This window comes from Anomaloglossus baeobatrachus, chromosome 2 (assembly GCF_048569485.1).
Source record: "Anomaloglossus baeobatrachus isolate aAnoBae1 chromosome 2, aAnoBae1.hap1, whole genome shotgun sequence".
Lineage (NCBI taxonomy): Eukaryota > Metazoa > Chordata > Amphibia > Anura > Aromobatidae > Anomaloglossus > Anomaloglossus baeobatrachus.
In genome coordinates this window covers 704244107-704301702 of record NC_134354.1, presented here as the reverse complement: position 1 = coordinate 704301702, position 57596 = coordinate 704244107, and the positions used below count along the sequence as shown (strand labels likewise).

The window sequence follows — 57596 nt, the reverse complement described above, 5'->3', positions numbered from 1 at the left end:
GGCTCTAAGGCTAGGGCCCCACGTTGCTTTTTACCTCCTTTTTTGCTGCTTTTTCAACTGCAGCATTTAATGCCAAAATGGATGTGTTCTGCTTTTCAAGCAAAGTCTATGGGAATTTGGGTTTCTTGAACCCACTATGCAGTTCAAAAATGCGCCTTTTTGTGGCAGAAATTTGGGCAAAAAGTTATCTTTGCAGTTCAAAACTCAATTGGCAAAAACAACTGACATGTCAGTTGTTTCTGCCATTTGAGTTTTGAACTTTTGAACATGAACTTACAGAAGAAGTACGCGCGGCCTGGAAACAGGAGTATCAAAGTAGGCTGTGGAACTGCTGGGCAGGTGAGAGGGAGGACGTCGGAGACTGGGAGCGGGGGCATGCGTGGATGCCTCTCTGGGACTGGGGCCAGGCGCTACAGTAACTATTTTGTGTGCCATAACTCTCTAGATTAAGGCCATAAAAATTCAAAGTTTGAAAATTGCTAAATTTTTGTCAAATTTATGATTTTGTTTCACAAATAAACTCAAAATATATTGTCCTAAATTAACCGCAAACATGAAGTACAATATGTCAGGAAGAAACAGTCCTGAGAATCCCTGAGATCCGTTGAAGCGTTAGAGAGTTATAACCTCATAAAGTGACAGTGGTCAGATTTCTAAAATGTGTCCTGATCGTTAAGGTCAAAATTGGCTCTGTCACTAAGGAGTAAAACACAACAAATGCAATAAAATAATAATAATAATAGTAATAATAATAATCACATGTAAATAAAAATGCTAACACTTTAAGACATGCTATCATAGAAAATGGAAAAATTATATTCTCATAAATTATGGAAAGTTCTAGCAGTTCTGACTCCAATAAGCTATGATTTTAACTAGAGCATAGCTTTCACTTATTGTCATGTATACATTCTCCCTCCTACAAGCAGGTGTGTTCACACTCCAGGTGTCTGCATATAATCATTTTCCTTGGCATCAATTAAATTATACCACTGGTGACAGAGAGAAGATTTCATGAACTCACTAACAAGCTGTCTACATACAGTGGCGACATAATCACCATATTAAGAACTATGGTAGGTTTTGAAATGATCTAATGCAGAATTATCTATCTACTATCTATCTATCTATCTATCTATTTATCCATCCATCTATCCATCTATCTATCTATATGCTAAAATGCAAAATGCTATGTTTGGCAGGAAACTAGCATTAGACATCACTCTGAAAACACCATCCCCACTGTCAAACATGTTGGTAGCAGCATAATGTTGAGGGGAGACTTTTCTTCAGGGGCACCGAAGCTATTCAGAGTTGATGGGAAGATGGATGGAGTTAAATTCATGTCAATTTATATATCGATCACTCACTTTTTATCTACACCTTTCTAGTTATCTATCCATCTGATATGAAATTTGCATATAAAGTAATTTGACTTTATTATATTCTGAATTTTACAACTTAAGTTACCATTTATTATGAGTAAATAATTCTATTTTTCTTATAGTATGGATTCATTAATACCTGTTTAAAATCACTTGTGATAGAAAAATTTGGAGATGATACTTGGCAAAAATTAAAGTAAGTGCAAAATATTTCTAGGTATTCTTCATGCACATTATTTGTTCCACTTTGGAGTGATTTTTTTTTGGGTGGTAAGAGAATATAATTTTTACATACAGTGATTTATTGTCTATTTATCACATTATCAAAAGAGAATAAGTTGTCGAAAGTTGCAGAAGCAATTGAAGGTATTCTATTTACTTTGCAGAAGTCTTGCTGAGGTCCAGGATACATTTATGACTCATGAAGTTTATGATGATGGTATTACAATGAGAATGGTGAAAGAAGCGTGCAGAATGCTTAGTAAGTGCCGATTATTGGAATCTTAATCCTTCATGAAAGTTTAAGTCAATCTTTGCCCACCTTGCCTGACAGCTCCAAAGTGACCCTCCTCCCCGCTGAGATCTCCCGCTGCTCAGTACAAGCTGCAGCTATCGGTCATGGTGGGTGAGAGGAGATTGAATACACTTTTAACTCATGAATTATTTCATTCCACAGTTATACTTTTGCACAAGATAGACACTGAAATTATTTTAGTGGTGTGTGGCCATATTTTGAGACCGATAAATTTTACAATTTTTGCCCATAGACTGGTCCATTCAAACTCATGAATATGCTTCCATGTAAACCAAGCCATTCATCCTTCTATCAACTGTGTCCAGCTCATCTGTCCTTGCTGAACAAAAAGCCTCCTCATAATGCTGACACCATCATGTGTGACAGTGGGGATGGTGTTTTCAAAGTGATGTGTAAGTTTTCCACTACACATCGCATTTTGCATTTAGCCCGAAAAGTTGTACATTGGTCTCATCTGGCCAGAGCACTTTCTTCCAAATGCTAGCTGTGTCCCTTACATGGCCTGTGGAAGAAGGTTCACTGATCAGATGAGACCAAAGTAGAACTTTTGGGACTAAATGCAAAATGCTATGTTTGGTGGGAAACTAACATTAGACATCACCCTGAAAACACCATCCCTACCGTCAAACATGGAGGTAGTAGTATCACTTACTGGGCTGTTGGCTGTAGTTTTGATATAATCCTTGTTTTATCTGCTGCAGATCCAGCAGGTTTCTGAATGCTGTGCTTTGTATAACTCCTCTGACACCACTAATTGACAGCTTTCTGTGTACACTGTGCATAGGCAGAACTGGCAATCAGTAGTGGTGGCTAGGTTAATGAATATGGATGACTATTTGGCAGCAGGATTACTAGTCCTAAATTGATAATCTGCTGCCTGATGTCATCAAAACTACAGCAAGCAGCCCAGTAAGTGATACATCGCTGGAATCAGGATCTCTGTCTCTACATTATGCTCCTCTTAAACTGGATGGCAAAAAACTGATGATAGATTCCATTTAAGATAACTATGTTCCACTTTTACTTATGTCTCATTTTGGGTAATTATGTACAGTTAATGCTGTTATTTGGTTCACAGATGTATCTGAGGAAGAAGTTCTTAAGTTATTTGGAGTATATTTCTTCTCCTTCTGTAAGCAATCTGGATACGATCGAATGTTACGAACTTTGGGAGGGAATCTAACTGAGTTTATTGAGAATCTTGATGCTCTTCATAGCTACCTCACACTTTCTTATAAGGTAATTCCTTATATAATATTCTATCATATGAAGTGACGATGTAGTGAGGGATGAGACTTTTAAAGGGAGCCTGTCACCACTTTATTGGCCTATAAGCTGCGGCCACCACCACCGGGCTTATATACAGCATTCTAACATGCTGTATATAAGAGCCCAGGCCGCTGTGAGAACATAAAAAACACTTTATAATACTTACCTAACGGTCGTGCGGTTGGCCATATGGGCTTTTCCGTTCTCTGGTGCTGGCGCCTCCCCTTTCAGCCATCTTCATCCTCTTTCTGAAGCCTGTGTGCATGACGCGTCTACGTCATACACGCTCTCCGATCCTGCGCAGGCGCACTACAATACTTTGATCTTCCCTGCTCAGGGCAGATCAAAGTGCGCCTGCTCAGGACCTGAATGCCGGCGAGAGTGGATGACGTCGGACACGTCATGCACCGCGGCTAGAGAGGAAGGAGGACAAAGATAGCTGAAAAAGGCGGCGCCGGCACCGAAGAACAGAGACGCCCATATGGCCAACCGAGCGACCGTTAGGTAAGTATTATAAAGTGTTTTATGTCCTCCCAGCGACCTGGGCTCTTATATACGGCATGTAGGAATGCTGTATATAACAGCCCGGTGGTGGTGGCCGCAGCTTATAGACCAAAAAAGTGGTGACAGGTTCCCTTTAAGAAGGGACTGGATCCCATTTAGATTACTGGAGACAGAACTACATAAATACATTTATTAAAGAGATAATGTAAGAGTTTATAATACAGCTGGTAGCATCATCAGATCTCAAACATTTTAACACTGGATAAGTCATAAGGACCAGATCATCAAGAGTACAGAGAATTTCAGAGTAACCGGTGCCAAATTCACTAATTGTTGCACACCACTTAATAAAATTGATGCCTCTACGATAGATGGTGGTGTACTCTTGCACACGCTGCGACAGAAATACTACTCCAGTCAAAGACTAGAGTTGCATTTCTGGCCTAGAAAATGACTTGATTAATTCCACAGGAGGCATACCCATTCCCTCGCTCCTCCAAGCTCAGAGTTGACCCAAAATGGCATGAAAATACAGAAAGTCGTAACATTGTTGCACAACTCCATGTTGTGCAAACATTTTGTGACTTTTCAAAGGTTGTGTGCCACTTTTTTGGCAGAAAATTTTTGATCAATTGGCCCCATAGTTTTAATACATTTCCAGATATGTAGTGTTAATCGTATGACCCATTTCTAAACATACAAAAAGTAAGATTGGACTTGGGAAATGTTTGCTATTCCTGAATTCTACCATATTCAGTATGCCCATGCCCAGAAGGACTTCACCCCAAAAGGACCAATATTTATATTTGACATTATCCAGGACACTGTCATTTATGAATTTCAGATTATATCTATATATTGAATTGTCTACAGGAAATGAATGCTCCTTCCTTTCGAGTGGAAAAGACAAGTGATGGGACCATGCTCCTTCATTATTACTCTGACAGAAGAGGCCTATGTCACATAGTCCCAGGTAGGAGCTCATATTAGTTCTCATTTTCATAGCATTTGTTTGCACCCTTGTCGGTACAGCTACAATTTAAAGTATTTTGGTCTTGGCCTCCTCAAGGTTTCATATTGTTTTGTTAAGGAAAATGAAGATGATTAGCTAAACTTCTTATTTATGCAAATTATTTTGTTAGGAGATGGGCTTCCCACAGGGGATTTTGCTTAACATCTGGGTTCAATTTTATATTTTACAACTATAAGAATTAATTGAAGTCCCCCAGGCTAGAACAGGAACTATGGGTTTTGTTAATATTAGGGCTCCTTCATAGATAAGGGCACACCTTAGGTTCGAGTTCAATTTACGAAAAACTAAGGTTTGGGTTCGGAGTTCGAGTGAGGTATGAGTAGGAATCTCAAGCGAGCAGCGCTGTGCTTGGGTATGAGTGATGCTCAGCCCTCTGCGAGCCGCGTGCAGTGTTTGATTGGCTCCCTTTTGGGCTAAAATCAGCGTGATAAGATGTAGTGTGCACACACAAAACAAAACAAAAAAAATTGCATACCCCGCCCACTCCGCCCTACAAGTGTTTTGCTTATGGGCCATTAGCAAAACATTTCTGGGGCATGGTAGGCAGGGTTATGCAATCCGAACCCAAATCATGCTTTTTTTTATAAATCGAACTCCGAACCTCGAGCCTAAGGTTCGAACATCTCTACTTGTTCACACATCATTTTTGGGGGGACATGTACTAAACGGTAATTTTATGGATAGATCAAGCACGTATTATAATGAATGTGCCTTTTCACATGTGTTTTTTTTATTTGTCTCATGTTCTACTTGGATCTCTGTTGAGGATCAAACTCTCCAATGAAAGTGTCATGATTCATGCACGGCTCTGTCATTCCTGATTCACTGCATGTATCCAGCCTCCTGGGGTCATGTCGCTATCTCTTGGTGGTGCTGTCTCCTGGACGCCAGCAGTGATATTTCCAGCTTGGCATCTTGCTACTCCTGTGAGAAGTACTCTGCTCTGTTTTCCTACCTTTGTCCTGACCCCTTACCTGCCGAACCCCCATTTCTCCGGCCCTGCCTGACCTCCGTCCCCCCTTTCCTGCCTGTCCTCCATCCCCCCAGCCCTGCCTGACCTCCGCTGTCCCTGCTTGCTCCATCCTCTGTCTGTCCTGCCCAGATCTCTGTGTTTCCACAGTTACCCGGTCTTCTATCCTCCCCAGTGTGTCTCCTGTGTAGTTGGCTTCCTGGTATCTGACCTCGGCTCTGTTCTTGACTGTGACTAATTTTGTGCTTCCTGTTCCAAGATATGATTTCTCGGCATTGACCAATTTCTGTTTGACTTCTCTGCCTATTAGTTTGGCAACCTCTGGTAGGCTTCTGTAGTATTACACTCAGATTAGTTTTCCTGTCTGAGTGTCTGCGCCACCTACTGGTAGTCTGACAGAAAGTCAATGGCGCCATGAAAAAAAAGGAAGGCACACAGATATCATCTATGTACTGTTCATATTTTACTGTCTATAGGGTAGGAGAAGATAAAAAAAATTCTTCATGAGAAAAACAAGGATTGTAAAACTTAATACATGAACAAAAATGGGGTCAGCACACTGGAAAAATCCAGACTGTTTTCCCCATATAAACAAAATGGTGTGAAACCGGCCTGATGAGCTAAATTTGTTTAGCTGTTTTTGGTTTTTTTCCCTTCCCTCACTTTCTTCAGGGGTGAGTATGGCCAGGCTGAGTTGTTCTGTAATTGGACGTATTATTGGAATTTGTATTGCTAGTAAAGTTCAAATACAAGTGTTTTTTTTTTGTTTGTTTTTTAAAAAGAATGATGTTATACAGATTGTATAAGTTTTAATTTAAAATGTAAACTTGACTATATAATATTGAATGATAAGATAATACTTACCGTAGATCACTAAAATGAGTACACCCCTCACATTTTTATAAATATTTTATAATATTTTTTCATGGGACAGCACTAAAGATATTGAACTTTGACACAATGTAAAGTAGTCAGTGTACGGCTTGTATAACAGTATAAATTTGGTGTCCTCTAAATAACTCCACGTACAGCCATTAATGTCTAAACCGACAGCAACAAAAGTGAGTACACCCCTAAGTAAAAATAGCCAAATTGTGCCCAAAGTGTCAATATTTTGTGTAGTCACTAGTGATGAGCAAGTACTAAAATGCTGGAGTGCTCTTTAGTCGAATTGAACAGGTTGGGCACTCAGTGGTTTGCACATGTAAAGAACCCGATCTCCGAACACGAACTCTGCTTTGCTTGTAAAGTCTGTGTACCAACACCGAACCTCGGGTCCGCTCATCTCTACTTCCCAGCCATGTAACCTCTGCAGCAATGCTGGCAGCACCCATACATCTATTTTGAAAAGACATCCTATGGATATGACGCTGAGCATGTGCTCTCAACCTTTTTGGCTGACCATGGCGAGGCCTGTTCTAAGTGGAACTTGTCTTGTTAAACCACTGTATGGTCTTGGCCACTGTGGTGCAGCTCAGTTTCAGTGTTTGCAATCTTCTTATAGCCAAGACCATCTTGATGTCGAGCAATAGTTCTGCTTTTCAGATCCTCTGATAATTCTTTGCCATGAGGAGCCATGTTGAACTTCCAGTGACCCAGTATGAGAGTGTGCGTGAGCGATATCACCAAATGTAACAAACCTGCTCTCCATTCACACCTTATTTATTGTAACTCTAATGAGTCACAAGACATTGGGGAGGGAAAATGGATACTTGATCTCAATTTGGGCTTTTTCACTTAGGGGTGTACTCACTTTTGTTGCCAGCGATTTTGACATTTATGTTTGTGTATTGAGTTATTTAGAGGTCACAAGAAATTTACACTGTTATACAGTGCCTTGCAAAAGTATTCAGGCCCTTTGAATTTTCAACCTTTTCCCACATTTCAGGCTTCAAACATAAAGATAAAAAATGTAAATTTCGTTCACATTCACAATTGTGTCCCACTTGTTGTTGATTCTTCACCATAGCATTAAAATTTTTATCTTCATGTTTGAAGCCTGAAATGTGGGAAAAGGTTGAAAAATTCAAGGGGGCCGAATACTTTCGCAAGGCACTATACACGCTGCACACTGGCTACTGTACATTGTCTCACGATGTCATATCTTCAGTGTTGTCCCATGAAAAGATATAATAGAATATTTACAAAAATGTGAGGGGTGTACTCACTTTTGTGATATACTGTACATAAGTGATTCCTAAGAAAGTGATAAAAAAAAAACAACAAAAAAAAATGCTGTAGTAGTAGTTTTTAATTATAGATTAATATTCTCTTCTATTAATTGTTCTCTTGGATTTCCAGGGATTATAGAATCCGTGGCAAAAGATTTTTTTAATAGTGAAGTAACCATGAGAATAATCTACCAAACCGAGGAGAGGGAGCGCACCGGAAAGAGAGAACATGTCATATTTGAAGTTTTCCAGAAGATTGAAGGTCTTAAGAAAAGCATAAAACCAAAAGAAAATTCTGAAGACAAAGAACATCCTTACCAAGCCCAGGTAGAGCCAATTCATAGTCATACAATAATATTGTATAATTGGAATTACATTGTACTGTAGCTCCTGATTGGAGTCCGGACATTTCTTGTGGAGGGGCACGGCAGCTGGAAGATTCACCAAATTCATTATGAAGCGCACACCTTTTAATGAATGTGACATATCTTCCTCCAGCAAACTCTTCTTCAAGGCTGGCATAGAAAATGAATGAGCGCCAAACATTATGGCTATGCGCACACGCTGCAGATTTGGTGCAGAAATTTTCTGCACCAAATCTGCACATTGTGTAGGTGCGGTTTTTGATGTCATTGTAGTCAAGGGGGGAAAAACCGCTGATAACCGGACCAATAATTGACATGCTGCAGATTTTTTTCTGCATCAAAATCTGCACAGAAAAAAAACGCACCGTGTGCACAGCAAATCCAAAATCCCATAAACTTTGCTGGCTTCGAGAGAGGTATGTAGATTTTGATGCAGATTTCAAAATAACCGTGGCAAAAACTGCAAACTGTGCACAGGGCCTATAAGGCCCCAATTAATCAAGATTGGCATTTTGCCCTGTAATCTACACCACTTTTTGTGGAAATTATGATCAATGTTTTGGTCATTTTTTTAAATGCTGGCAAAGCCAGCCTGGACTGATATTAAAACACCAAAAGTTGCTATATTTTACCACGTTTTAGCACAATTTTGTACCATTTCAAGCAGTTTTATGCCAGACAACTTGCAAAAACTGCTTGATTAATCTGGGCCAACAAGCAAATCACTGTGCAAATAAAGGGCTCATATGCATAAGTATTAAAAAGTGCTCCCTGTTGTACCCTACCGTGTTGTGTCAGAGGCATAGATGCGAATTCTCTCTTGTTATACTGAGTCGGTCCTATCTTATGTAATGAAGATGATTATGCTGCCATTTAAGCTCACACTAGGGTGCACCATTCAATGCTGGAGGGGGTATAGACTTTTGCAGAGATACCGCTCACATTTCACTTTAATAATCTAAAACAAGGTCATAGGGAATTGCTTGCCATCTGTTCCCTATGCTTTCTTCCTGTTTTATAGCTCTGTGACTGATATTTCCTTGTAAGATGGCTTGGAAAACTGTTAACATTGTCCATTCCAGCTTGTAACTTTTCTTATATTGGTATTATGCATGCAATTTTGTGTAAATTTCTTTACTGTGTGCTGCTACACTCCCTGACAGAAGTTCTGTCGCTTATTCATGTTATGTAAATAAAAGTTTAGAACCTGACTTTAAATTCATCCATTGGCTTTATAAATTACTCTTTTGAAAGCTGAAACCCTCCCAAATTTGGTTTAGGTTATGAAAATAAAGTTGCTGCAAAGCTGAAATATTGATCATTTAACACTAGAAGTCCCAGAAATTTCGAGCTCCCACCTGAAGTCCCGAAAGAGGGTCAAATGGCCCTTAGGGGGTACTTCTCACATACCGAGATTGCTAGCGAGATCGCTGCTGAGTCACGTTTTTGTGACGCAGCAGTGACCTCATTAGCGATCTCGCTATGTGTGACACTGAGCAGCGATCTGGCCCCTGCTGTGAGATCACTGCTCGTTATACACAGTGCTGGTTCATTTTTTTGGACGTTGCTCTCCCTCTGTGAAGCACACTTCGCTGTGTTTGACAGCGAGAGAGCAATGATCTGAATGTGCAGGTGTGGCGCCCCAGGACCTGGTCGCCACAACAGCATTGCCCTCCCAAAGGGTTAATGCTGAGCCTGGAGGTAATTGGGAGATCCATTGGCCAGCAAGTTTAACACCCAACGCAGTTCTCCCTCCGGCCAGCAGGGGGAGCTCTGAACCTGGGATTCCAGGGAGCATCCCCTTAAGCCTGGTCTGAGAGAGGAAGTAGTGTTCAGTCTGTAGAGAGCAGTAGGAGTGAACAGACGCAGAGTGAGCTGTCCTGTGAATCTGGGGCCTAGAGCTGGAGCAGCTTGGCCCAGAGAAGCAGGAGTAGCTGAGAGGCAGCAGAGAGACTCGGACATCGGAGTCTGTGGCCACCAGGGCTTAAAATACTCCCTGGTAGCCGAATCCGAAGGGCAGGAGAGCTGCAAGCACCTGGCCCAAAAACATCCCAAAAGTACAGCTGCAGCATCAAGGCCGGTGTGGATTACAGCAGAGAAGCACCAGAGAGAGAGCCTGCGCAGCCTGCTACAGAGGGAAAGGGACGCACCAACAGTCCCAGCAGCACAGAGGGCCATTGCTGGATTCAGAGAAGCAGGGTCCTATCGTAACAAAGCAAAGTACAGGAGTAGGCCTCATACTCAGCTGGCCAGAGAGATCACCCCAAATACTTCCAGGCCGACCGGATCCCCATCACCACCTGTAACGGTCTCCCAGGACTGGACTGTTCCCAAAGTAAAGAGGAAAAGGTAAAGAGACTGTTGTTTATGCCTGGTTCTTTCATCGCCTGTCGGCCCTGCACCGTGTTAGCCACACCACCTCATAGACTTCCACGAGCACCAACTGTGCCCCGGGCAATGCTCCACCTGTGGGGAGCAGTACCACCATTGCTGCCATAACACCACCCCGGAGGCCTCACACGGCAGCGGCGGCTTAATAGCCGCATACCACAGGTGGCGTCACGAACACAAACTTTATTCACCAAGCCACATATTTTACTGACACCCACCAGGGCCATGGAGCCGGGCCCAGCCACCACTGACTACCACCGGACTAGTCCGGCCCGGCACCGGGTGTCCCACAGCCCTGGGGTGGGCGAGTCACAGGGAGTAGGGAGCTGGCGTCTGGCAGCCTGCGGTAAGCTGTAACCAAGGCAAATATCGGGTAACCAAGCAAAGCCCTTTGCTTGGTTACCCGATATTTACCTTGGTTACTAGTGTCAGCCGCTCTCACGCTGTCAGTGCCGGCTCCCTGCTCCCTGCACAATTAGCCAGAGTACATATCGGGTAATTAAGCAAAGCGGTTTGCTTATTAACCCAATGTGTACTCTGGCTAGGAGTGCAGGAAGCCAGCGCTAAGCGGTGTGCGCTGGTAATCAAGGTAAATATCGGGTAACCAAGCGCTAGGTTACCCGATATTTACCTTAGTTACCAAGCGCAGCATCGCTTCCACATGTCGCTGCTGGCTGGGGCTGGTCACTGGTCGCTGGTGAGATCTGCCTGATTGACCGCTCACCAGCGACCATGTAGCGACGCACCAGCGATCCTGACCAGGTCAGCTCTCTGGTGGGATCGCTGGGGCGTCGCTAAAGTGTGACGTGCCCTTAGTCCAAACTGAATAGAACTAACTAGAAACTAAATGGCTAAACTCAATGGAAAACAACAACCTCCTGTGGTGCGACAGTAATGGCCTTAATTACAGGACAAAAGACGGTGATTATAGGATGTTAGCTAAAATCCTTCAGGTCATTCGACTCGTCTCTGGGTTCCAAAGGTAGAAATGTTAAATGACCCCTCTCTGGGACTTCTAGTGTTAACCCTAGAACGCATACCTGGGGCCTCGCAGGCCTGCTAGGTTACTTGTTTTCTATGGTTGAGCTTTCAAGGGTTAATGAACATAGAAAGGTCTAATTTTGGCAAGACAAAAGTTTTGTTGCCTTGTCATATAATGCACCCAATCCTAGTTTACATCCTCACCTGTGCTCACTAAATGATTGCTTAATTAGTGGGTGTGTATGAAAAGAAACCCAGCACCCCAGACCTTCACTTGAACTGGAACTTGACCTCTGACAACATGCCAAAAATCCACCCTGTTACCAAAACCTTGATTATCAAAACGCTGAACACCAGATCCACTGGAGAAGTGGCTGGCACCTTTAACCCCTTCAGCCCCGGGCACTTTCCGTTTTTGTGTTTTTGTTTTTTGCTCCCCTTCTTCCGAGAGCCGTAACTTTTTTATTTTTCCATCAATCTTGCCATATGAGGGCTTGTTTTTTGCAAGACAAGTTTTACTTTTAAATGAAACTATAAGTTTTACCATATGGTGTACTGGAAAACAGCAAAAAAATTCCAAGTGTGGAAAAACTGCAAAAAAAGTGTGATGGCACAATAGTTTTTGGGATGTTTTATTCACGGTATTCACTATATGGTAAAACCGATATGTGGGTATGATGCCTGAGGTTGGTGCGAGTTTGTAGACACCAAACATGTATAGGTTTACTTGTATCTAAGGGGTTAAAAAAAATTCACAAGCTTGTCTAATAAAAGTGGCGTACGTTTTGCGCCATTTTCCAAAAGCCGTAGCTTTCTCATTTCTTGAGATCTATGGCTCATTGATGGCTTATTTTCTGCGTCTAGAGCTGACGTCTCTAATGGTACCATTTATGCGCAGATGCTACGTTTTGATCGCCTGTTATTGCAATTTGCCTAAAACTTGCGGCGACCAAAAAACGTAATTTTGGCGTTTGGAATTTTTTTTGCCGCTACGTCATTTACCAATCAGTTTAATTGATTTTATATTTTGATAGATCGGGCATTTCTGAACGCGGCGATACCAAATATGTGTATATTTATTTTTTTTTTAACAATTTAATTTTCAATGGGGTGAAAGGGGGGTGATTTGAACTTTTAGTTCTTTTTTTTATTTTTCCGATCGCTCTTCCCTATTTGCTGATCACAGCTATACAGCTGTAAACAGCAGATACGGTCACTTCCTGCTTCACTGGCCTCCGGGCCGAGTGAAAACGAAAGTGACTCGTCATAGCTGCAAACGTCATCACATGACCCTGTGCTACCATGGCAACCACCAAAAGTCACGTGAGCACTCACGTGACTTCCAGTGGGGGCGGCGGTAAGTAAAAATCGTGACCGCGCGTATATACATCTCGCTGCCAGACTTTGACAGTGAGATGTAAGGGGTTAATGTTACGGGTGATATGCGATTCCACTCGTAACATGCAGGCACACATCTCAGCTGTTGAAAACAGCTGATATGTGTGCCGATCGCCGCATCCTGCCCGCGGCAGGGGGCGGGGCTTAGCGGCACACGCTCCATGACGGAAAGATCCGTCAAAGGTCGTTAAGGGGTTAATGTCAAGTACAAAGAATTAAAAAAATATTTGAAGAGACTAGAGATGTTTTTGGCAAGCCCAGGTCCGGCAGACCCCGCAAGACAACTGCTCAGGAGGAACGTTTCTTGGTTAGAAAATCCAAAGCCAGCTACTTTTCCACTGCAGCAGAGCTCCAACAGGCCTGGTCACCTCAAGTCCCTGTGTCAACTAGAACAGTTTGTAGGATTCTGTCTCAAAATGGCCTCCATGGTCAAATCAGTGCCCACAAGCCAGCACTAAACAAAAGGCAATTAAAAAATCGTGTGGTGGCATTTGTCAAGTCCCACAGCCTGCTAAACAGATGGACGCTGGATAAGTGGCAGAAGGTGGATTTCTCTGATGAATCTTCAGTTGAATTACACCACAGCCACCGCAAATACTGCAGGAGACCTACTGGAGCCCGTATGGATCCAAAATACACCCAGAAAACAGCTAGGTTTGGTGGGGGGAAGATCATGGTCTGGGGTTACATTCAGTATGGGGTGTGCAAAACATTTGCAAGGTGGAAGGCAATATCAATAGCCTAAAATATCAAGAAGTATTAGCTACCTCTTACATTCCCAATCATAAAAGGGGTCAAATTCTGCTGCAGGATGGTGCTCCATCTCATATATCCATCTCTACAACAAAGTTCCTCCTGGCAAAGAAGATCAAGGTGCTCAAGGACTGGCCAGCCCAGTCACCAGACATGAACATCATTGAGCATGTTTGGGGTAGGATGAAAGAGGAAGCTTGGAAGACAAAACCAAAGAATCTAGATGAACTCTGGGAGGCATGTAAGACTGCATTCTTTGCTATTCCTGAGGACTTCATCAATAAATTGTATGAATCATTGTTGAACCACATGGCTGCAGTCCTTCAAGCTCATAGAAGTCACACAAAATATTAAATATGTATCTTTGTATTAGAAGTTAATTATTTGTTTGAATTTCACATTACTTTCTGGGGGCGACTAAACATTTGTCTTTGCAAAATCTGACCTTTCTGTGTTCATTAAATGATCAATATTTCAGCTTTGCAGCAACTTTCCTTTGAATTCCTTTGCGAATATATCCAATATAAATTGGGGGCTACCCAGCCCCATGCATTTCTTTTGTTACGGATTTTGGAAACTCCAGTATTTTATACATTATTATCAGCAGTCATACAGCTAAATAATTTGTAAACAATGACAGCTGAACAAGTGGATGAAGAACATCAAGAACATCGAGTAGTACAACAATGTTGCGGAGTATTATTTTCGGCATAGGAAGGAATCTGTCCCACTAGGTCTGTGTGCACGAGCGTACATTGAGTTGTCATATTTTATATCCAGCATTAGAGTGCCTTTTGTGCAATGGTGAAAAGACTAAACTTCTCAGAATGTAAATCATCTTATTTGACCATTGTGTCTAGTAGTAATCTGGAGCTGTCATATACTGGTATAACATGTCATTGCTTTAGCATGTGAACATAGACCAAGAGTGTACTACTGGAGAAATAACATTGTACTGGTGGGAAATTTCTAAGAAAAATCATTTTTCTCTTTTGTTATCAGATTTGCAGATGGAAGGTTTTTAATATTTTATGTATTTCTTTTAAACAGGCTCATGGAGGAGTGAATCAATTGAATAGCAAAAATACTTCAGCGTTAAAGAAATCTCACTGGGACATCATCAGAAATGTTGTCAGGTTTGGAAAAGGTTAGTGAAGTGTTATGGGTGACTAGGGGACACAGGGAGACCTATACTGGCCCTAAGATTGACGCCTCTGTGCTCACCCTCAACTCGGAGGTACCCTTAAGAGTAGGGAGGTCCGGGCCCCCGACCTGGCCCCGTCTTCTGTTCGTTCCTGACCTAATACCCCGCACCCCCCACCCAGTGGTGGGCTGCACACAAAGTAATAAACCTCCCACAAGACAAAGACACGGGGGTAAAACAGAAACTCATCCACAAAGCAAATATCCACTAAAGAGAAACAAAAAAAACACCGTAGGGGATAAATCAAAGGGGAAGGAGAAAGTCACACCAAGGAACTTCATACAGAGCAAACAATAAAGGCCCCGTCACACTAAGCAACATCGCTAGCAACATCGCTGCTAACGAACAACTTTTGTGACGTTGCTAGCGATGTTGCTTAGTGTGACATCCAGCAACAACCTGGCCCCTGCTGTGAGGTCGTTGGTTGTTGCTGAATGTCCTGGGCCATTTTTTAGTTGTTGCTGTCCCGCTGTGCAGCACAGATCTCTGTGTGTGACAGCGAGACAGCAACAACTAAATGTGCAGGCAGCAGGAGCCGGCTTCTGCGGAGGCTGGTAACCAATGTAAACATCGGGTAACCAAGAAGCCCTGTCCTTGGTTACCCGATATTTACCTTTGATACCAGCCTCCGCCGCTCTCACTGTCAGTGCTGGCTCCTGCTCTGTGCACATGTAGCTGCAGCACACATCGGGCTAATTAACCCGATGTGTGCTGTAGCCAGGAGAGCAGGGAGCCAGCGCTAAGCATTGTGCGCTGCTCCCTGCTCTGTGCACATTTAGCTGCAGCACACATCGGGTTAATTAACCCGATGTGTGCTGTAACTAGGAGAGCAAGGAGCCAGCGCTAAGCATTGTGCGCTGCTCCCTGCTCTGTGCACATTTAGCTGCAGCACACATCGGGTTAATTAACCCGATGTGTGCTGTAACTAGGAGAGCAAGGAGCCAGCGCTCAGTGTGCGCTGCTCCCTGCTCTCTGCACGTGTAGCTGCGTGCGGTGGTAACCAAGGTAAATATCGGGTTGGTTACCCGATATTTACCTTAGTTACCAAGCGCAGCATCTTCCACGCTGCGCTGGGGGCTTGTCACTGGTTGCTGGTGAGCTCACCAGCAACTTGTGTAGCGACGCTCCAGCGATCCCTGCCAGGTCAGGTTGCTGGTGGGATCGCTGGAGCGTCGCAGTGTGACATCTCACCAGCAACCTCCTAGCAACTTACCAGCGATCCCTATCGTTGTTGGGATCGCTGGTAAGTTGCTTAGTGTGACTGGACCTTAAGGGGTGCTTCACACACAGCGAGCTCGCTGCCGAGATCGCTGCTGAGTCACGCTTTTTGTGACGCAGCAGTGACCTCATTAGCGATCTCGCTGTGTGTGACAATGAGCAGCGATCTGGCCCCTGCTGCGAGATCGCTGCTCGTTACACACAGCCCTGGTTCGTTTTCTTCAAAGCCGCTCTCCTGCTGTGACACACAGATCGCTGTGTGTGACAGCAAGAGAGCGACAAATGAAGCGAGCAGGGAGCAGGAGCCGGCGTCTGACAGCTGAGGTAAGCTGTATCCAAGATAAACATCGGGTAACCAAGGTGGTTACCCGATATTTACCTTAGTTACCAGCCTCTGCAGCTCTCACGCTGCCTGTGCTGCCGGCTCCGGCTCTCTGCACATGTAGCTGCTGTACACATCGGGTTAATTAACCCGATGTGTACAGCAGCTAGGAGAGCAAGGAGCCAGCGCTAAGCAGTGTGCGTGGCTCCCTGCTCTCTGCACATGTAGCTGCATTACACATCGGGTTAATTAACCCGATGTGTACTGTAGCTAGGAGAGCAAGGAGCCAGCGCTCAGTGTGCGCGGCTCCCTGCTCCCTGCTCACACTGGTAACTAATGTAAACATCGGGTAACCATACCCGATGTTTACCTTAGTTACCAGTCTCCGCAGCTTCCAGACGGCGGCTCCGTGCAAGCGCAGCGTCGCTTGCACGTCGCTGCTGGCTGGGGGCTGTTCACTGGTCGCTGGTGAGATCTGCCTGTTTGACAGCTCACCAGCGACCATGTAGCGATGCAGCAGCGATCCTGACCAGGTCAGATCGCTGGTCGGATCGCTGCTGCATCGCTAAGTGTGAAGGTACCCTAAGTCACTGGTCAGCAAACGGAGGATCGCCATGGACACCAGGATATCACAACAGCTAAGCAGATGCTATCTTCAGCGATAACTCAGAAGACTCCCCAGTCTTAAGTAGGAGGAGATCAGCTGATGGTGGTGATTAGCAACCTGGTTCGCTGAGAAGCCACACACTGCTCCAGGAGGCATTAACTCCTAAAGTGCCTATAGCAGTGGTAATATAACAGCCAACGCCCGGCAGAACAGAGCTACCCAATAGAAGCCAGATTGCTTGTTGGATTCTGAAATGTGTACAGAGTCCAACCTGCTAATCATAAACTGCGAGTGGTGATCCAGGCAGCGCATGATAGGTTGATTGTCCGACTCAGTAGTGTATACAGAGTCCGACATGGTAGCAAACACGGATATGGACAGTGCATGACATGAAGTGCCAGGAATTATAATCAGACTAATCAGACAAGACATTGATAGAGGACTTCATGCAAAGGCTAAAAGTTGCAGAGGCAGAAGATGTGACGCGCCCACGGGGTCTTGGGGGTTATTCGTCACTGTACCGGTGTCGGTTTGGGATGTCACAGCGGCTGGTTCCTGAACAACCTGAACACTTGTTGAATGCGGAGTTTTGGTACAGATATTGCTTTGCTGTCCTTAAGCTTTACGTTAAAGTCCCTCATGTTGCTGGAGTCAGCCAAAAGTCTAATGTGAATAGGGGCTTCCTCACTCTCTCCACACATTTCAGACTGATGCACTTTGCAGACACAGTAGTTAAGCCTTATTCAGACATTTTTACATTACAGACATCTGAATTAGGCTTTAGGGGTACTTCACACACAGCGAGATCGCTACTGAGATCGCTGCTGAGTCCCGTTTTTTGTGACCTCAATAGCGATCTTGCTGCGTGTGACACTGAGCAGCGATTTGGCCCCTGCTGTGAGATCGCTGCTCGTTACACACAGTGCTGGTTCGTTTTTTTATTGTTGCTCTCCCGCTGATAAGCACACATCGCTGTGTGTGACAGCGAGAGAGCAACAATCCTGAATGTGAAGGGAGCAGGAGCCGGCGTCTGACAGCCTGCGGTAAGCTGTAACCAAGGTAAACATCGGGTAACCAAGGTGGTTACCCAATATTTACCTTCGTTACCAGCCTCCGCAGCTCTCACGCTGCCAGTGCCGGCTCCTGCTCCCTGCACACGCTAAGTTAAGCAGTGTGAGCTGGTAACTAAGGTAAACATCGGGTAACCATACCCGATGTTTACCTTAGTTACCAGTGTCCGCTGCTTCCAGACGCCGGCTCCGTGCAAGCGCAGCGTCGCTTGCACGTCGCTGCTGGCTGGGGGCTGGTCACTGGTCGCTGGTGAGATCTGCCTGTTTGACAGCTCCCCAGCGACCATGTAGCGATGCAGCAGCGATCCTGACCAGGTCAGATCGCTGGTCGGATCACTGCTGCATCGCTAAAGTGTGAAGGTACCCTTACACTAAGTAGAGCTGAGTCAGTGTTCCGAGCACAACAGCATTGTGATGCCTTGGACTATCAGGTCGTCACAGGGCATTTTGTAATCTGCCCATCTGTGCAATATCCACCTCCTCCTTGGTTATGGGTCCCCAACTACACGGTGTTGCCAACATCAGTCAATGAAAGTCCTAGGTACACTCTGCACCACACCCACCAGACACAACAGTGGACGGCCTGTGTGGAATAGGGTCGCCCACTTGGGGGGGTTGGTTAAGGGGAGGTCAGGGGTGTCAGCATGGGTTCAGTTTAGTTCAGAGAGTGAAGGAGAGAAGGTCAGGAGCTGGGCTCCTTAGACGCAACTAGGTGGCAGACAGTGGTCTGGGCCTAGTAGGAGCTGGACCCCCGGTCGCAGGGGATCGTGACAAGGGGCATGGAATTGTCGAGGAAGACAGCCGGTGGCCTTGTACCATCACCTGGCTGGGACCAGGGCACGACGGGGTGCGTGGACCCTAGGTGAGGGAGTAGCTTCAGGCAACCTGACAATTTACCCGACGAGAATGGAGCCTTCAAGATCCGCTCTCCACCCACTCCAAAATCAGGGTACGTGGACCCTAGGTCAGGGAGTAGCTTCAGGCAACCTGACAATTTACTCGACGAGAATGGAGCCTTCTGATCCACTCTCCACCCACTCCAAAATCGGGGGTACTAGCGCAACGAGTTTCCACAAAAGCGTGAACCCTGAGAGCAAGCTCCCACAGTTAGCCACACTGGGGAATGGGACCCGACTAGTTTTATGCTACCGGGAGCACCAGAAGAGAGTACTTAGTGCCAGGAGTAAGGTCACAGATCACCAGGCAACACCATCAGGGATGGGACCCAAACTAGCTCCCCTCAGCGGCAACGGTGTCCAGAACTTTGGTTTATCCAGTTGTCGGTGTCAGCTCTGTGGACTGAGTGAGTACGCAAGTGACCCCCCTTTGCTCCCCATAGCACTCCCCAAGCACCATCACCGAGCACCTGGGGCATCCCCCCTACCCGTGTAGGGTTCTAACACCTGGCTGCCCATTCCATCACCCACGGGTACTCCGAACTGCAGCTGTGGTACTCCAAATTACCCCATACCACGGGTGGCGTCACGAACTTTAACACAATCCCCTGTAAATACCCCCTTCATTTGAGTGGCCGCATGACCCCCATGTCCGGAGACCCCTCGAGCCACCGCGGATCCGTATCCAAGCAGCCCGGCTGCTGACACGGGGGTGGCACACCTCAAAAACCTGGCATTACGAACAGGATACGAGCAACCTGGATGATGTGCGCCTTAGAAGTCAAAATCCGCCAATTCCGCCATCTTTTGGTGCCAAAACACTGTCTTCTCCACAAAAGCGCGAAGCAGAAGCCCTGCCCTTCATCCTGAGAGTGAGCCTGGAACCGGAAGTTCCCAGAGGGCTACAGCATCGAGGAGAGTGCTGAGTAAACACCGAGGGGGTGTGACGGCATGTAACAGCAGCGGAAGAGAAGCAAGGACACCAGGACTCTGCCATAATGTTCCTGGACAGCGCAGAGTGAAGATTGTAGAAAGGCGCGGCTGTTCAGCAGAGGATACAGCTCCCAGAGCAGCTTTACGGATGGAGATGCAGAGGACGGCCACGGCGTTTCAAACTTGTGAGATCGGAGTCCCACGAGAGGAGTGGGTAAGCAGTTACCCAGTCCCAGTTGATTTCACTAATGCGGCCGACGCGCCTGTGGGATCCGAGCCACCCCCGTTCACTGCAGGCACTCAGCCACCGCCACCTCCGCCCTCCACCACAGCTGACCCCGAGGCGCTGCCCGCAACACCGGTAGCAGACCCCTCGACTCCTGAAAGAGATAACCAGTCTGTGGCCTCTGACCAGATTGACCTGGTTGCCGTGGGCTCGAATCCGGAGGAGATGAAAGAAGGCGATTCAGGTTCCAGTACCCCAGAAGCTGCATGGGTGCCACGTTTTGGAGGAAATGGCTGTCGGATGTCTCTGTCATCGCAAGCACTAATGGTATTGGAGATAATGGAGGTGGAAGCGGAGTCCACTTCAGCTGAAGAGAACTCAGTCAGTACCATGGATGTGGTGGAGCCTATATGTCGTCGCTGTGATTTACCAGGGCATTTTGCAAGAATGTGTCCAGGAGGTGCCCGACGTTAAAGGGGATGGAACCTGCAAGTTTTAAAGTTTTGTGTGGACTGTCACCTTTGTTGAACGTTCTCCAGTGTTCCGTGGAGGAGGCTGTCGGGGATTGGCTGAAGGGTTCCTGATGGAAGGTGACAGACAAGTTCTGCTAACATTAGACTGCGCCCTCCTTGTTGAACCTTTTTCCACCCTTTGTTCAGTGAAAAGGCTAGCAGGGCCTTGGACGATGCAATGCTGGTAGATGACACCAGAAGGCCCCGGTAGGGGTCGGCGCAATGGGTAACGGCTACCAGGTTGCTCAGGACTGTTAGGAGTCGTCTTTTGCAACACTCGGGACCTTAACCTGGTGACGGACCCATAATAGGTTTGCAGAGGGTCAGGTTTGTTTGGGTGACGGGTTAATGGGATCTGGGACATTGGGACTGGACTGTAGCAGGAAGAGGCTGCAACGGAGCAGGTTGAGCCTCCGCTACTAACGAAACCGGTAGCGTTCCATCGTTGGAATGATGAACTCTAAATTAAGCAACGTTTAAGTGTCCAGCCTCCCTAATGAGGGAAGTATTTTGTAAATAAAAATGTTTTTCTATTTTTACAGTTGAAAAAAAATAATAAACCTCTGATGTCCTGTAGCTTGAGGATGAGCTACGTTTAACCAAGGGGGAATGTGACGTCCTGGACTATCAGGTCGTCACAGGGTATTATGCAATCTGCCCTTCTGTGCAATATCCACCTCCTCCTTGGTTATGGGTCCCCAACTACACGGTGTTGCCAACATCAGTCAATGAAAGTCCTAGGTACACTTTGCACCACACCCACCAGGCACACCAGTGGACGGCCTGAGTGGAATAGGGTCGCCAACTTGGGGGGTTGGTTAAGGGGAGGTCAGGAATGTCAGTGTGAGTTCAGTTCAGAGAGTGAAGGCAGATATAGCAACATGTGATGATAAAACTTAACCTTTAATTGGGTATACTAAAATGAAACCAAATAATAGTGATCCCAACACCATTAAAAACCAAAGAAAATGTTGAGGCCAATTGATTCATATATTCATGGCGTCAACATATTTCAAAGTACGGGGGTACGAAACAAGCGTCACCCCTTATCAACAAAACGGGAGCATGACCTCATATATCAACCACTCTTACTGGCACTTCCAGCAAACTGAATTAATTATGTATAGCTTGCCGAACATGCATATGATCCTCATGGGGATAATACGCCAATAAGCTCAATCAGTAAAGCAAATGAAATGAATGAGCGCGATTATTTACCCAGCTGGTTATGCATGTATGACATGCCATCAAAAGCAGATTGAAACACAAATCGACACCTGACCCAATCGGTAATGGTGCCAAATTACAAGGGTGAAATATAATCCCTCGCCCTGCTGATCATACGTGTTGCACTAAACCGTGGGGGGGACGAATTGGGCAGAAACATGTATCATAAATAGTAATCTCCAGGGAATGCTAACCCCCAAGTGGGTAACCTATATTAGATACATGTAACATGCAAACAGGCAGATAAGACGACTCAAAGTCAAAACCACCGTAAGTGGAACAATCTCACCCGATTCATTCGTCCCGCCGATGGATCAAGGTTCTCCCGTGTTGTTTGGTCCAGGAACCGACACGGAGGGAGTCATGGCCTGGTCACCAGCCCTGTTTGGGATTTAACTGACCCTTAAATTGCGCACAATGACTCCCGCCCTTACAAGGGCAGTCCACAGCTGGCCCTGTTGTGGCTGACCCTTGGTGAACAATAACAGGTGACTCCCGACGCGTTTCTCAATATCCGTTCATCAGGGGAGGCACAAAACACCTGTGACTTCAATGGTGGCTCAACACAGAGCTATAACCTATACGGCCTGGTATCCCTGAGGATATGTGATGTACCGGGGTTAATAAAGGATAATCAGTCCCACCCCCAGAATAACATACCCCACCCTACTTAATCATATGGGAGGTGTCACAGTGAAAGGGAAAACCCGGATTGCGCATCAGGTTAACCCATATGTAAATGATCCAAAGAGGCGATCAATTACTGTTTATACACATGTAGCGCTGTGTCAGCTTTATTATGTATGCATTATTCTTACCAAGTCTATGGACGGACCGTACATTGTCTTTTGATGATCAGACCGCAAGACGCTTCCTGGTAGTCTCGTCACATGGGCGGTCATGTGGGTGGACACGTGGGTCGGTGACGCAAATCACGTCACAGAACCCTGGACGCGCATCGTAAGTTCGTCACTGGTCGGTGGAACGCAGGACTTCCTGGTTCCCCGGTCACGTGTGAATACATAAGGGGTGCATTACCTCAATGGAGTACACAGGAGGCATCATAAGCGTCTCCTGGATATCAGATCCGTACTACCTGACATAGCGTACTAGGTATTCGTGGCGAACGGATAATTACAGCACCCACATATCTCTGTCAGGGGCTATGTATTCGTCACATGACAGAGCGAATGGGCGTGTGCAAAATCAGACCTCCAGCCAATCAGCACATTGTCATTCACGGAAAGAGATTCTTCAGCAAAATTATATCCACGTATACATGTATACCAAAGACGTCTTACTGCCCTGTAAATGGAGGTGCAGAGCCACAATTTGTGAAAAGAAAGTGGATGCACAGCCCGTCTACACAAACATAAATAAGATCAGATCACTCATATGAAATACATTCATGAAGTGACACCAAACAATAGATAATGTATATATATTAGGTGGAAGTGTCCACAGCAGGACAAATCAGTTATGGATCACTAAGTGTTATTCGAACTGCTTGCCTGAATGATTTAATTCCAATACATTATGATCATCCAGATGTACCATGGAACAATGGGGGATGGATGGAAAATGGGGGAGGGGGGGGGAGGGAATGAAGGGAATCACTAAACTCGTATTAATGAGGCAAAAAGTGATATAAAATGACTTGCAAGGGCAGTCAAATAATTGTTTCAAAGAAATATCAGGACAGAAAATCCTGATAGGGGAATTGAAATGACATTTGCTAGAATCCTAAAAGGGGAGCAAAAAGGGCCAGTGGAGGCGGGTGTGAAGCTAAATAAAACATCCATAGTTCAATTGTTCATTTAAACCGGAGGGGGAGACCGTATTAAGACGGAAAATCCATCTTGCCTCTTTTTGTAAAAGCAAACGGTCCCAGTCCCCCCCTCTAACCGGTTTCTCAATTTTTTCAATACCGATGAATTTAATGACGTCTTTTTTCCCGCCATGAGAGACATTGACATGACGTGCCAGAGAAGTATCCCTGTCATGTTCAATGTCCCCCATGTGGTCTCCAATGCGCCTACGGAACTCCCTCCTTGTCTTTCCGACATATTCGAGTCCGCATGCGCCTGTAGCTTTATAGACAACGCCCTTTGTACGGCAATTGATGAAATCTCGGATGGTGAATGATTCCAAGGTCACATTTGACACGAAAAACTTGCCTGGTGAGACAGACGAGCATGATACGCAGTCACCACATCTGTAACATCCCTTCAAATTAGATCTGAGCCAGGTCTCTTGCTTTGGTTCCACAAAATGGCTGTGGACCAGTCTGTCACCTAGAGATCTGCCTCTCCGATATGTAACTTGAGGGTAAGGACCTACTGATGTTTTCAGGTCTTTGTCCATTGTCAGGATTGACCAATGTCTTTCAAAGATGTTTCTGACACGATGAGCACCATTGGAGAAGGTAGTGATAAATCTCGTGACAGAATCACCAGTTTCTTTACTGGATGGTCTTAATAAATCAGATCGGGTCTTGGATCTTGCCTCCTTGAAGGCCTGATTCAACACCTTTCCAGGGTAGCCACGATCAAGAAATCGCCTCCTGAGATCGTTCGCTTGCGTCATGAAAGAGGCCTCATCGGAACAATTCCGGCGAATTCTATAATACTGTCCCTTCGGGATTCCCCTCCTGAGGGGAGCCGGGTGGTTGCTGTCCCACCTCAGGAGGGAATTAGTGGCAGTTGGCTTCCTATAGGTGGACGTACTCAGGGTACCATCTCTCGTCTTACTGATGAGGACATCCAGGAATGGCAAAGAGATAGGGTCCGCCTCGTGCGTGAAGCGGAGGCCTATCTCATTGTCGTTCAGTTGGTTAACAAAGGTGGTCAGATCGTCCCGAGTGCCGCGCCATATGACGAATATGTCATCAATATAGCGCGACCATAGATCGATCTGATCAGACAATCCTCCATCACCGCTCTCCCCGGAGAAGACAACAGTCTCCTCCCACCAGCCCAGGAGCAAATTAGCGTATGAGGGAGCACAGGGGCTCCCCATCGCGGTGCCCCTGAGCTGGTGATAGAACCTCCCGTTAAAGGTGAAGATGTTATTCCTCAAACAGAAATCCAATGCTTTCAGCACAAATTCATTGTGGAGCTGATATTGGCACCCTCTCATAGAGAGGTAATACTTAACTGCCCTAAGTCCCACATTATGTGGGATTGAGGAATAAAGCGCCTCAACATCGATGCTCACCAGAAGGTCGCCTTCCCTTACAGAGACCCCATCTAATTTCAAGAGGAGGTCGGTGGTGTCCCTTGTGTAAGACGGTAGTGATTCCACAAAAGGTCTCAAAATGATGTCTACGTACGACCCAAGATTCTGACATATCCCACCAATACCGGAGACAATTGGTCTACCCTTTAACGGACTAAGTCCCTTATGGATCTTGGGCAAACCATAGAAGGTTGCCATGATAGGGTGGTCTGGCAACAGGAATTGATGCTCCTTTTTGTCTATTACCTTATCGGCAAGACCTTGGTCAAGAAGATTTTTCAACCCAGACAACAGGGAAGTAGTAGGATTATCCCTCAGGACAGCATATCCCTCCTTGTCTGAAAGCAGATCATGGCACATCGCAAGATACTGTGCTGGGTCCAGGACGACCACGTTGCCCCCCTTATCAGAGGGTTTTATGACAACGTGGCGGTCCTGTTCCAAGGTGCGTATGGCCATGATCTCTTCTTTGGTACAGTTGTAATGGGTGAAAGTATCATGTTCGCTCATCATTTTTAGATCTCTAGATACTAGGTTGACAAAAATGTCTACTGTCGACATATCCTTCTGTACAGGTGGCATTTTAGTACTTTTCTTTTTAAACACTGAAAAAGGACCCTGTCCAGAAAGATTAGGATTAGTTTCAGAGAGACCCTCCAACAGTCTGACATCAGGCAGCATATCTGGAGGAATACCTAGTTCTTCACTTAATTTATTGTCTTCCATGTGGAAGAACTTCCTCCACTTCAACTTACGTGCAAAAAGATGTAAATCTTTAATGCACGAAAAAAGGTCAAAGTCAGTGGGAGGGACGAATGAGAGCCCCCTTTCTAGGATCGCTATCTCAGTTCCACTAAGAGGTCGAGATGATAGGTTAATGGCCTTGGGGCCTATGCTTGTTCTGGACCCCTCGTCACACCCATTCGGCTCCTCAATGGATACGCGCTGTCTAAAAAATTGGTATTGTATGAAGGTTGAGATCTCCCTCTCCCTCTCTGTCCACGACCTCTCCCTCTGTTCTTGTTTCTACCACGGAAATTATTATGTCCCCCACCTCCTTGTTCGCAATCAGATAATTCAGTAGAGGTGGAGGAAATATCCAGGTGTTGTTGAGGTTGGAGAGTCTTATTCGTCAGAAAGAGATATGCCTTATTTTCGCGAAAATCTTGGGTATCACGCATATATTGTTTATGCTTGCGATCCTTGATCAGGTACTGAAAATGCTCAATCGTGTTTTGTAAGTTAGTCTCCTTTTTAGGGAAGTCAGTCTCACCAGAGTATTTCTTAACTATGGATATCTGTTCTCTCAGACTATCATTAAGACCCAATAAATTTTGCTTCTCCTCATCCAAGAGAAGCTTCATCAGTCTGAGAGCACAGTTCGTTGCTTCTCTCTCCCAGTTCTTAATAAAGTCAGGGGCTCTGAATCTATTTCCCGGGTTAAGGGTGATCCGCAGGCCTCTAGGCACTATTCCTTCTTTAATATAAGTCTCCAGGCTTTGTACTTCCCACCAGGAGATTATTTGGTCTTTATATATTTTAGTCAAATCTCTAAATGCACCGTTTAGAGTGGGTGTATATTTTTTAGGTATGGTGCCCTTATCCGAAAAGACCCCCTTTGCGTCCTCAAGCCACTGATCCGTATTGAACTCTCCAGAAAGGAAACTAGCCATGTCAGTGTGTTCAAGATATGAAATTAGCAAATTCTACACCAGTAGGTGTCAGAGAAAAAATTCCAACATGTACAACAATTAATGCAGATATAGCAACATGTGATGATAAAACTTAACCTTTAATTGGGTATACTAAAATGAAACCAAATAATAGTGATCCCAACACCATTAAAAACCAAAGAAAATGTTGAGGCCAATTGATTCATATATTCATGGCGTCAACATATTTCAAAGTACGGGGGTACGAAACAAGCGTCACCCCTTATCAACAAAACGGGAGCATGACCTCATATATCAACCACTCTTACTGGCACTTCCAGCAAACTGAATTAATTATGTATAGCTTGCCGAACATGCATATGATCCTCATGGGGATAATACGCCAATAAGCTCAATCAGTAAAGCAAATGAAATGAATGAGCGCGATTATTTACCCAGCTGGTTATGCATGTATGACATGCCATCAAAAGCAGATTGAAACACAAATCGACACCTGACCCAATCGGTAATGGTGCCAAATTACAAGGGTGAAATATAATCCCTCGCCCTGCTGATCATACGTGTTGCACTAAACCGTGGGGGGGACGAATTGGGCAGAAACATGTATCATAAATAGTAATCTCCAGGGAATGCTAACCCCCAAGTGGGTAACCTATATTAGATACATGTAACATGCAAACAGGCAGATAAGACGACTCAAAGTCAAAACCACCGTAAGTGGAACAATCTCACCCGATTCTTTCGTCCCGCCGATGGATCAAGGTTCTCCCGTGTTGTTTGGTCCAGGAACCGACACGGAGGGAGTCATGGCCTGGTCACCAGCCCTGTTTGGGATTTAACTGACCCTTAAATTGCGCACAATGACTCCCGCCCTTACAAGGGCAGTCCACAGCTGGCCCTGTTGTGGCTGACCCTTGGTGAACAATAACAGGTGACTCCCGACGCGTTTCTCAATGTCCGTTCATCAGGGGAGGCACAAAACACCTGTGACTTCAATGGTGGCTCAACACAGAGCTATAACCTATACGGCCTGGTATCCCTGAGGATATGTGATGTACCGGGGTTAATAAAGGATAATCAGTCCCACCCCCAGAATAACATACCCCACCCTACTTAATCATATGGGAGGTGTCACAGTGAAAGGGAAAACCCGGATTGCGCATCAGGTTAACCCATATGTAAATGATCCAAAGAGGCGATCAATTACTGTTTATACACATGTAGCGCTGTGTCAGCTTTATTATGTATGCATTATTCTTACCAAGTCTATGGACGGACCGTACATTGTCTTTTGATGATCAGACCGCAAGACGCTTCCTGGTAGTCTCGTCACATGGGCGGTCATGTGGGTGGACACGTGGGTCGGTGACGCAAATCACGTCACAGAACCCTGGACGCGCATCGTAAGTTCGTCACTGGTCGGTGGAACGCAGGACTTCCTGGTTCCCCGGTCACGTGTGAATACATAAGGGGTGCATTACCTCAATGGAGTACACAGGAGGCATCATAAGCATCTCCTGGATATCAGATCCGTACTACCTGACATAGCGTACTAGGTATTCGTGGCGAACGGATAATTACAGCACCCACATATCTCTGTCAGGGGCTATGTATTCGTCACATGACAGAGCGAATGGGCGTGTGCAAAATCAGACCTCCAGCCAATCAGCACATTGTCATTCACGGAAAGAGATTCTTCAGCAAAATTATATCCACGTATACATGTATACCAAAGACGTCTTACTGCCCTGTAAATGGAGGTGCAGAGCCACAATTTGTGAAAAGAAAGTGGATGCACAGCCCGTCTACACAAACATAAATAAGATCAGATCACTCATATGAAATACATTCATGAAGTGACACCAAACAATAGATAATGTATATATATTAGGTGGAAGTGTCCACAGCAGGACAAATCAGTTATGGATCACTAAGTGTTATTCGAACTGCTTGCCTGAATGATTTAATTCCAATACATTATGATCATCCAGATGTACCATGGAACAATGGGGGATGGATGGAAATTGGGGGGGGGGGGGGAGGGATTGAACTATGGATGTTTTATTTAGCTTCACACCCGCCTCCACTGGCCCTTTTTGCTCCCCTTTTAGGATTCTAGCAAATGTCATTTCAATTCCCCTATCAGGATTTTCTGTCCTGATATTTCTTTGAAACAATTATTTGACTGCCCTTGCAAGTCATTTTATATCACTTTTTGCCTCATTAATACGAGTTTAGTGATTCCCTTTATTCCCTCCCCCCCCCCCCCCCCATTTTCCATCCATCCCCCATTGCTCCATGGTACATCTGGATGATCATAATGTATTGGAATTAAATCATTCAGGCAAGCAGTTCGAATAACACTTAGTGATCCATAACTGATTTGTCCTGCTGTGGACACTTCCACCTAATATATATACATTATCTATTGTTTGGTGTCACTTCATGAATGTATTTCATATGAGTGATCTGATCTTATTTATGTTTGTGTAGACGGGCTGTGCATCCACTTTCTTTTCACAAATTGTGGCTCTGCACCTCCATTTACAGGGCAGTAAGACGTCTTTGGTATACATGTATACGTGGATATAATTTTGCTGAAGAATCTCTTTCCGTGAATGACAATGTGCTGATTGGCTGGAGGTCTGATTTTGCACACGCCCATTCGCTCTGTCATGTGACGAATACATAGCCCCTGACAGAGATATGTGGGTGCTGTAATTATCCGTTCGCCACAAATACCTAGTACGCTATGTCAGGTAGTACGGATCTGATATCCAGGAGACGCTTATGATGCCTCCTGTGTACTCCATTGAGGTAATGCACCCCTTATGTATTCACACGTGACCGGGGAACCAGGAAGTCCTGCGTTCCACCGACCAGTGACGAACTTACGATGCACGTCCAGGGTTCTGTGACGTGATTTGCGTCACCGACCCACGTGTCCACCCACATGACCGCCCATGTGACGAGACTACCAGGAAGCGTCTTGCGGTCTGATCATCAAAAGACAATGTACGGTCCGTCCATAGACTTGGTAAGAATAATGCATACATAATAAAGCTGACACAGCGCTACATGTGTATAAACAGTAATTGAGCGCCTCTTTGGATCATTTACATATGGGTTAACCTGATGCGCAATCCGGGTTTTCCCTTTCACTGTGACACCTCCCATATGATTAAGTAGGGTGGGGTATGTTATTCTGGGGGTGGGACTGATTATCCTTTATTAACCCCGGTACATCACATATCCTCAGGGATACCAGGCCGTATAGGTTATAGCTCTGTGTTGAGCCACCATTGAAGTCACAGGTGTTTTGTGCCTCCCCTGATGAACGGACATTGAGAAACGCGTCGGGAGTCACCTGTTATTGTTCACCAAGGGTCAGCCACAACAGGGCCAGCTGTGGACTGCCCTTGTAAGGGCGGGAGTCATTGTGCGCAATTTAAGGGTCAGTTAAATCCCAAACAGGGCTGGTGACCAGGCCATGACTCCCTCCGTGTCGGTTCCTGGACCAAACAACACGGGAGAACCTTGATCCATCGGCGGGACGAAAGAATCGGGTGAGATTGTTCCACTTACGGTGGTTTTGACTTTGAGTCGTCTTATCTGCCTGTTTGCATGTTACATGTATCTAATATAGGTTACCCACTTGGGGGTTAGCATTCCCTGGAGATTACTATTTATGATACATGTTTCTGCCCAATTCGTCCCCCCCACGGTTTAGTGCAACACGTATGATCAGCAGGGCGAGGGATTATATTTCACCCTTGTAATTTGGCACCATTACCGATTGGGTCAGGTGTCGATTTGTGTTTCAATCTGCTTTTGATGGCATGTCATACATGTGTGAAGCCCCTCAGGTGTTGTGTCGGTGTCGGTGCATTACCTTCAGGGACTCCACGTTGCTGGATCTCCGTCACTGGTAGGAAATCTTCTGTTTGATCGTGACGCCACTCTCAGTATTGCGGCCAGTAGGGACCGCCACTGCAGGTTGAGGGTCGCCTGGGGCTGATGGTATGTGCAGTTAGTTGGACTAGCCTCCTGAGAGTGAGGCAAGCCCCAGGGCCCGATGTAGATGCGTAGTACTACAAGTCGCAGAATGACTCACACAGGCAGAAATGTCTTTCAAGGGCTTTACTCACATTTGATGGCAGGGTGAGTAGCCCGGGCGTAGCTGAGATGAACCAGGTGGGAACCAGGTATCCTTCAGGCTGACTTTATGAGGGTGACTACCAACTCGCCTTCCTTAGCCCTTTTTGTGTTTGGAGTAACCCCGACTTTGAGTCCCTATGGGGGTCACCCAGGGAAGATGCTGCAGCCTCTCTCCCCTTCGTTTGCCGTGTGCTTGTCGCCTGGACCAGATCACTCCAGCTTCTTGCCTCCTGTGAGCTATGGGCCCTAACTGTGGCTACGTGGCTGCGGCTTTTAGTTGTTGTGGTGTGGGCTTTGAGGGCCCCACACCGGCAGGTTTAGCAGGGAAAGGTGGATCTATCCCCACTCCGGGATCTGCCGCCCGTTTGGGCCTGGTACTCTCTAGCAGTCTCCTTACTTCCCACTCCGTTGCTCTCTCTCTAGCTGAAGATGGATTTCGGGTAGCACTCCTAGTTGACCGTTCTCCCCCGTCAGTAGCCACTGCGCGGGCGCTGTTAGACAGCAACAGCCCCACAGGTCTGCTCCTCACTGAGCCCTATGGAGTTCTGCCCTAACTGACTCACTGCCCCTCCTCTCCTGTTCTTGCCTACGCCACCTAGCAACCAGACTCTCTTACCACACCCCTTGAGAGGAGATGGAGGCTTTTGGCCCCCTCCACTATTCCAGTGAAGGTCAAGGCTTTTCCCCCTCCTGGGATCCCCAGGGGTCCTCTCATGGGTACATGTGTGAGACCTGATCACTATGCGCCTGTGTTCCACACCCCTGTCAGCCTTCTGGATTACCTGTATTGTACTGTCCCCAGCATGGGTGCAGTACTCAGTGGTGCCTGACCAGGTCAGGGGCGCCACATTCCCCCTTAGTTATCACCAGCACGTCCTCGGGCTGCAAGACAACATTTTAAAATGCATAAAACATTAAAACATATAAAACATTTTTTTAAAAGCACCAGGTACCATACATCACCACCCTCCACCCACAAGTCCGTTAACCCACCCAAACCCCTTTCACGTTGGCCGCGACTTCAGCCACTTCTGGCAGGATGTAGAGGCGGCTTTCATGGGCTGGTGGTTTCAGGGTATACCTGGCCTGGTGGATCCGCGCCTTCAGCCTCTTCTGGCAGGATGCAGAGGCGGCCTCCACAGTTGGTGCTGACCAGGTACCCTCTTTGTGGTGGAGAGCCAGGCCCCATAAACAGGCATGCTCTCTGGTCGCAGGCGAGCCAAGGCCCTATATACGGACGGGCTCCTCCTGGTTGCAGACGAGCCAAGCCCCTAAACAGGCTGACTCCGGTGGCGGTGGTGCCCTCTGGTGTAACTATTTACACTGCGAGAGTTTGTGGCTATAGCCAGTTCATAGCCTTAAGGTTTATGGTTTTCTCACAATAGTTTTTGTGGGCACATGCTTAAACGTGAACGTTGCTAAACAAAACTTTTCAAAACTTTAACTGGTAACTTCTTTCTTTACTTTACTCCTCCATTTCACCAGGGCTTGGGCCTGTAGGGCTGCGGCACCTGTTGCTTTCTTGGCCTCTTTCTTCATCTGTTGTTGTCTCATCTGCAGGTTCCTTGTCTCTGCTTTCTCTATCTTCATCTGTTTCCTTTCCTGTATCTGTTTCTCTTTCCTGTAGCATGGGGTGGCTGTAAGGTTTACTGGTACATAGTGCTACGTCAAGCGCGTACAGTCCTCTTTCGCCTTCATGCATAGTGAATTGTACTGAATCCCCCATCTTTAGGTTTCTGCCAGGGTGTCCTCTAGGCAGATGAGCGCTCACGTCTCTTCTGTTGACAAATATCCCTTCTTTGATACCAGGGTCTACAATAAAGCCATACCCGCTTTTCAAGTTAAAGTCCTCCACTACTCCTCTGCAAAGGGGTCCTCTGACCTGGGCTTTGGACCTTCTCAGTAACCTTTTCTCCTGTAGGTCTCTGGCCATGACTTCTCTCTGCTCTGGAGACTGTGGTGCAGGGGACAGCGTTGTTCTATTGCGACGCCTTGTCCTGCGGGCTGGGTTTTGCTGGGCTGTTACCTCAATGCCTGCAGGGCCCCAGGTGAGGTTTCTGGGCTGATCTTCGTCAGCAGACGGTGTCAAGTCCTCCTCATCCCAACGTGAATAGGGTAACATCTCCGGCTCTGAGTATTGCTCCACTGCCGGTGGCTCCGGAGTCAGCTCCTCAGCTTCCTGGCCTCCTCTCCCCCTTAGTTCTTCGCTGCACTCTGGTTGTGGTAGCGCTGGAGATGAGTGGTCCTCAGCTGGTCTGGGCGGTGGACTCTCTGGCGCGGCTGCTGCAGGGGTTGCCGGAATCTCCTTGGGGGTATGCGGAGGGAGCAGATACCGATCCACCATCTCTTGTGGGAACTGGGCCTCTAGGTCAGCCTTCAGCTTCCAGTATTCGGGGTCCTCTCCTATCAGGGTCTTCCTAGCAGGGACCTCTTTGGACTGGGGAGCGGTGTCTGCTCTGGCCTTGCAGGCCGGGGTAAACGATGAGGTAATCTCTTCTTGGCGGGCCGCGCCTGGCATGGCGGCGGCCTGGTCTTGGCGGGCCGCGCCTGGCATGGCGGCGGCCTGGTCTTGGCGGGCCGCGCCCTGGATGGCGGCGGCCTGGTCTTGGCGGGCCGCACCCGGCATGGCGGCGGCCTGGATCAGTGTCGCTGTTGCAGGGGGCTCTGTGCAGGCTGGGCTGGACGTCGCTGCAGCAGTCTGGGCTTGGCGGGCCGCGCCTGGCGTGGCTGCGGCCTGGTTCAGCACCTCACTTGCGGCGCGGACGAGCGTTGCTGCGGCGGTGGGGTCTCGGCGGGCCGGGCCTAGCAGGGCGGCGGCCTGGGTCAGCGTTACGCCTGCGGCGCGGATGAGGGTCGCGGTGGCAGCCGGTTCTTTGCGGGCCGGACTGGGCGTTGCTGCAGGGACCGGGTCTTGGTGGGCCGAGCAGGGCATCGCTGCGGCCGCTGGGGCTTGGAAGGCCGCACCTGGCGTGGCTGCGGCCTGCTTCAGCGTCGCCGCACCGGACGCCTCTTCGGGGACCGCGGGCGTGGCAGCAGGGGTCGGGGCACTTGCGCTGGCCGGGGCATCACTCGACTCACCCACCGGTGGCAGCATCGGGGTCTGCGTCATCGCCGTCCTGTCTGGCACTCGGCGCGCGGCTCTCCTTTCATAGGCCCGAACCGCCGCGGTCATCTCCAGCATTTCCATCCGTTCTTCCCGGATCTGCTCCACGACCCGGGTCTCCAGTCGGTCGCAGAACTGGGCCAGCTCCCGGTACCACCAGGCAGCGGAGCCTGGTTCTGGGTTCCTGCGGTCAGACGCCATTTCTTCTGCGCCCTCTTCTGCACGACTCTCCAGCTGTGGACTCGCCGTTGCCTCTGATAGCAAGCTGTTCAGTTTCTGCTCTGCCTCTTTCAGCAGCTCCTCTCCCAGCAGCAGGCTTCTGGCTCCCTTTCTGTCCCGACGTCTCTGGACGCTTCCACTCTCATAGCTGGCAAGGTCAGAACTCTGCAGGGGATCTCTGGGTAGCCACACCTCTTCGTGGGCGGTAACTTCTTCCAGCGCGGGCTGCTGTTGTTTTTCAGCGCGCTTTTCATGGTGGCAATATGGCGGCGCTTCCAATTTTTCAAGCGGACCGCCCAGGCACATGGTCACCTGTCTGAACAGGTCTAGTCCTTATCCTGTTCGTGACGCCAGATGTGAAGCCCCTCAGGTGTTGTGTCGGTGTCGGTGCATTACCTTCAGGGACTCCACGTTGCTGGATCTCCGTCACTGGTAGGAAATCTTCTGTTTGATCGTGACGCCACTCTCAGTATTGCGGCCAGTAGGGACCGCCACTGCAGGTTGAGGGTCGCCTGGGGCTGATGGTATGTGCAGTTAGTTGGACTAGCCTCCTGAGAGTGAGGCAAGCCCCAGGGCCCGATGTAGATGCGTAGTACTACAAGTCGCAGAATGACTCACACAGGCAGAAATGTCTTTCAAGGGCTTTACTCACATTTGATGGCAGGGTGAGTAGCCCGGGCGTAGCTGAGATGAACCAGGTGGGAACCAGGTATCCTTCAGGCTGACTTTATGAGGGTGACTACCAACTCGCCTTCCTTAGCCCTTTTTGTGTTTGGAGTAACCCCGACTTTGAGTCCCTATGGGGGTCACCCAGGGAAGATGCTGCAGCCTCTCTCCCCTTCGTTTGCCGTGTGCTTGTCGCCTGGACCAGATCACTCCAGCTTCTTGCCTCCTGTGAGCTATGGGCCCTAACTGTGGCTACGTGGCTGCGGCTTTTAGTTGTTGTGGTGTGGGCTTTGAGGGCCCCACACCGGCAGGTTTAGCAGGGAAAGGTGGATCTATCCCCACTCCGGGATCTGCCGCCCGTTTGGGCCTGGTACTCTCTAGCAGTCTCCTTACTTCCCACTCCGTTGCTCTCTCTCTAGCTGAAGATGGATTTCGGGTAGCACTCCTAGTTGACCGTTCTCCCCCGTCAGTAGCCACTGCGCGGGCGCTGTTAGACAGCAACAGCCCCACAGGTCTGCTCCTCACTGAGCCCTATGGAGTTCTGCCCTAACTGACTCACTGCCCCTCCTCTCCTGTTCTTGCCTACGCCACCTAGCAACCAGACTCTCTTACCACACCCCTTGAGAGGAGATGGAGGCTTTTGGCCCCCTCCACTATTCCAGTGAAGGTCAAGGCTTTTCCCCCTCCTGGGATCCCCAGGGGTCCTCTCATGGGTACATGTGTGAGACCTGATCACTATGCGCCTGTGTTCCACACCCCTGTCAGCCTTCTGGATTACCTGTATTGTACTGTCCCCAGCATGGGTGCAGTACTCAGTGGTGCCTGACCAGGTCAGGGGCGCCACACATGCATAACCAGCTGGGTAAATAATCGCGCTCATTCATTTCATTTGCTTTACTGATTGAGCTTATTGGCGTATTATCCCCATGAGGATCATATGCATGTTCGGCAAGCTATACATAATTAATTCAGTTTGCTGGAAGTGCCAGTAAGAGTGGTTGATATATGAGGTCATGCTCCCGTTTTGTTGATAAGGGGTGACGCTTGTTTCGTACCCCCGTACTTTGAAATATGTTGACGCCATGAATATATGAATCAATTGGCCTCAACATTTTCTTTGGTTTTTAATGGTGTTGGGATCACTATTATTTGGTTTCATTTTAGTATACCCAATTAAAGGTTAAGTTTTATCATCACATGTTGCTATATCTGCATTAATTGTTGTACATGTTGGAATTTTTTCTCTGACACCTACTGGTGTAGAATTTGCTAATTTCATATCAGAGAGTGAAGGAGAGAAGATCAGGAGCCGGGCTCCTTGGATGCAACTAGGTGACAGGGTCTGGTCCTAGTAGGAGCTGGACCCCCAGTCGCAGGGGATCGTGACAAGGGGCACGGAACTGTCGAGTAGGACAGCCGGCGGCTTTGTACCATCACCGGGTTGGGACCAGGGCACGAATGGGTATGCGGACCCTAGGTCAGGGAGTAGCTTCAGACAACCTGACAATTTACCCGACCAGAATGGAGCCTTCAAGATCCGCTCTCCACCCGCTCCAAAATCGGGGTACTAGTGCAATGAGGGGGATAGGACTTTCCACAAAAACGGTCCAGAAAATGCCAAGCATGAACCCTGAGAGCAAGCTCTCACAGTTAGCCACACTGGGGCGCGGGACCCGACTAGTATTATGCTACCGGGACCACCAGAAGAGAGTACTTAGTGCCAGGAGTAAAGTCACAGATCCCCAGGCAACACCATCGGCTGCCCCATTCCATCACCCCCGGGTACTCCCAACTGCAGCGGTGGTACTCCATATTACCACATACCACGGGTGGCATCACAAACTTTAACATAATCCCCTGTAAATACCCCCTTCATTTGAGTGGCCACATGACCCCCAGGTCCGGAGAACCCTCGAGCAACCACGGATCCGGATCCGAGCAGCCCGGGGCGGCACAGCATGATAATTATAAAGCTGTGCTCTGAACACTTCGATGACAGCGGTTTTGAGATCATAAGCTTTTCTCACCACTGAAAGAAGCCACCGCTGCAGCCCTGCTCTCACCACTTGGAGTGGTGACTTATTCCAGTGGTGAGAGCAGCTCGGTAGTCTGGCATTAGTAGTAGAATGTTAGGCTGCAAACCTGTGCTCTTCTCACCACCATTGCCTGTACTCCTGTCACCGGTCACTGCTGAACACTGTGTGAGCAGTGAAAAGGGAAAAATGTAGCTCAAAGGACAACTCTGGACTACAATAAAATGGTACTTGGCTCCCATGTGGCATGTACCAGTTCAGAGCTAAGGCAACCACAGCTACAGGAGATGTGGTGTAACATCGACCATATTATTGTCACGATAGTCTCCCAGCTGTTTTGAGACTAGTGACAGCCTTAGGACTGGAGCCTCCCATCTCCATCTTTCCTCCTCATTTAAACGAAGCTTCCTTTCTTTTGACATCTCATGAGTTCATTTCTGGTTTTGTTACCAGCAGCTCTGAGCAGGGCAGATCAGCCGTAGCTGCTTTGGGCCCATGCCCATTTAGATTAAATACTGGAGCCTTCCCAGCAGTCCTTGCTGCTGTTAGAATCATTTCTACTTTGGCCAGCCTGGTGGAAGGAACTGCTGAGGTTTTCTCCTGTGCCCATCCACCTGCTAATTTAAAGTCAGTTTGCTACGGTGAAGTTTGTTGTTTTGTAATCTTCTGTTTATTCCCCCATCTGTCTTTCCTTTCCCTCCATGTTTATTACTGTAGTGGCAAGTCTAGTGTACTCGCCGGCCTACTCACTAGGCAGGGTGAGTTTAAGGTCAACTGAGGGTCCAAGGTATCCTGCTCGCCGACAGGTGGAAAGAACCTGTATAGAAACACTAGGGAGCTCAGAAGTGATTTTGAGGTGAGTTTAGAAGGTACCTCCTCACCCCTCTCCCTAGCGGCAGGGACCTCCGTTGTATTGTGACCCCAGTGTTTCCCCTTTTTTGTGGTGTCTTTTGTAGTGCCTCAGATGCCCGTTGGTCTGATCGCATGTGTGACACGTTACATACAGACATCTCCTACTCAGTGCGTGACACTTATGGCCTAGGGCTGCCATATTTGCTGGTGTGTAAGTGTCGTGCTCTCACACACCAGCAAATAAAAATGGCAACCCTCAGCAGCTACAGAAAAAAAAAATCAATCAATAAATAAATGTTAAAAAAGTACTTTTCCTTTTGTATTAAAAGTAAATGATCATATATGTAGTAAGTATTAATGCAGCATTACAAGTCGTACACATTATCTATAAATAATAGCCAGTTTGCTCGAGTAATTGAATCTTTACACCTCAGGCCTTATTTATAACAATCAGCAGAGGTGTAAAGTGGAGGAAGCCCAAAGACAAAGCAGCCAATCAGATCACATTTTTTATCTTTTGCAAACAAACATGATTATGATATCAATAAATGTTGTTGTCGTATTATCTGTTTTTCAGGAAGTTTGTTAAATACCTTTCAGCCCGTTTACCCCAGCAAACTATGGATGGATGAAAAGGCGTTCTGCAATGAGTTTCCCTTCCATATTGTGTTTGACCAACAAGTAAGGAAAATGCAGATATTTTTTCATAACATTTCAAAAACTGGGTTCTCTATGAGATGCTAACTGAAATTGTATGTTTTATCCACAAAAACAAACTAGAGGATGTCCGGCTGTTCTTCTACAAATTGTCTCTTCAGGGAGGAAGTAGACGAACTCTGGTGCCACCTCTTGGAGGTAGCAATCCTATAAGTTAAATGACCCTTTAACAAGCCTTGTCATGACTAAGGGCCGCTTTACACTCTGCGACATCGCTAGCAATTGCTAGCGATGTCGAGCGCGATAGCACCCGCACCCGTCATACGGCCGATATGTGGTGATCGCTGCTGTAGCGAACATTATCACACTTCACTTCACTTCACTGTCACACGCACTTACCTGTTCAGCAACGTCGCTGTGACTGCTGAACAATCCCTCCCTCAAGGGGGAGGTGCGTTTGGTGTCACCGCGACGTCACTAAGCGGCCGGCCAATACAAGGGAAGGGGCGGAGATGAGCGGGACGTAACATCCTGTCCACCTCCTTCCTTTCTCATTGCTGGCGGACGTAGGTAAGGAGAGGTTCCTCGTTCCTGTGGTGTCACACATAACGATGTGTGCTGCCGCAGGAACGACGAACAACATCGTACCTTCAGCTGCAACGATAATTGGGAATGGACCCCCATTTCACGATTAGCGATTTTGAATATTTTTGCAACGACTCAAAATCGCTCATAGGTGTCACACGCAACGACATCGCTAATGCGGCCGGATGTGTGTCACAAATTCCGTGACCCCAACGATATCGCTTTAGCGATATCGTAGCGTGTAAAGCGGCCCTAAGGAATTACTTAGGCTGTTCTTCTCACACTGGACTGAATAGTCACTTCACCACCGATTTCTTATTAATTATTTAGTGGACATTTTCTGACTGCTCATTACACTGGGGAATATGATTTGAATACAACACCTCCTAAGAAAATACAAGAACCTGATCACCAAAATACAAACAATATATAATCTTAGGAAAACAGGGTAGATAAGTGCAATGCATATTAAAGACAAATGTTTAAAAATTTGATTACACATAATAAAATTTAGTGAGAATCACAGTCCCCTGCATGGTAAAATCGTGTAACGCAATGTAATACAGCCCTGAAGAGACAACATAAATACAGTATTTCACAAAAGTGAGTACACCCCTCACATTTTTGTAAATATATTATTAGATCTTTTCCTGGGACAACGCTGAAGATAAGACTGATACAATGTAAAGTAGTCAGTGTACGGCTTGTATAACAGTGTAAATTTGGTGTCCTCTAAATAACTCAACACACAGCCATTAATGTCTAAACTGCTGCCAACAAAAGTGAGTACACCCCTAAGTGAAAATAGACAAATTGTGCCCAATTAGCCGTTTTTACTCCACGATGTCATGTAACTCAATACTGTTACAAGGTCTCAGGTGTGAATGTGGGGCAGGTTACATTTGGTGTTATCTCTCACACTCTCTCATACTGGTCACTGGAAATTCAGCATGGGACCTCTTGGCAAATAATTCTCTCAAAATCTGAAAAAAAGAATTGTTGCTCTACATAAAGATGGCCTAGGCTATAACAAGATTGTTATACAAGCTGTACACTAACTACACATTGTATCAAAGTGTCATATTTTCAGTGTTGTCACATGAAAATATATAATAAAATGTGACAAGTGTACTCACTTTTTGGATATATTGTAGCTATAATAGCATACGTTGCACATTTATCCACTACAATCTCCCCTGGCATGCTTGCATAAACATCAAAGAATGGTCAATACAAAAAGTAGAGATGATAGGAATATCGGACAGTGCGAAAATAATTTAGAGAGCAGAGAGGAGATACAATATTACATTGGTCAAGGTAGCGGCAGGGTGTCCAGATACCCACCACACCTTCTCCACAGAAAGTTCCTTGTGCTATCCTCAATTATTGGTACTATACTTACAATCAACTATTACAGCAAGCTTCAACTCCCATCTAACTAATAGTATCATCCTGTATTCAGCTCACCATATGTCACGATTCAGTTTAGACTCTGCTGTACAGAGTTGTATTCGTCACCTGCTCCTACGGTCAGTGTTTCACTGTGCTTGACCGGTGGGAGGAGCCTATCCTTCTGTGCCTTGTTCTCGAGATCACGCCGCTTTATCAGGATGTCACAAAAACTTTGTGGAAAATAAGGAGTGTTAACATGTCATATTCACGGTCTCCCGTCGAAGCACACGCGAAACACGTGTTGGGACCGGTTTCACATGTGAGGTTGACAGACTCCCCCCTTGGGGTTCTACACTTACCACGGGTAGGTCTTCAGGTGCCACTCTACCACCAATGTATGATTGTCTATGAAGCTGGGTACTATACATATCTATCCTTGGTGGCTATGATGTTTTTATATTGGCCCTGATTTAGACCATAATTTTTGTGGGTGTTGTTAGTGTACAAGTACTTTTTTGTCCTACTGGTCCAAGGGGTATATACTTCTACTTTGTTTAATGTGAATACTTGTTTATGTGCTTCCCTTGGATCTAGGGACATCCCCTTATTTATGCAGGGACCTTCATGGGACCCCTTTTTCCTCCTCTTATCTTCTTAAGACCTGGTTTTTAATCATGTATGTCCAATTATTAATTGTTTACCATATGTGACTATAATGTTTGCATTTTTGTAATAAAATTATACACTTTTTCACAATTGTGGTACCAGTGTTTAATCTTCAACATGTTAACACCCCTTATTTTCCACAAAGTTTTTGTATTATACCATGGGGTTCATGTATATTACCATTAATATGAGGTCCGCTATACTTGATGTTTGCTTTCTTTTTATCAGTATGTCGCCTCCTTTGGTGCGGCGCCCGTTATAGCCCTGCTCTACTGCGTACTTTCCTGATCCCTGTAAGTTCTCTTGATTCTGCCTGCTACCTCGTCCTACCTCCCTGACTTCCATCCTCCCTGTTCAGTCTGACCTGCCTGACTCCCGTCCCTTCCGTCCTGTCTTACCCTCCGGTCTTCCTCTCCTGCTCCTTGTTTGTTGTTCCGTCCCTGCGCCCCCTCCTATGGCTTGCTCTCCCAGTTCCCGACCTCCGGCTCCCTCTTCACACTGTCCCGCCTACTCCCTTGTACTGTGTGACCTCCCGGCTCTGATCCTGCTTGTACGAATTCTCTGAGTAATCCATTTGTGATTACTCTTGAGACACCTTGTGGATCCATAGTCCTGTTACACACACACCAGTGTTCCGGCTCCCCCTAGTGGTGGCTTAACACTATATTTATCACCAACAGCAAGAAGATGCACATTCACATCTGCTCTTCTGTGCATATAGGGCAACCTCCAAAAGTCATCTGGAGACATTCTCTCATAGCTGTATGTTATACCTTGTGCTAATGCACCAAGCTGGCAGACAGCCACGAGCCACAAAACATAGATCCGCAAGCCACATGTGGCTCTCGAGCCACAGGTTGGGGAGTCGGGACCCCTGCACTATAGCATTGATGCTATAGTTAAATGTATGAAGCTAACAGAGACAGTTCTATAACTGATGATTGAAGGCAGTCTCACGCTCAAAGCTCTAGTGGATGGTGAGATATGGAGCCTGAAAGTCAAAAGTTCAAAACATTGTTACCCTTTTGCAAAGTGTATTTTTCCATGGAATATTGATTTATGTAAAATTTGTTGAAATAAAAGTGAGGAAAATCAAACTGTACTTCTGACTATTTTCTCAATGTATTGTGTTATTAGCATTATCCATATTTAGATATTTTCTCGATTTTCTCCTGTCACCAGCTGAAGGTAAAGCAGGCCGGAGTAAACATTCAGAAATATGTCCCTGGAATCCAAACTATGGACATCAGATTAGATGAATATTTCACCATCGTCCACCCTCAGGTTACTTTCACCATTTCAAACATTAAGATGTTCACTAATAGTCAGTTTGTGCTGAAGACAAAGCGAGAAATGATGCCGGAGTCGTGGAGGAAGCAGCCCACACTGAAGCTCAGAGGTGATATGGTCGTATCTTTCTTCATGTATTTGTATGGATCTCAGTGGTACAGACTTGATATAAGGACAGCATACACTGCCTGTCCTGCGGGATTCATAATTATTGATATTGAGCACAGTGAATACATTTCAGCTTTTTCTGCTTCTTTATTTTTTGTACCACTCTGAATATGCCACGTATAGGTAATCTGTTGCCCCATTTGATATTTCTATCCTATTAATATGAGCATACAGGTTATAGAATGCTGAAAATAATCATACCTGTCTGCCTCATATCAGATGCCTTCTTGGGGAAAAATCATCTTTTATCCCTATATAAATGAGGTCTTCCAGGCTATGGGGTAGCTGTTGCCTCCTTGCGTCATTAACATAGCTGTCACCTTCCATCAGCGTCACAGCATTCCTGTGAAGTACAGTTATGGGCCTGACATCCTGCATCTGCATACCACAATTGCCAATGTTCCACTGTAGTGTTTTGCCCCTCTATGGGAATTGGCTTCATTTTTCTTCTGCTCAAGCGTCGGATCACTGGAGCGGAAGTAGCAGTGACTCTCCAGCGCCTGCGCGACAGAAGGGCGTAACACTACAGTGGAACGTCGGCAATTGCAATGCCCAAGCACGGGATTTCAAGACCACAAGTAGACATTACAGGGATACTGACAGGAGGCAACAGCTGCTAAAGAAGCAAGGAAGCAGTGCTATCTTCCAGGCAGAATCCACTCAATAACCTGGAAGACCTCATTTACATATATGTATAAAAGATGATTTTTCCGCAAGAATTTTCCCTGGACTATCAGGTCGTCACAGAGTATTGCACAATCTTCCCTCCTGTGCAGTGTCCACCTCCTTCTTGGTTAAAAGTCCCCAACTAAATGGTGTTGCCTACATCAGCTAATCAAAATCCTAGGCACACTCTGCACCACACCCACCAGACACACCAGTGGACGGCCTGAGGGGACTAGGGTCGCCCACTTGGGGGGTTGGTTAGGGAAGCTCAGGAGTGTCAGGAAAAGGGAGAAGTAGTTTAGAAGTGAAGGAGAGAAGAGGTGAGGAGCAGGGCTCATGAGTAGTTACCTAGGTGGCAGACGGTGGTCTGGGCCTAGAGAGATGGACCCCGGTCGCAGGGGATCGTGGCAAGGGGCACGGAACTGTCGAGGAGGACAGCCGGCGGCCTTGCACCATCACCGGGCTGGGACCAGGGCACGACGGGGTACGTGGACCCTAGGTCAGGGAGTAGCTTTAGACAACCTGACAATTGACCCAACGAGAACGGAGCCTTCAAGATTCGCTCTCCATACACTCCAAAATCGGGGTACTAGCGCAACGAGGAAGATAGGACTTTCCACAAAACCGGTCCAGGAAATCCCAAGCGTGAACCCTGAGAGCAAGCTCCCACACTTAGTCATAGTGGGGAGCAGGACCTGGCAAGTTCCATACTACCGGGACCAACAGAGAAATAAAATTAGTGCCAGGAGGCAGGTCACGGATCACCAGGCAGCACTAATGGGGACGAGACCCGAACTAGCTCCCCTCAGTGGCAGCGGTAACCAGAACTTTGGTTTATCCAGTTGTCGGTGTCAGCTTAATGGACTGAGTGAGTAAGCAAGTGACACCTTCGCACCCAACGGCACTTCTCCGCTCACCATCACCGAGCCCCGGAGTATGCCCCATACCCGTGGAGGGTCATAACACCTGGCTGCCGCATTCCATCACCTCCAGGTACTCCCAACTGCAGTGGTGGTGCTCCAAATTACCACATACCACAGGTTGCATGACAAACTCAAACACAATTCCCTGTCAATACCCCCTTCATTTAAGTGGCCGCACGACCCCCGGGTCCGGAGACCCTCGAGCTACCAGTCACCAGATATGAGCAGCTCGGCTGCTGGCACAGGGGCGGCACACCTCAAATTCCTGGCATCATGAATAGGTTAAGAGCAGGACCCACTTACCTGGGTGACGTGCACCTTAGAAGTCGAAACCGCGAGTCAAAACTCCCGTTTCCCGCCATTTCCACCATCTTCTGCCATCTTTTGGCACCAAAACGCTGTCTTCTCCACGAAAGCGCGCAAAGTAGAAGCCCCACCCTTCGTCCTGAGAGTGAGCCGGAACCAGAAGTTCCCAGAGAGGTGACAGCACCAAAGTGAGTGGTGGGCAAAAACCGAGGGGGCGTAACTGCATGTAACAGCGGAAGAAAAGCAGGGACTACAGGACTCTGCGATAACGTTCCTGGACAACGCAGAGGAAAGATAGTGGAGCGGAGCTTGACACCGGAACGTGCTGTTCCCAGGACCGCGACCTAGATTGAGGAAGAAACGGAGCAGCTTTGCAGAAGGATGCGAACGCAGTTCCTGTTCATACTGAAGCACTGGAGGGAAGAGATGAGGAGCCTGGCGGTGGCGGTGCAAGCCTGTGAGCTCGAAATCCCACGTGAAGAAAGGGTAAGCGGTTACCCAGTCCCTGATGATTGCCCAAATCCGGCCGATGCGGCTGAGGGATCCAGACTGCCCCCGCTCTAGGCAAACACTCCGCCGCCACCAACCCCGTGCTCGGCGGACGCCGAGCTGCCTGCTCCCACCATGGCAGTGGAACTTTCAGCCCCCGTATATGGAGATGCAGCTGCAAAGCCCCCGGTTCCGTCACCCGACCAGGTCACGACAGTGGTCACCCCGACACTGGCCCGACCAGACCCGGCCGCATCACCGGGCCCATCCTTAGAGGCGGAGGACCCGGACTCTGAAACCCCGGGTGCGGAGCAGTCAGTACATCTACCAAGAAGAGCGGAGGAGGAACCTGAGGAGTTGCCGGTTCCACCACCGCGCGGCATCCCAACGGCTGTTGGGGCTGCAGAGGTGCACCTAAAGCCTATGCCAGCTAGGGAGCTGAGACCAGACGCTGACGCCCCCTACTGGGAACAACACCTGCCAAAGTTAAAACCGGAGATGACAAGTCAAGACCAGAGGCAGCGGGAGATGGTTGACCGTGCCGAAAGAGAAAAGGAGCATTTGAGAAAGGCTACCTTCCGTGTCAGAGGGCCGCGGCGCAGGGGCCATATCAAGCGGTTTAACCCCAACAAAGGGTGGGGTTTCCTCTGGGAGGCGAGTCTCTCTGAAGCAGTGTTTGTCGCTCAGAGAGATATAGAGCAACATCTCCCGAGGGACCACCCGGGTTGTAATCTTGAGCTGGGAGAGGTGGTCGGCTACACTCGGCATTGGAATGAGTGGTGCTAGTATGCCCTGGATGTGAAGCGGCTCGCTATGGTTGATGAGCAGGTTCTACCAGCCGCCACCGTTGATTACCAGTCTCCATCTGAGCGGTACCTGTAATATGCAAATGAAAACTGTTAGGTATCTGTGTTTCTTTTATTATTTTTCAAAGTTTGTTATTTTTCATATAGAGAAAATAAGTGTTTTAATCAATAAGGTTTGAATGAACACAGAAAATTACCTGACTTGCGGGAAGACTTTATAGTGTGTACACCAGGTGCATGGACTTCGTTTTATTTAAGCACCAATGTTAATAGTAAAAATGGACCATGGTCATAGGACTCGTTGTGACCAACACAGACTTGTGTATTGTACATAGTTGCACCTCCTGTGCCCACCAGAGTCGTCTTTTGCAACACCCGGGACCTTAACCTGGTCACGGACCCTCAATAGGTATGCAGCGGGTCAGGGTGTTCGGGTGGCGGGTTAATGGGATCCGGGACATTGGGACTGGACTGTCACAGGAAGGGCTGCAATGGAGCAGGTTGAGCCTCCGCTACTAATCTAACCGGTAGCGTTCCATTGTTGACATAACAAACTCTAAAGTTACGTAGCGTTGAAGTACCCAGCCTCCCTAATGTGGGATGTATCTTGTTAATAAAAATGTTCCTTTTCCTACTTTTGCAGTTTAAAAAAAATAAATAAATAAAACCTCTGTTGTCCTGTAGATCGAGAACAAGCTACGTTTAACCAAGGGGGAATGTGATGCCCTGGACTATCAGGTCGTCACAGGGTATTACACAATCTGCCCTCCCGTGCAGTATCCACCTCCTTCTTGGTTATGGGTCCCCAACTAAATGGTGTTGCCTACATCAGCTAATCAAAATCCTAGGCACACTCTGCACCACACCCACCAGACACACCAGTGGACTGCCTGAGGGGAATAGGGTCGCCCACTTGGGGGGTTGGTTAGGGGAGGTCAGGAGTGTCAGGAAAAGGGAGAAGTAGTTTGGAAGTGAAGGAGAGAGGAGGTCAGGAGCAGGGCTCCTGAGTAGTTACCTAGGTGGCAGATCCTCGAGCCACCATTCACCCGGATCTGAGCAGTTCGGCTGCTGGCACGGGGGTGGCACAAAGGCATCTGCTATGAGGCATACAGGTATGATTATTTTCAGCATTCTACTACCTGTATGCCCATATTAATAGGTTAGATATGTCAAATAAGGAGAAAGATTCCTTTAAACATGAGTTGTTTTTATCTACAGATGGAAAGAGGCTGACAGGGCGTTTACACAACCCAGTGCTTAAAGTGAATCTCTCAGCAGGTTTTTGCTATGTAATCTGAAGATTATCACATGTCTCATACATAACTAGATAAGAAACACTCGCCAAATCCTGTTATTTTAACATTTGAACCAATAACATCAAATACCAAACAAGAGGAAGAGGTGCAGATGTCAATGAGCTGGACAGTCCAGATTGACATCCTCAAGTGTTGAATCTAGTCTTGGCTCAGTCTAACTCATACATGATGAAAGATGCTAATGTCCCAGTTTCCCAATCTTCACACCTCAATTTGCTTATGGTTCCTCTCTTCTAGGCATAAGATGATGTTGTGGGGACATATAATATGGCGTCAACCTGTATGGGTTTGCTGGGAGAAAACCTGATCTCTCATAGGGCTCCCAATACTTTGACTGTTCATAACTGACCTCCCTTGGTCTTTAAGATGCTGTAGAATTAGGCATTCACTTTCTCTCCTTGCAGAAACTCTTCTTGTGTGTTAGAGCATGCTGCCTAACTTACTGTCCCTGGGTGTTCCTTCTCCCCTCACCCAAATCTCATCACTGTACCAACAATGAAGTAATGGGACAACAAGACAACACCATAGAGGCTAAAACAGAATGAAGGAGACACAAAGACAGCATGTGGGACATGAGGGGAGATGGGACATGAGGGTGACCAGAAGAGAGGTGTGGGAGTGCACTGACAGTCATCCTCCATCATCCTCCACCATACGCACCCACTTTACAAACACTTTAAAGAAATAGTTTAAATATTTATATATTCTTTCTTTATATGCCTTCAAAAGGATTGTCTGGCATTGCTCACTCCCTCATCGGAAATTGATCTGAGCCAGACAACCCCTTTAAATTCTTGTTCCCTTTTTCAAAGCTACAATGACTCGTGATTATGATCTATTTATGTATTCATATCTACTAAATATTTCTTTAAAGGCCATATGATATGGATGGATTCTATAGAATGTATGATCTACATGTGTTCTCCAAAGCTGCGAAGTCTGCAGGAGCTAGAAGAGAGGAACATGCACATTTCAGATATAGCCAAACACGATGTAACAAGAGACCTCATTCTCCTGAACCATCAAAGACTGGCTGAAATTGAGTTATCCAACCAGCTGGAGCGCAAGAAGGAAGAGCTGCGTGTGTTGTCCAAAAACCTGGAGACAGAGAAGAAAAAAACGGAGACATTGCTGTATGCTATGCTTCCTCAGCACGTGGCCAATCTGCTAAAGGAAGGCAAAAAAGTGCAAGCAGGTACTAGTAAAATTACCATGCCTGATGAAGAGACCTGAGTATTCTCGAAAGCTTGCTATTATTACCATCTTTTCAGTTAGCCATTAAAAGGTATCAACCACTGAGGACTCTGTTCTTTTAAACAAACTTTTTTTTTCAAGCAGGTACTATACAGTGTGTCCACCACCATTAACTTGAGAATGGCGGCAGCTATAGGAATAGAAGTGGTGTCTAGGTATAGTAAAGTAGCCATGCGCTACGCAATGAAACCACCTATTGCGCCACCTGGTGGAAAACAACGGAGTTAGCATTTTTATCTTGAAAGCGGAACAAGATAGAGAAAAAAAGTGAATTACAAAGCTGTAGGGCATCATCAATTCAATACGAATCGACACTTTGCATACAGAAATGCTATGATTAGAATGTATAAAACTCACAAGCCTGCGGACGTGAAGCGATACCTCATGGAGACCTTCCTACAAGTCATTGGGTATGGTGGCTGTGTGGAGTGGCCTCCACGCTCACCTGACCTGACCCCACTGGACTTCTTTCTGTGAGGTCACATCAAACAGCAGGTGTATGCGACCCCCCCACCAACATTGCAGGACCTACGACGACGTATCACAGATGCTTGTCCAAACGTGTCACCTACCATATTTCACAACGTGCAGCAAGATACAGTATGCTGTCCAGAGTCCAGATGTGCATTGCAGCTGACGGTGGCCACTTTGAGCATCAAAGTTAAATGAGCGCCATATGTGTGACCAGCATTCAATGTTTTGGGGGGGGGTCATGGTTTTCACATCATAGCATTTCTGTATGGAAGGTGTCGATTCGTATTGAATTGATGATGCCCTGCAAATTTTTAATTCACTTTTTTTCTCTATCTCGTTCCGATTTTGAGATAAAAATGCTAACTCCGTTTTCCACCAGGTGGCACTATAAGTGGGTTCATTGCATAGCGCATGGCTACTTTACTATACCTAGACACCACTTCTATGCCTATAGCTGCCGCCATTCTCAAATTAATGGCGGTGGACAGGATATGGGTGGACACTGTATTTTTCCTAATGAAACTTGTTCAAAGATTTTATGATCAATGTTGGCCTGCAAGCTGTTGTTTGTATTTGCATCTTATTGTTTCCTGCTGTCTTAAGATTGGAACAATTTTTTTATACTCTCTTGTAACTCCAGCCTTAAGCGGGCTTTACACGCTGCGACATCGCTAATGCGGAGTCGTTGGGGTCACGGAATTTGTGACGCACATCCGGCCGCATTAGCGATGTTGGTGCGTGTGACACCGATAAGCGATTTTGCATCGTTGCAAAAATGTGCAAAATCGCTAATCGGCGACATGGGGGTCCATTCTTAAAAATCGTTACTGCAGCAGTAACGAAGTTGTTCCTCGTTCCTGCGGCAGCACAAATCGCTGCGTGTGACGCCGCAGGAACGAGGAAGCTCCCCTTACCTGCCTCCCGGCCGCTATGCGGAAGGAAGGAGGTGGGTGGGATGTTACGTCCCGCTCATCTCCGCCCCTCCGCTGCTATTGGGCGGCGGTTCAGTGACGCTTCAGTGACGTCGCTGTGACGCCGCACGGACCGCCCCCCTTAGAAAGGAGGCGGTTCGCCCGTCACAGCGACGTCGCCGGACAGGTAAGTATGTGTGACGGCTGTTGTGCGACACGGGCAGCGATTTGCCCGTGTCGCGCAACAGATGGGGGCGGGTACCCACACTAGCGATATCGGGACCGATATCGCAGTGTGTAAAGTAGCCTTTAGTTAGGTTTAAAAAATATATGTCTATCAAATTCAACATTGCAAACATCATTTCTAGATACTGTAGTTCATATCTAACTTATTATTACCCCTTATAGATAACTCAGTTCTAAATTATTCATAACCCATTTATATATTTTTTTAATGCTTTCATACTGTTTGCCATTACTATTTCTTGTGATTGTGCATTCCACAGTTTGACTACTTAACTGTAAAGAATCCTTTCCTACACACATACTCACAGATTCTTTCCTTTTCCAGGTGAGTTTTCGACATGTACGATTCTATTCAGTGATGTGGTGACATTTACTAACATATGTTCTGCTTGTGAGCCCATCCAAATAGTTAACATGCTTAACGCAATGTATTCAAGATTTGATCGTCTGACAAGTGTGCATGATGTGTACAAGGTAAAAGTCAGCGCAGTTCTTCAGCATTAATATCTATAAGTTCAGCAGATGTACATTTGTATGAGGTGGGTGGTAATGGTGCTTCTGTAATTCTGTATACTGAACCTCCAATATAATATAGAGGCATGTAAAAGCATTTTTTGTTGGATTCATATAAAACAAAAATAAAAAAAAAAAAATAATAAAAAATAAAATACACCAGATATACAGAGGTGTTACAGGCCCCACTAAGCGTTAATAGCAGCACAGGGGTTACATGACTGCATATTAGGGGCTGCAGAGCCCCTGTGTACCGTCATACATGCGGGGGCCTTTCATTTATCATGCATTGACAAATGACAGTCCTATATCTGTCCTCTAGGTTGAGACTATTGGCGACGCATACATGGTGGTTGGAGGAGTACCGGTTCCTGTGGAAACCCATGTGCAAAGAGTAGCAAATTTTGCTTTAGGTATGAGATTGGCAGCAAAAGAAGTTATTAACCCCATATCTGAAGACCCTATTCAGGTAAATAAAGGAGGCCAATAACTTAGTACCTTCCTTTTATCATATTTATTAAGCCAATTACCATATTTGTAATATAACAAACACTTTATGATTTAGATCAGAGTTGGTATTCACACCGGACCCGTGTTAGCTGGAGTTGTAGGAGATAAGATGCCAAGATACTGCTTGTTTGGAGACACTGTGAACACAGCTTCTAGGATGGAAAGTCACGGGGTTCCAGATAAAATTCACCTGAGTCCAACAAGTTTCAAGTAAGAATGACAAATTCATGTCTAGGAGTAGCTTTTCAGACACAAAGACTTCTTTCTGAAATATGTAGAATTTTGGCAAACATTAATTTTTCCAAGTGAGTTTTGTTTAAAAAAAATAAATAAAATTATCTTCTGCAGCCTGCAGGTATTTCCATACACTGAAGGCTGCTCGGTCCAATTCAGTATAAAAATTGTCAGATGAGCTTTCTTGGTGCAGTCCCTAACCCCTCTCGTAGATCTCGGCTTAGATTTGTGTTCAGGAATGGTCAACCAAGTGAACATGAATGCGTTTAGTGAGAGGACACTTCTGGCAATGGCTTTTATCCTCCCAATCAGAGGGTCTAGCATGGTAAGATTTACAAACTGAGGGTACAGTTCCACTTGCGTATGACTCCTGTGAGTCTCGCATTCGTATTACCCGGTGCAGCCTGACGCTCTCCGAACAGGAGCGCCTCAGCTAGCTGCATAGAAATACATGCAGCCGACTCACTCCTGTCGGGCCGTGCTGGGTGATACCGATGCGACACTTGCGCGAGTCATACTCAAGTGCAACCGTACCCTATGCCTATCTTAAGCCAGCTTTACACACTACAATTTATCTTACGATGTGTTGGCGGGGTCACGTCGTAAGTGACGCACATCCGGCATCGTAAGGTACATTGTAGTGTGTGACAGGTACGTGCGATTGAACGAAAATCCGTTCATCGCATACACGTCGTTCATTCCTCATGGATTGAACGTGCGATTGTGCAATGTTCCCGAGGCAGCACACATCGCAGTGTGTGACACCCCGGGAACATTGAAAAGATCTTACCTGCGTCCCGCGGCTCCAGCCGGCAATGCGTAAGGAAAGAGGTGAGCGGGATGTTTACATCCCGCTCATCTCCGCCCCTCCGCTTCTATTGGCCGGCTGCCGCGTGACGTCGATGTGACACCGAACGACCCTCCCACTCCAGGAAGTGGACGTTCCCCGCCCACATCGAGGTCGTATGGAAGGGTAAGTACATGTGACGGGGGTTAATCGTTTGTGCGGCACGTTCAACAAATTCAACGTGCTGCACATACGATGGGGGCGTTGCAAATCGCATACGATATCGTATGCGAAATTGCAACGTGTAAAGCTGGCTTTACTTTGGCTGCCAAGGAACAACAGTAGATGAATGAAGAGTTTGTGTTTTTAAAATTATTTATTTTTTTTACTGTACGATATAGACCCTTCGGCGTCTGTGATTGGTTGCAGTCAGACAGCTGTCACTTAGCGTGGGGGCGCGCCTGACTGCATCCAATCACAGACGCTGGTGGGTGGGAGTAGCAGTGAATACGTATCAGCCTAATGAGCGGCCCTGAAAGAAGAATGAGAGGCCATGGGAGCAGTGTGACAGCCATGCTGGTGATTGGTGAGTATGAAGCACTTGCTTCTACCCCCTTTGCGCCGGATTCTGGTCCCCTAGGGACTGGCATCTGGCCAGATATCGGGGATCAATCCCCCGCCGGCTTGGGTTGGATCTGCGAATCTTCCCATCGCTAGTGAAAAACACAGGGATAAAACGCAAATAGAATGAATAAACTGCATTTTTTTGTCAGAAGATTGTGAAAGCTACAGACAAAAAAAAATGCAATGTGCGCACAGCAAATCTGAACTCTCAGACTTTGCTGCGAAGTCAAAAGTGAGAATTTCTGACAACAAAACTTCACCAAAAAACGCGTCAAAAAGCTACAAAAAATGCAGTGTGTACATATAGCCCAAGGGTATGTACGCACAGTGCAGAAATTTTCAGGACAAAAAAATGCACTTTGTGGCTGAAAAACGCAAGCGTTTTGGAGGCATTTTTTTTTTAGTGAATTGAATGGCTAGAAATGTTATAAAATGCAAGAAAAACAGACCAACAATTGACATGATGTTTTTTTCTGCACCAAAAACTGCAAGGAAAAAAAACAACGTGCGCGCAGCACTTCTTAGTTTCTCACAGACTTTGCTGGGATAAGGATAGACATGCAGATTTGGGCAACAAACTGCACCAAAAACTGCACCGTGTGCACGGGGACTAAAGGTCTAGTCTGGGGAAAGAGGGGTTTTTTTTTTAAACAACCAAAGTTTCCTCCAGTTCACAGCTACTCTGTCAATGTACAAGGCTATAGTTTTAGGTGATGCCATAGACTATGGACCTGGGCCATGGTGCCTGGGGTTGCCATGTTAGAAGGCACACGGTAAATTTAAAAAATGGCAAATTGGGAGTCCTATTTCAGATTATACCATTACTGGCACTGTCAGGGACTGTATTACATCCGACTAGTGATAACTGTGTATATTCCATTATTTCACGTGATCAGGACTGGAGAGCCTCTTGAATCACTGACATTGTTTCCACATTTTCAGGATTGTTCTGTGGAAGGTCGAACTAGATGGACCTAGGTCTTTTTTGAACCTATGTAACTATTGTAGATGATTTTGACACTTGAATATGATTTGTACGATTCTTGATTTTGACACGAGCTTATACTTTTCTAGTGCCCTGAAACATCAGGACTTTGAAATTGTGGAGAGAGGAGTCATTGAAGTAAAAGGTAAAGGGAAAATGAAGACATATTTCTTGTTAAAGAATTTACATTTATCAGATGAACAAATTATGGGACGGAAAAATCAAGGATCAGAGCAAAATCCTAACTGTGCTTTAGGTATGTGGTTATTTTGTCATGACACCTTATTACGGTAGATTACAATGCATTTGTGGCAGCAGCAATTGGGATCAATTCACATGCAGCAGATTTGTTGCAAAATTTCCATGGCTGAATATCCTTTCCATTCATCTGGATTATTTCTGTTGCATCTGCATGGCTTTCTTCTCCATTCAGATAAATGGGACACTTGCAACAAAACTAATGTTTTTTTTTGTTGATAAACCTGAAACATAGAAGTCGACTTTCAGCTACAGCATTTCCCCAACAGTATAATTTAGGTCTCTTTTATCAAAACGGTCTCATAGGAAAACTGGCTTTGTTGTCCACAGCAACTTTGATAATTGAGATCTATTACTTTTTTTGTGACGCTGCACTGTCATCATTCACTGACATTCCTCTCTTTATGGCATGGGTTTTTATTAGTGATGAGCGAGTACCAAAAAGCTCGGGTGCTTGAGGCTCGGGCCGAGCATCCCAAGATACTCGTGTACTCGGCCCGAGCACCGAGCCCAATGTTATCCTATGGGAGACCCGAGTATTATTCTGAAATGACCCCCGGCAGCATGTTGAAACCATAAAATTGTAAAGTAAAAAAAAAAACGTGCGTGTGTGTGTATGTGTGTATATATATATATACATGCGGAGTGGAGTGCGGGAGGGGCCTTAGCCGAGCGGGGAAGTGTCGGGCTAAAGGCACGGTCATGCTGTGAGGGCCGGCCAATCACTGCAATTCCACAACTAACAGGGCTGTGGCATTGCAGTGGTCTGCCAGCCAATCCCTGCATGAGGGCTGGCTCTCAAAAGAGCGCCAACATGCAGGAAAGAAGACCACGAGTACAGCACAAGTATCGCGAGATTACTCGGTACCCGCCGAGTAGCCCGAGTACAGTGATACTCGTGCGAGTACCGAGTAGTGACAAGCATACTCGCTCAACACTAGTTTTTATTCCTTATGGAAAAATGGTGTGTTTTAAAGTACTCAAGGCTCAAAAGTCAATAATTTTCATGTGATGTTGAAGTTGTACCGTGTTTAAAGAGAATCTGTCATCAGGAATTCACCCTCCAAACTATTTATATGCACATGTAGCTCTTTCAAAGACAAGTCCAACAATACCCTTACATGACCAGTCCATTCCATCATTACTGAGAAATCAACATTTGAATGGTTATGCAAATGAGGCTGAAAAGCTAGGATAGATCAGAAGCCTCCGTCACTCCAGCTCTATTCCCCACCCAGAGCCTAATCTTCTTGCTTGACCGTCCACTCCTTTTGCCTCAAGTTATGCGGGCTTTACATGTTACGATCTATCGTGGGATTGCACAAGCGATCATACCCGCCGCCGTCGTTTGTGCGTCACGGGCAAATCGCTGCCCGTGTCGCACAAAGTCGTGAAACCCCCGTCACACGTACTTACCTGCTGAGTGACCTCGCTGTGGGCGGCGAACATCCTCTTCCTGATGGGGGAGGGATGTTCGGCGTCACAGCGACGTCACACAGCCGCCGGCCAATAGAAGCGGAGGGGCAGAGATGAGCGGGACGTAAACATCCCGCCCACCTCCTTCCTTCCGCATAGCCGGCGGGTGCCGCAGGACGCAGGTAAGCTGTGTTCATCGTTCCCGGGGTGTCACACGGAGCAATGTGTGCTACCCCAGGTACGATGAACAACCGGCGCCATGTTAAATAAACAATTTTTTAAAACTTAGCGACGAATACACGACTCACGATTTGTGAGCAATTCTGCGTCGCTCGGTAGTGTCACACGAGACGACGTCGTGAACGATGCCGGATGTGCGTCACGAAAACTGTGACCCCGACGATGCATCGCACGATAGCTCATCTCGTGTAAAGCCCGCATTACACAATATAGAGAATCAGTCAAGCAGGAGGAGTCGGGGAATAGAGCTGGAGTGACAGAGGCTTCACATCTACAAATAGCTCTTGAGCATCATTTACATATCAATTCCAAATTAAATTTCTTATTAATCAAGGAAGAGACTGATCATATAAAAGGCATTACTGGACTTGTCTTTGAAAGAGCTAAATGTGCCTATAAATAGTTTGTGGGGTCAATTCCAGCTTACAGATTCTCTTTAAAATGTCTGGAATGTGTTCAGATGGAATAGTGATTAGGAGGTAACTTATGACCATTGGTTGCTGATTAGACTTATTTTCCTATAATTGTGTGTGGGCAGGATACATAAATGCCACATGATAACATATTGAGGTCGCTCTATTCTAGAATCAACTGATTTAGGGACTTCAAAGACTTGTGCTGACTCTGGATCATTACTGAAAGAGGAAACAGAAGAGAAGAGTGGTGATCTGCCTGTCCCTACGTCCAGGACCTGCCATCTGCTGTAGATACTCTGAGACGCTACAGTCAACACCGCCAGAGTTCAAATCAAATACACAGCGATGCAACAGAATTCACAGCTTTATAGAGCTTAATGATTTTCAGAAGGGCACCATCATAAGAGTTCAAGACGGACCAAAAATGGGACAAACTGCAAGTGTTGTAACCCCAAGATAGAAGCATGTGGGAATAGCAACTCAGCAGTTAGGCAGTATGGGGCACAGACAAAACTGGGCTGTTTAGTGGTATAGTAAGTGGTCAGTCCCCATTTGCAATACTTACTACTAAGTTTTAAACAGACTCTAATGGTAGACTCATAATGCAGTAAATGTTTTGCACCTGAATCAGTTGAATGCATCTTAATTAGGGATGATCGAATACTTAGATTATTCGGCTTCGCGAATATTTTCTGAATACCTCGCTGCTATTCGACTATTTGTGAATATTCGATGTGTAATGTAAGTCTATGGAAAACCCGAATAATAACTATTCGGTACTATTCGGGCTTCCCATAGACTTACATTGCGCATCGAATAGTTGAATAGCGGCGAGGTATTCGAAAAATATTCACGAAGCCGAATATTTGAGGTATTCGATCATCCCTAATCTTAATACAAAAAATGGACCTTTGTCTCTGTCCAATTTTTCTAGGACAGTGTCACCCAACTCCAGTCTTCAAGAGCCACCAACAGTGCAAGTTCTAACGATTTCCTAAGTATTGAATATGTGTTGGAATTATCATCACCTGTGCAATACTAAGGAAATTCTGAAAAACATGGACTGTGGATGACTTTTGAGGACTGGATTTAGGGAACACTGATCTAGGATATGTTAGCACATTATGATTGGTGGAAGGTATGTGGGGTCAGACTTTGGGGACCACCATTGACCCTATTTAGCACTGCATTGATTCTTAAGTTTTCTCTACACATAGAAAATAGTAGCATATTATGGGTGTAATTTTGCAATACCCCTTTAAGGGTATGTGTACACGCCAAATAGGAATGGTCTCACCAAATCAAACGGGCTCACAAATAATCCAAGTTTGAGGCTCCACGATTTCCAGACGTGCCATATAATGCCCTTCCTTGGTTAATTAATTGCAGATAAACGAATGCTCCCGACGCGTTTCATTGAAGTCACTCTTCAGGGGAGTCATCAAAAGGGTTAAATGCTCTGCATTCTGTCAGTGCAAAATATGCTACTGACCATAGTACATAGATGCCCTCAATGGACGCATGTATCCGTCAGACCGGACAAATTCAAAAGT

The 57596-nt window shown here is 46.5% G+C and overlaps 1 protein-coding gene across 1 annotated transcript; it reads left to right on the top strand.

Moving 5' to 3' along the window:
- Window positions 1-267: 267 nt before the first annotated feature.
- On the top strand, window positions 268-57030 carry LOC142289986 (guanylate cyclase soluble subunit beta-2-like). Its single transcript, XM_075333934.1, is given in 16 exon segments — window positions 268-339; window positions 1508-1581; window positions 1772-1866; window positions 2999-3159; window positions 4567-4666; window positions 7998-8177; window positions 12936-12984; window positions 14835-14902; window positions 38489-38592; window positions 42394-42610; window positions 48050-48370; window positions 50386-50534; window positions 50896-51042; window positions 51139-51293; window positions 53803-53969; window positions 56978-57030. Coding segments are annotated over 16 exon segments (2112 nt in total).
- Window positions 57031-57596: the final 566 nt, after the last annotated feature.